Source organism: Mobula hypostoma, chromosome 16 (assembly GCF_963921235.1).
Source record: "Mobula hypostoma chromosome 16, sMobHyp1.1, whole genome shotgun sequence".
NCBI lineage: Eukaryota > Metazoa > Chordata > Chondrichthyes > Myliobatiformes > Myliobatidae > Mobula > Mobula hypostoma.
In genome coordinates, this window is record NC_086112.1 from 68,118,508 (window position 1) to 68,189,755 (window position 71,248).

General features: G+C 42.8%; 1 protein-coding gene across 1 annotated transcript; it reads right to left on the reverse strand.

The window, feature by feature from the left end:
* Positions 1–20,958: 20,958 nt before the first annotated feature.
* Positions 20,959–38,171, reverse strand: eri1 (exoribonuclease 1). The gene is made up of 7 exons (XM_063069077.1): positions 38,039–38,171; positions 34,926–35,104; positions 33,519–33,738; positions 26,752–26,835; positions 25,354–25,463; positions 25,022–25,136; positions 20,959–23,844 (listed from the first exon to the last, which is right to left on the reverse strand). The coding sequence occupies exons 1-7, from the start codon at positions 38,099–38,101 to the stop codon at positions 23,602–23,604; spliced, it is 1,014 nt and encodes a 337-aa protein (XP_062925147.1). The 5' UTR covers positions 38,102–38,171; the 3' UTR covers positions 20,959–23,601.
* Between the last annotated feature and the right edge of the window lie 33,077 nt (positions 38,172–71,248).

Below are 71,248 nucleotides of genomic sequence, written 5' to 3' on the forward strand. Positions count from 1 at the left end.
CTGCAGGACATCAGGCAGAAGTATCTCAGCAGTCAGAGTAAGTACATATTAAACGAGGCCATAAGACAAAGGAGCAGAATTAGGCCACTCGGCTATCGAGTCTGCTCTGCCATTCCATCATGGCTGATTTATTATCCCTCTCAACTCCACTCTCCTGCCTTCTTCTCGTAACCTTTGATGCCCTGACTAACCAAGAGCCTATCAACCTCCATTTTAAATAGACCCAATGACTTGGCCAAATGTGACAATGAAGTCCACCACTCTCTGACTAAAGAAATTCCTCCCCATCTCTGTTGGTATCCTTGTATTCCGTGGCTGTGCCCTCTGTCCTCGACTCCTCCACTATAGGAAACATCTTCCCCACATCCACTCTATCTAGGTCTTTCAATATTTGATAGGTTTCGATGACATTTTGCCCCCTCATTCTTTTAAGTTCCAGTGAGTACAGGCCAAGAGCCGGATCATTGTCGTGAACCTCCTCTGGATCCTTTCATTCAGCCTCTCCCTCCGCTGAAGCCACACAGGATGCATAAATATTAAGTAAAGAAATGATAATTGTTCATTGTTGCAGTGGTCACCGAGCTTGGCAATCAGCTGGCAGACGTTTGATCGCTAGTCAAGATGACATCCTCAGTGCACATTTGTTGGTGTTTCTCCCTGGCAGTACTTGCATTTATACAGGCCTCCATTCGCTTGCCTTGGTCCTGATTGTCTTCCTTTTCAATTGACCTTTGAATTCACCTGCCTATTCACCTCCTCCCTCACCTCCATTCAGGGCCCTAAACATTCCTTCCTCATGAGGCAACGCTTCTGTTGTGTGTCTGTTGGGGTCACCTACTGTACCCGGTGCTCCTGATGCAGCCTCATCTACGTCAGTGAGACCCAACATAGATTAGGTGACCACTTTATCAAGCACCTTCGTTCTGTCTACAAGTAGGATTTCCTGGAGACCAACCATTTTAATTCCAATCCCCATTTCCACTCTGACATGTTGGTCCACAGGCTTCTCTACTGCCATGATGAGTTATACTCAGGTTGGAGGAACAGCATCTCATATTCCATCTGGGTAGCCTCCAACCTGATGACATGAACATCACATCAATTTTTCTAACTTTTGGTAATTCTTCCCCCCCCCCCACCTTCTTCCATTCCCCACTCTAGCTTGCCTCTTACTCCTTGTCTTCTCTTCTCTCCTGCCTATCACATCTTCCTGGTCTGTTTCTCCTATGGTCCTCTCTTCTTCTAAAAGATTCCTTCTTCAGCCCTTTATCTTTTCCACTTATGTCCTCACAACTTCTGACTTTATCCCCCCTCTCCCACCTGCCCACCTTCCCTTTCACCTGGCTTCACCTATCACCTTCTAAGATGTACTCTTTCTTCTCCACCCACCTTTTTATTCTGGCTTCTTTGTTCATTCGTTATGACAATGGTGATCATGCTCTTTCCATGACTATTAATGTTCTTGGCAATTTTTTCTACAGAAGTGGTTTGCCATTGCCTTTTTCTGAGCAGTGTCTTTACGAGACCTGTCACCCTAACCATTATCAAATATTCTTCAGAGATTGTCTGCCTGGCATAAATTCTCGCATAACCAGGACTTGTGATATGGACCAGCTGCTCATATGACTGTCCACCACTTGCTTCTGTGCCTTCACGTGATCAGGAGACTGAGCAGCTGCCACACCTTGCCCAAGGGTGACCTGCAGGCTAGCGGAGGGAAGGAGCACCTCACACCTCCTTTAGTAGAGATGCATTTCCTCCCTGTCACCCTTCTTACCGCTTCCTTTCCAGTCATGATGAAGGGACTTGGTTTAAAACATCGACTGCTTATTCCTTTCCATGTATGCCACCGGACCGGCCGAGTTCCTCCAGCATTTTAAACAGAACATTTATCTCCTGGAGAGACGAGTACACGCAGCATGTGGGACTGCCATCATTTGTAGGTTCCGCTCAAGGCTTAGCATCATCTTCTCAAAGGAAATCTAAAATGGGCAGTAAACACCGGTCTTTTAATTAACGTCCTGGTCCCATTAATAAATAAATGGGGGTTGTTTGAGCAAAGCAACAGATGCAGAAATACAATGATTATTGGGGAACCAAAGACGAGGAAGCTGGTAATTAAATTACAGTGAGGGGTGCGTGCAAATGTAGACTGAGGTATGGTTAGAAGGAAGGGGATTGCTGTGAGTGCATTTAACTCACAGTCTGTTTTAACTGATACACTGGAAGACAGAGTGGAAGCCAAAGAGAAATAGTGGACTGGGATAGAGTCTGATCTAAACAAATACAACCAAGACAGAGAGGAAATGAAAGCTGACACAATTAGTTAACAGGATTCAATAGATTCAATAGGTACATTTAATGTCAGAGAAATGTATACAATATACATCCTGAAATTCTTTTTCTTTTTCTTTGCAAACATCCACAAAAGCAGAGGAGTGCCCCAAACGTTAGAACCCCAAAGCCCCCCACAGCTCCCCCCTCCCATGCAAAGCAGCAGAAGGGCAACAACACACCCCTCCCTGACCAGCAGAGTCTATGGATTAAGAGACAGATAAGAGGTGGAAGTTATAAGCTTAGGTTCAGTGCAGCAGCCATGATGCAGAGGAAGTACGGGTCACAAAGACAGGCATGATTGCTCTCTAACAAAACTAAAACTTCAAAGGCCTGCAAGAGCACTGAGCATGTAATCAGAGTAGATGGCTCAGTGCAACACGACTCTTCAGAGGCACTGACTCCACTGAGGGGAATTGCAACAAATTCCATCTCATCTTTTAAAGGCAGTGCAGGAGATTTCTCCTGAAGTCTGGAGGTCAGGATTTATGCATTCTACTAACGTCAAGTGATATTGCACGTAATGATGATTAGGTCATTTAATTTATTAGTTTACTGTTCTAGGCCTGCATTTCAACTGTGTCTACTCTTCAACAATACTTAAATTAGCTCAGAAGAATGTTTAAATGACGTGCTATATAAACAACAGTACTTTTCTTACAAATATGGGCAGGGATGAGGAGCAGCACTTGAAGTCTATAAATGTAGGCCTTGTATCAGACTCAGTAACTTACTGATATAAAGACGTTACAATTTGGATCCCCAGACGAATCTGAAGACAGCCCGGGTGATTTCCGAGCTGTAGGAGCGGGGGACGGGCCAGACCTGCTCCAAGTACAGCAGCCCTGAGAGCACCTCACACCTAATGACCAGGTTCTTGCCCGTTATCGACAGGGAGCGCCCTCCCCACAGTCCCAGTTTCTGTTTCACCTTGGCAGTCCGCTCCTGCCAGTTCTTGTTGCACGCCTCCGCCCCTCCGAACCAGATCCCCAACACCTTCACGTGGTCAGACCTGATGGTGAAGGGGATGCTGGATCGGTCGGGCCAGTTGCCGAAGAGCATGGCTTCGCTCTTTGTGCGGTTGACCCTGGCCCCCGACGCTAGCTCGAACTGTTCGCAGATGCCAATCAACCTGCGAACTGACCTCGGATCAGAGCAGAAGACGGCGACGTCGTCCATGTACAGGGAGGTTTTCACTTGGGTCCCTCCACTGCCTGGCAGCGTCACCCCTCTTATGCCCTCATCCCTCCTGATGGCTTCGGCAAAGGGTTCTATGCAGCAGACAAACAAGACAGGGGAGAGGGGACAGCCCTGCCTGACTCCAGACCTGATGGGGAAGCTGTCTGTTTCCCACCCGTTGACCTGGACTGCACTACGGATGTCTGTGTAGAGCAGTCTGATCCAATTCCGGATTCCCTCCCCAAATCCCATTTTGGAGAGCACATCCGCCATGTACGTGTGCGATATCCTGTCGAAGGCTTTCTCCTGGTCCAAGCTGACCAGGCAGGCGTCCACCCTCCTGTCCTGCACGTAGGCGATGGTGTCCCTCAGCAGCGCGAGGCTGTCTGAGATCTTCCTGCCTGGTACAGCACAGGTTTGGTCTGGGTGGATCACCTGTCCCAGAGCAGACTTGACCCTGTTGGCGATAGCCTTGGACAGGATCTTGTAGTCCACATCCCATAAAGCTGTGACTGGTGAAGCACCCGGCCAACAGTAGTTGTATGCACAGTCTCTCCCATCTCAGCCACTGAAGCTTGTAACTCCTCCAAAGTTGTCATAGGTCTCCTGGTAGCCTCCCTCACTGGTCCTTTTCTTGCGCAGTCAATCCGTTTATGAGGACGGCCTGCTCTAGACAGATTTACAGCTGTGCCATATTCTTTCCATTTCTTAATGATTAACTTAACTGTACTCCAAGGGATTCAGTGACTTGGAAATTTTCTTGTATCCATCTTCTGACTTGTGCTTTTCAATAACCTTCTTGTGGAGTTGCTTGGAGTGTTCCTTTATCTTCATGGTGTAGTTTTTGCCGGGATACTGACGCACCAGCAGTCGGACCTTCCAGATACAGGTGTATTTTTAATACAATCAATTGAAGCACATCGATTGCACACGGGTCTCCACAAAAATATTTCCATTTAACTAATTATGTGACATCTAAAACCAATTGGCCGCACCAGTGATGATTTGGTGTGTCATATTAAAGGGGGTGAATACTTACGCATTTAATTAGTTAGTCCTGACGAAGGGTCTCGGCCTGAAACGTCGACTGCACCTCTTCCTACAGATGCTGCCTGGCCTGCTGCGTTCACCAGCAACTTTGATGTGTGTTGCATTTAATTATTTTCTGTTTTATAGTTCTAATCACTTTGTAGAAATCTATTTTCACTTTGACACAAAAGAGTCTTTTTCTGTTGATCAGTGTCAAAAAAAAGCCAAATTAAATCCACTGTGACTCAGTGTTGTAAAACAATAAAACATGAAAACTTTCAACGGGGTGGGGTTGGAATACTTTTTATAGGCACTGTAAATTACTGTATTAATCACACTTTTTCTTGAAAACAACCACTGCAGTCTATAGCCTGTAACTTCCCCTTTGGAGGTGAGCTTTTGAACCCCCTGTATGACCTGGCATTTTTGCGATGTGATCTGAAGTCTCGAAGGTGCAGGATGGCTGCAGCATGGTGGGTACAGACCAAATCGAGGTGTTGAGGCCAGGGCCCGAGAGTGGGGAATGAGCCAACGTTTGGCCATTACTGGAATGGACTTGGAGGTGATTCATTGCAGCATAACTGAGGGGAGGTGAGTGGAGGCAAGACAGTGTTGAGGGGGCAGGGCCTGGGCCCAAGAACGAGGGAAGACCAACTATTTGGCTGATTTAAGTGCCAGGTCAGATTGGAAAGGTTGAGTGCAGTCCGAGTCAAGGTTGTAGAGCCCAGGCCTGAGAGCTTATTGAAGTGGCAGAACCTGGGCCTGAGAGCGTATCAAAGCAGCATGGCCTGAGCCTGAGCGCATATCGAAGTGACAGAGCCCAGGCCTGAGAGCATATCGAAGTGGCAGGGCCTGGGCTTGAGATCATATCAAAGCAGCATGGCCTGGGCCTGAGAGCATATCGAAGCAGCAGGGCCTGGGCCTGAGAGCATATCGAAGTGGCAGAGCCCAGGCCCAAGAGCATATTGAAGTGACAGAGCACAGGTCCGAGAGCATATCGAAGTGGCAGGGCCTGGGCTTGACATCATATCGAAGTGTCAGGTCCTGGGCCTGAGAGCATATCAAAGCAGCAGGGCCTGGGCCTGAGAGTGAGGAACAACCGAAGGTTGATTCAAGTGCCAGGCCAGATTGGAATGGTCATGTACTGAGGCGGTGGGGCCAGGGGGTGGGACTGAGAACTTATCAAAGCAGTAGGGTCTGGGTCTGGCAGTGAGGAACAACCCAAGATTTGGCCAATTTATGCCAGGCCAGATTGAAAATGTCAGGGTGTCAGGGCCAAGGGAGAGGTACGGGCTAGTGATCAGCTTGCTTCTCCGTGAAGTTTACTCATCTCTGCACTGAACTGAGGCTGTGGCCTGCAACTATCGGGCTCCTGGATCAGCTACAGTGATGATTGGCTTCATGGCTGTGGACTCCATTTTGTCAACTTCAATTTGAATGTTATTTTATTGTTTGCATGATCTGTTCTTTTTTTTGCACTTTGGGTGCCTGACGGTCTACTTTTTTAATGGTTGGGTCTTTTGGGTTTCTTTGTTTTGTAGCTGCCTGTAAGGAGACAAATCTGAGCTGTATAAAGTATACACACTTTGATAATAAATGTACTTTGAACTGAGTCATAATTTCAGCTTCTCCTTTAGTAAAGAGCTCCACCTCATGGTTGAACTGAGTGCTCACACAAAGATCAAAACACTAGACAGGCAACAGCCACCAGCTGAACCGCGGAACCTCTCTGGGTTTAGCTGGGATCCTCTCTCGCTCATCTAACCTGCACCCCAGCCACATCCTCAGGTCATTAACCATCCAAACAACAGAGAAGTGGTGAGTTACTTAAGCTGTTAATTGTTACTGCCAGATAAAGCTGAGTAAAAAACTACTTCATTGATTATTAAACTATGCATCATAAAATACATTTTATTGATGTCAAATCATAATCAGTCATCCAACTGGTTCCCCTCCCTGAGAGGGTAAATACAGGTTCTTGGGCCAAACTGTCAGGAATATACTGGCCCCATAGTGCATAGTCTAGGAGAAGTCTTTTGCCTCCATGGTGCTGAGAGAATCTTCCCCAGTCAATGAGTAAGTAGCACAATGATCCAATTTCTTTGCAGATATTTGTACAAGACTACAATACCTGGGTGGAAGTTAAAGTCAGTCGTGTCAGTTATAGCTGAGGAAGCCTTGATATGAGCTTATGGAATGGGAACAGGAGTAAATCACTTGGCCACACCAACCTGCTCAAACATTGAATAGGATAGGGGTCGAACCCTGCATTCCCACTCATAGACAGCAACCCCCCAGCACCTTGTTAATCAAGAATCCCAAAAGATGTTTTAATGAAGACATGATAGAGGGGTACAAGATAATGAGAGGCATTGATCGTGTGGATAGTCAGAGGCTTTTTCCCAGTGCTGAAATGGCTCGCACGAGAGGGCATAGTTTTAAGGTACTTGGAAGTAGATACAGAGGAGATGTCAGCGGTAAGTTTTTTACGCAGAGAGTGGTGAGTGCGTGGAATGGGCTGCCAGCGGCGGTGCTGGAGGCAGAAACAATAGGGTCTCTTAAGAGACACCTGGATGGCTACATGGAGCTTAGAAAAATAGAGGGCTATGGGTAAGCCTATGTAGTTCTAAGGTAGGGACATGTTCAGCACAGCTTTGAGGGCCAAAGGGCCTGAATTGTGCTGCATGTTTTCTATGTTTCTATGAAGGACAAAATAGCACTGCAGAGGAGGAGGCCAGCTGGCCCATTATTCACATGCTAGCTCCCATTCCCCTGTTGTTTCATTTGAGTCTTACAATTTAACAAATTTAAAACTAAATATTTCAAAGTTCAAAGCAAATATATTATCGAAGTACATATATGTCACCAAATACAACCCTGAGATATGTTTTCTTGCAGGCATACAGAGTAAATCCAAGAAACACAATAGAATTAATGAAAACCCACACTCAACAGGACAGGCAGACAACTAATGTGCAATAGACAACAAGTTGTTCAAATACAAAACTAAATAATAAAAAAACAAACAAATAAACAAATATTGAGAATATGAGATGAAGAGTCCTTGAAAGTGAATCCATGGGTTGCGGGACCAGTTCAGTGAAGTCCAGTTTGATCTTGGGCAGGGGTGTTCCCTCGGAAGCTGCTGGGTAAATTGTGCTCATTGGGCCTCTGCCCTTCTCTCTGTAACTGGATCCAGGCAATCCATGTTGGCAGAAACATCTCTAGCTCCATTACATTGAGCACTGGCGCTCCCCAGGGCTGTGTGCACTGCTGATGCACGAATGCACTGCTCGATCCAGTTCAAATGGAAGCTCACTGAAAACACAGCAGCCTTATCAACGACCACAACGAAACAACATCCTGAAAGGAAGTAGAGCGGCTGGCAGAATCGTGCGAGCACAACAGTTTGAGTCTCAATGTGGACAAGACCGAAGAGATGGCTGTGGACTTTAGGAAGGGGCAGGTTGACAACTGCTCACGGCACATACACAAGTTCTCCGTGGACAGAGTTAAGAGCACCAAGTTTCTGGGAGTGCTCTTACCAGACAATCTCACCTGGTGGTCCCTCAATACCATCTCTTTGGTCAAGAAAGCACAGCAGCATCTCCACTTCCTGAGGAGACTGAGGTGAGTGAGTACCACCCCCTCCCATTCTAACCAATTTTTACAGGAGCACAATCGAGAGTGCCCTGACCAGCTGCATCACCGTCTGGGACAGGAACTGCAAGGCATCTGACCGCAAGACCCAACTAAGGATTGTGAGGATCATCAGGGTCTCTCTTCCACCCATCTCAGATATTTATCAGGAGTGCTCTGTAAGCAGGGTTCAAAGCATTGTCAATGGTTCCTCCCCATCTGTCCAACAATCTCTTTGAACCCACCCCCCTCCACCCAGCCATCAGGTAGGAGTTAACATAGCATTAGGACAAGAACTGTTAGGATGGGAAACAGCTTCTTCTCCCAGCCATAAGACCACTGAACTCCCTGCCACCTAGTACTTTGTGTGTGAGCTATATGTACTGTGCTGTGCACCTTGGTCCAGAGGTACATGTGTACGGTTAAAAGACAATAAAGTGAACAGGAACTTGGTGTGGATGCCTGGCACACTCCAGGCTGCAGGAGCACACACAAACTCAGTGCAGACAATGCGTAGGCTGGGTGAGGAAGGACCCCAGTCTGGGTTTCTGCCACTACAGGACAGGGAGGAGTGAGTTTGGTGGTAAGCTCCTCAAATAACGAAAGGATGTCTCATTGTTAGGGGTCACATTAGGGGCAACGGTGCTATGGTCTAAAACCTAGGTTTACATTACTGGATGTAATGTCCATAAATGTAAACACTGCTCACTGGTTTCTTCTTTTGTATATTCTTTAATTGTTAATGAAGTTTATTATTTTCAACAAGTAAAATATAAACTATATATTTATTTGAACTTTGTGAAAAGAAATTTCGCAGCAAATGATAATGACCTGGAATACTCTGCCTGAAAGTGCAGCTGAGGTAGATTCAACAGAAGCTAACACCAAGTAATTGAAAACAGTGATCAATTAGTGTAAGAGCAGGTTCAAGCAGGGTGCTCCGTCGCCTCTTTCTGTGATATTCATTCCAAGGACCTATTATTATTGAACCACAATAGATTAATAAAGCTTGAAAAACAGCACACTTAAAGTTTTAATTGAGACATTTTCCACAGTCCTTTTCTGTTAAATTATACTATTGAAATGTGAAATAAACTACAATAAATAAGACATTTCATGTAATAGTAATCCAGACTTGTGTTTCTCTATTAGATACTTGGACACCCGTCTGGTTGCCAGAGGGAAATGGACACCAGCATTAGGCCATAAGCTGGTTAGTGATTTCCTGGAATCTATTATTCACCCTGACATTTCAAAATGTAGTTTTTAAAAGCATCTTTATTGAATCATGTGGTAACTAACACTATCATTTCCTTCCCCACTCAGGAAGGTGAATTACCGTGGGGATGCCAGTACATAAATTTGTGGTTAAGTCACTCGCAGGATAGATTGATTGTGTGACCAAGACCCTTCGGATCCCTCGGACAACTTTTCACTTCCCTATTGCCCTCCGTGACTTTGATGTCCTGGGCTAACCCATTAAAATCAGTAAAAACTGGGGAGAACTGGAAAGTATGGTTTATTCCAATTACTGTCTGAATTATAGTTGTACAATCACTTCACTTCTTTTCAATTTCTGAGTAGTTATTGTATGTCAATTGACTGGAATCTAAAAACAATCAGAATTGACAATCTTTATTCACTGCCACCCATGGCACAAGTAAAAGAGGATAAATATGTGTCCTGATGAAGGGTCTCGGCCTGAAACGTCGACTGCGCCTCTTCCTATAGATGCTGCTTGGCCTGCTGCGTTCACCAGCAACTTTGATGTGTGTTGCTTGAATTTCCAGCATCTGCAGAATTCCTGTTGTTTGCTTTTAAATATTTGTCTTGGTCACTACTTTGCTACGGTGTTAGAAACCTTAAAGTGTGGATGCACTTGACTTTCCCGCCTTCATTCTGGTTTCCCAGGCAACGCATTTGTGATGAAGAACTCATCGAGCAACGTTATTAGTGCCTGAACTCACTGTATACCACAGATATTCTGCGATCACTGCTCTCCTTATGAGTGTCTTTCCAAACTGGCCTTCACTTACTCCCTACACTGTCTACCTACAAGTGCTCAGAATGTATCCCTTTCTTTCACACGCCTACACCATTCACATCGTGAACTGCTAATTCCTGCTCAGCAATATTCAGAAGCAGACCGGTACAGTGCACCTCCTAAATAATTAACACTGTGTATGTATGTCTACTCCAAAAGCCAGCTAGTTATGTTAATTTTTTTCGACAACTACCTTAGAAACAATTAGGAAGGCAAGTGTTATGTTAACCATTATTACTCAAGAATATGAGCACAAGGACAAAGACATCTTCTACAGTCACACAAAGCCTTGGTGAGACCTCTTACATGGACTATTTTGGTCACTTATCCTAGTGTAGAGAGAATGCAGCAAAGACGTTTTCTGGGATGGTGGGTCTACCATAAATCTGGAGATGGAGAAGGCTAGACCTCTGTTCTCTAGAGTTCAGAGGAATGAGAGATGACCTCATTGGAACACTTTCTTCTAAGGCCTGACGGAATAGAGACAGGAGGGGAGATTCCCCTGGCTGAGGAATCTAGCATGAAAGATAACAGGCTCAAAATAAAAATTAGATTGTACAGAACTGCAATGAGGAGAAATCACTTCACTTGGAGGGTGATGCTACGAAATTCTCAAACAGGGAGGGCCGTGGAGGCTCATTCATCGATTGCATTCTGTACGTAAATGAATATATTTATGAATAGTGGATACATTTAGGAATATGGGAATATAGCAAGAAAATGGTGTTAAGGTAGATTAGCAAAAACCCTGTTTGATGATGGAGCATGCTTAAAATACCAAATCCTGCTGTTTTAGAAATGCAAGCTTTCTTACATCAACACCTTAGATGGGGCTCATTGGGCCCCAAAACACTGATGCAATCACAAAGGAGCCACATTAGTGGCTCTACTTTATTAAAAGTTTGAAGAGATTTAGTAACGCTAGTAAAGGCTCTTGCAAATTTCTACAGATGCACAATGGGAAGGATTCTGACTCTTTGCATCAGCAGCTGGTGTGGAGACTCTAAAATGCAGGGTTACAAGTAGCCTCAGCCAGCGTTACAAGGGGCCGCAGCGTCCAGTAGACTCAGTCAGGGTTACAAGGGGCCGCAGAGTCCAGTAGACTCAGCCAGGGTTACAAGGGGCCGCAGCGTCCAGTAGACTCAGCCAGGGTTACAAGGGGCCGCAGAGTCCAGTAGACTCAGCCAGGGTTACAAGGGGCCGCAGAGTCCAGTAGACTCAGCCGGCGTTACAAGGGGTCGCAGAGTCCAGTAGCCTCAGCCAGCGTTACAAGGGGCCGCAGAGTCCAGTAGACTCAGCCGGCGTTACAAGGGGCCGCAGAGTCCAGTAGACTCAGCCAGGGTTACAAGGGGCTGCAGCGTCCAGTAGACTCAGCCAGGGTTACAAGGGGCCGCAGAGTCCAGTAGACTCAGCCGGCGTTACAAGGGGCCGCAGAGTCCAGTAGACTCAGCCAGGGTTACAAGGGGCCGCAGAGTCCAGTAGACTCAGCCGGCGTTACAAGGGGCCGCAGAGTCCAGTAGACTCAGCCGGCGTTACAAGGGGCCGCAGAGTCCAGTAGACTCAGCCGGCGTTACAAGGGGCCGCAGAGTCCAGTAGACTCAGCCGGCGTTACAAGGGGCCGCAGAGTCCAGTAGACTCAGCCGGCGTTACAAGGGGCCGCAGAGTCCAGTAGACTCAGCCGGCGTTACAAGGGGCAGCAGAGTCCAGTAGACTCAGCCAGGGTTACAAGGGGCCGCAGAGTCCAGTAGACTCAGCCGGCGTTACAAGGGGCCGCAGAGTCCAGTAGACTCAGCCGGCGTTACAAGGGGCCGCAGAGTCCAGTAGACTCAGCCAGGGTTACAAGGGGCCGCAGAGTCCAGTAGACTCAGCCGGCGTTACAAGGGGCCGCAGAGTCCAGTAGACTCAGCCGGCGTTACAAGGGGCCGCAGAGTCCAGTAGACTCAGCCAGGGTTACAAGGGGCCGCAGAGTCCAGTAGACTCAGCCGGCGTTACAAGGGGCCGCAGAGTCCAGTAGACTCAGCCGGCTTCATCTCAGGCACAACCCTCGCCACCACTGAGGACATCTTTAAGAGACAATACCTCAAGAAGGGTGCATCCATCATAACAACCCTCACCATCTGGGACATACCCTTTTCTCACTACCATCATTAAGAAGGAGGTGCAGAAGACTGAAGACTCACACTCAGCATCTTAGGAAAAGTGAGTTCCCTTCCACTATCAGATTTCTGAACGATTCATTAGCATGATCTTGTTATTCCTCCTTTGCTGTATTATTTTTGTAACTTATTTTTGATTTGCACTGTACTGCTGCCATGAAAGAACAAATTTCATGACTTATATCAGTGATAATAAACCTGATTCTGATTCCTTTTTGATACAGAAAGTATCACCACAGAAACATTCAATACAATCCATGAGCATCTCAGAAGAAGCACATAAAGGAAAGAGAACCACAAGCAACAATGAACAAAGAATAGCTAAAGGTAGGAGATAACCATTTAATGCACCAAAAAGCTGCCGGCACTCTCCGGAATTCTGTGCACTATCATGTTAATTTTATTCAGGAAATGAATCATAAAACTCAACCATAGGACCAAAGAGAAAAATTGATGATGTTTATTTCCTGAGTTCTGTTTATTTCTTGTCCTTTAGAAACATGTCCCAAACCTTTGATCTGCATTTATATCACAAAATGTGTAAGTATAAAAAGACAGAATCCGTTTTTGCTGATTTCATTTGAGGGGGAAATGCTGGCCAGAGCAAAGATGGATTCACCTGCAGTTCTTTTAGGAAACAATAGGATCTTCAGAAGTTCCAGATTGAATCTACTGAGCCAGAGTATCATAAACTGCAGCGATGCAGCACAATATTAAACCTGGGAAACCATACGACCATTAGATTTCGGAGCAGAATTAGGCCATTTGGCCCAATGAGTTCTGGTCAATATGGATCAAGAATCTAACTTTCTAAAGTGAGTTGAAAACAGCAGATCTTAAAATCCAAAAGACACATAGTCTTCACTGTAATAATTGAATAACAGAGGTAATATGCGGTACATTGACTTGTGACGAAATATATTGTTTACTGATGTTTGTAAGTGTCACATACGTGGATGTGTAACGTGCAGGTAGGGCTCGTTAGCCTTGGATGGCAGCCCGCCTAGGAGAAGGAAGACTTTGATTTTAAACCTCTGCTGCCTTGCGGCCATACCCACTCATGGGAAAGGCATCGGGAATAAATCCCGAGGAAGAAATCCGGAGTCGGGCTCCCTAATGTTTGATGTGGTTTACAACTTCACTCTGGCGGCCTCTGGTGCCAAGTCGCTTGGACTACATCAGTGACGTGGAGAGGGGGATCCCACTGCGTGGGCAGCAGCCAGTTCTTCAAATCTTCCCACCCTGGCTTGCACCCTGGAGAGGACACAGTCTACCAGAGGCGCAAACCCATACCCCCCTGGGATTGACGGCTGCCTACTACTACTAATGTGCAGGTTGGAGTTGATAATGTTGCATTAAATGGGATCAAATGAAAACATGCAGAAACTGTCAGCTGCCTGCTTCTAACTCATGACCCTTAAATTCCTAACACTCAACCCTATTCAGAAAAAGATACATAAAACACCAAGTTTTGCAAAAAGCTAGATGCTCTAATATTAAGCAGTAAATGTTTTCCACTCTTCCAAGTCAGGAAGTTGGACATTTTCTCTGGAACATCAAACTTCCCCTTCGAAAAGAAGACGTTCTGTACAATACACTAGAGTTATGTGTAAAATTAATTGATCAATTAGAGTTGAGAATCTGTCCTTAAAGACATACTGGCAGCTCTGGAATTGCAGGCTGCTTACCACAGCGCAGACTCAGGTCTCATTACGGACTCTGTTCCCAGAACTTCTGGATTTGGAGGTGAGAGTCTTGAGAGTGAGACAACACTATTCTGACTTCTGAAGCAGGCAAGCAAAGAAGTTTATTGGGGCACTAACTGCAATTACATTTTTGATATGTCCCAGTGTCGAGGTGTGAAAAATGTAGTAAATCTCCATTGCTGAATAAAACATTGAAAACCAGCTCACCCAACAGGTCTTATTCTGTGAAGGTGAGGGACAAATTTAATGAGACCATTTCACTGCAACATCTTTCTTGACAGGAATATAAAACAAACAGATCTTGATCAGGAAAGAGCACCTTCAGAGGTCAATCACAAGAGGAATATACATTGCAAATGACAAAATTCTTTGGAGGAGTGACATGCAGAGAGATTTTAGGGTGTGTCCATAGTTCCTTGAAACTGGTGAATAGACTGGTAAAGAAGGCATATAGTTTGTTCATCTTCATCAGTGGGGGATTGTGTATGAAGATGAAATGTAGCTGTATAAAGCTTTGGTTAGGCCACATTTGGAGTATTGTGTACAGTTCTGGTCACTACAATATAGGAAGGATATGGAGGCTTAAGAGAGAGTGCAGGTGAGGATCACCACGATGCTGCCTGGTTTAGAGAGCATTACCTACACGGAGAGGCTGGACAAATGTGTTTCCACTGGAAGGTCAGAGGCTGAAGAGAGACCTGCTAGAGGTATAGATAGAGTCGATAGTCACAGCCTTTTCCCCCAGGGTGGAAATATCTAATATAGAGGGCATTGTTTTAAGGTCAAAGAAAGTTTAAAAGGAAACTCACAGAGAAAGGCTTTTTGTTTACCCACAGAGAGGGACAGATATCTTCAACACAGTCAGTGGAGGAAGTCGAGACATATTTAACAGTCATTTAGATGTACACATGAATGGGCTGGAAATAGTGGGATACAAACCACATGCAAGAAGGTTGATTTGGTTTAATTTGTCATCATGGTTGACACTAACAGATTGAGCTGAACTCTGGTGTGCTATATTCAAATGTAAACTGAAATTGCCAACTTACTAAACATGCTGTGGATCTCTTTGCTTTTGATTCATCACAGTGACAGTCTGTTTGTTAATCAGTTCGTCAATGTGCAACTACCAAAATGAAATTAACTTGAGATGGCAAGAATCAGATATTGGTGAGGATCTAATACTATCTTATCAGATCACGGGTTTCATAGTTTTCAGGATTTACCCAACTAAACAAACGTGCAAGAGATCCATGCAGCCTCACGCGCATGATATTTATAGAAATGTCAACTTCTATGCTTGCTAATAATCATATCCTATGTTGACTGACTGGGTGCAATAAAGTTTAATATTAACATTCTGTTTACATTGGTTGATTGATAGATGATCTTTTTCTCCCCATCTCACAGGTGAAAATTCAGATCACTTTGAGATCCGGGATAAAACTGGATCCATCACAGCAATGAACAAATGCAACACTCAAAGGAAGGTCTCAAATTCATCCCTCTGTGCAGTCCTGTAGAGTAACTGGAGCTCAGGATTGAAAACAAATGGGTTTCACTTCAAATTAGAGTTGAACAGGTTTAATTACAAAATAAAATCTGCTGGCACACTTTCATGATATCTGATATTGATGTGTGGTTACCTAAAGCCTTGGCTATCTTTTATATTAAATCCATTACAGCATTTAAGAATATAACAGTAATATTACTATGTAATAGAGCTCTACAATAATGATTGACATATTCAACAATGTACAAGTCCTACAACAGAACACACTGTGGGCCACATTTGGTTCCAGTTCTGTAATTCATTTTGCTCTTAGCCAGAAATAATGCTGATCTACATTCAATTTTAAGTTTCTTTACCAAGGACACAATTTAATATAATCAGCATTAATGTGTAGAAACTCCAAATGATGGCTGACAACTTTCCATAATGGATAGAACCAGTCAGACCCAGGATAACCATCATTTGAGAAATTACAAACCGGACCATTACCTGTGATTGTACAATTTTGGTTTGTATTGACAGTATTTGATGGTTGTGTAGAGTTTTATATTCAATAGATTTAAACTAAGTTTCATCCAGTTCTCTGTCTGCTTTCAATGTATAAAAGTTTCTTGGGTGATTTCTGTTTTTATTAGAATATCAGTTTTACCCTACTAAATTTAGACCATGGATTGAGATCTTCTGAAGATAACAAATCTCAGCCACATAGGAATTAATTAAAATCTGTGAGAAATTAAGAACTTCAGTGTCAATGTAGATGGACTGCTGATCCATTTGGTCAAGAACTAAAGAGCAAGTTGTGTTCCTTCCAATAGTTTGAAGAGATTCATTTATATCAACTGTTAGAAGAACATCCCATTTACAAATCTGCCGAGCTAAATATTTCTTAATATATTTAATTATTTCAGAAAGCGCTGTAATCATTTTTTAAACTGATGACTTTTTGGAACTGAACACATTCAGTGTCACAAACACAAAGGTAGCAAAGGTGAATCTGCAAGTGTACAATCACCCCTGGTTGTAAAGGATTATTATTAATCTCACAAGGATGAGTGTCTTTGATATTGGGATGATTTAAGAGTAAGTAATTGGTTCAAAGGCCAGCCGGTGGTGCGTGGCATCAGCGCTGGAGTTTGAGAAAGATGGTCCTGAGCTCAAATCTGGTTGGGTCCCAACCTGGGGAGCAGCAGTATCTGCTCAGAAGAAAAGCCTGGCAACCTACTTCTATATTTTGCCACAAAACCCCTATAGACAACTACACTATCCATAGGGTCAGCACGAGTCAATGACAACTCAACAGCACTCAGCAAAAATAACTGCTCCTCACTACTCTCCCTAGTGATACTCAGAAAAGGGCAACTCCTTGTGAGCCCCCCCCCCAGCACAATCCTCACACTATGTTGGTCATTGGCACAAGCAACTGCATTTCGCTGCATGCTCTGACGTATATGTGACAAAGTTCACCTTTCATCGCTTTCTCCTATATTAGAAGCATTTTAGGTAAAGATAATGGAGCCTGAGATGCCAAAACCATTGTAGGTTCATTATATCCAGCAGTTGCCGCCAGTCACCTTGCCCTTAACCGGAAATGCCAAGATAGCAAACAACTTGTAAATCAAACACACCCATTTTCCATTTGACACAATTAACAGACCTCCTTAGGTTGCATTATATTCTCCAAGCTTCAAGTAGTTAAGGATTGCATAGATAACTTTCAGACGTATTCAGGCTAAGCAAGTGACTTAAGAAACTACAATATTTTTAAGCCAGAAATTAATTTATTCAGCATTTTGTTTGTCTACACGTAGACACTTGATGTGGATAATCTAATTATTTTCCCCTCACAGAATTCCTACTACATGTAGTGCCCTGGCTCAGATTTCTACTGCTATGCTGTGAGGTATTTTTATTTTGGCAGTTTTCTGCTAAAACAGTGTGTCCTGCTGTTAAAGGTGTTTTGGCTTTGACTAAAGATAAGAAGCCATTTTGTCCAATTTAGGAATGTTGTGTCAGTCACCTGGGTTTGTCTTGGCAATGTGATGTAACTTGCTGCCCAGTGGGATGTGATGCAAGATTTGAGAGAACTGGGAGGGATCAGATTTCTGAAGGACAGTAGTCTAGTTTACGGTCTTTTGGCAGGAGCTTAGGGGATCCCACATGAAGGGGAAACCCTAATGTGGAAGTGCTTTGGGCAGATGAATGGTTCAAAGGAGGAAGTGCTAATACCCCTGAGTAAGCCAGCTTGTTCAAAATGATCTCTGAGGGAAGTTTGAACTGTGGCTGGTGTCCTTCACGCAGAACGTGGGTTCAGTGTGAGTCATCAAAGCAAAGCATCCTGACTATTTCAGAAACAAGCTCCAATGTTTATGTGCATATTTAGACCAGTTCACAAGTAATTGGCCCTTTTATTTTCTTTTTCTCTCTTCTGTTAATTTGTTAAAGTTGAAATGTTGGTAAATGTATTTCCTTTGTAAATTTTATGCAGTGTATGATCTGTTATTTCCTGGTGAACGATAACTTACCATGGGGAAGTACTTACACAGCATTCACGATTCTCATTACAGCTTTTCTGTTTGGCTGAACCCAAATCATACCAAGCCTTGATGTGTGTTCCTTAGGGGAGGTGGCCTTCTCCCCACTGAGTCATGGGACTGTTAGCAGAGTTAGCTAGCGGGCCAAGTTACATACAAAATGCTATTAATGAGGTTAGAACTTCACCTGCAGTAGAATCATTGTTACAAACATCTCTGCAATAGCCAGCCGAATGGAAATAGTGTACGTTCACATTTGGGTTATCTCTACACAATCCTTTCTTGCATAAGATAAAAGGTAGTGTTCCCTATTCATAGGTTTGATAACGGCTTCAGAATTCTAGTGCAAAAACATTGCAAAGATTAGGATGGGGGCATCCCATAAATAAGTTAAAAAAAAACACTTTAAAAAGCTCATTAGATAGTTAGATGGATAGGAAGGATTAAGAACTTGGGCCAAATGTAACAAATGGGACTAGCTTGTAGGAGTGTCTTGGCTGGCATGGATTAGTTAGGCCAAAGGGCATATTTCCATGTTAGAAACACAGAAAACCATCAGCAGAATTCAGGCCCTTCGGCCCACAATGCTGTGCCGAACATGTCCTTACCTTAGAAATTACCTAGGGTTACCCATAGCCCTCTATTTTTCTGAGCTCCATGTACCGATCCAGGAATCTCTTAAAAGACCCTATTGTATCTGCCTCCACCACCGACGCCGGCAGCCCATTCCACGCACTCACCACTCTCTGCGTAAAAAACTTACCCCTGACATCTCCTCTGTACCTACTTCCAAGCACCTTAAAACTGTGCTCTCTCGTGTTAGCCATTTCAGCCCTGGGAAAAAGCCTCTGACTATCCACATGATCAATGCCTCTCATCATTTTATATACATCTATCAGGTCACCTCTCACCCTCCGTCACTCCAAAGAAAAAAGGCCCAGTTCACTCAACCTATTCTCATAAGGTATGCTCCCTAATCCAGGCAACATCCTTGTAAATCTCCTCTGCACCCTTTCTACGGTTTCCACATCCTTCCTGTAGTGAGGCGATCTGAATTGAGCACAGTACTCCAAGTGGGATCTGACCAGTGTCCTGTATAGCTGCAACATTACCTCTCAACTCCAAAATTCAATCCCCTCATTGATGAAGGCCAATGCACCATATGCTTTCTAAACCACAGAGTCAAATTTCTCAGCAGCTATGGACTCAGGCCCCAAGATCCCTCTGATCCTCCGCACTGCCAAGACTCTTACCACACTGTCACACTTGATAGGTCCTATTCTCTCACGTCTTATCCTCTTGCTCTTCATATACTTGTAGAATGCCTTGGGGTTTTCCTTAACCCTGCCCACCAAGGCCTTCTCATGGCCCCTTTTGGCTTTCCTAATTTCTTTCTTAAGCTCCTTCCTGCTAGCCTTATAATATTCTAGATCTCTATCATTGGCTAATTTTTTGAACCTTTTGTAAGCTCGTTTTTTCTTGACTAGATTTACAACAGCCTTTGTACACCACGGTTTCTGTACCCTGCCATCCTTTCCGTCTCATTGGAACGTACCTATGCAGAACCCCACACAAACATCCCCTGAACATTTGCCACATTTCTTCCGTACATTTCCTTGAGAACATTTGTTCCCAGTTTATGCTTCCAAGTTCCAAGTTTCTATTAGTGGGGAACCATTGCTCGGAAACAGCAAGAGAGGAGTTACCCAAAGCAGGGTAACTTATTACTCCCTTCACCCAGTAGCGAGAGAAAAAAATAAAACTGATAACTCTTGACATCATCTCCGTTAGAAGAAACACTCCCCGTGTCCAGCATCAAAACAGTGGATACTTAACGTCGACTGCACCTCTTCCTAGAGATGCTGCCTGGCCTGCTGCGTTCACCAGCAACTTTTATGTGTGTTGCTTGAATTTCCAGCATCTGCAGAATTCCTGTTTGATACCTGTTTGCTTTTGTTTGGGTGGAAATAGCTTCAGTAACTCATGTCCCATCCTTAATAACTTTGTTGTATTATCCTGGTCTTTTCAAAAAAAAATTGTTTCAGATTAAACACAACTCATTTTAGAACACGGAACAGTACAGCACAAGCCCGTTGGCCCACAATGTTATACCAACCTTTTAGCCTGTCCCAAGATCAACCCTAACCCTTCCCTCCCATATAGTCCTCCATCTTTTTTCATCCATATGCCGATCTTACAGTCTCTTAAATGTCCCCATTGTATCTACCACCATCCCTGGCAGTGCATACCGCTCTTTATTTTAAAAAAAAACCTGACACAGACATGTACCCCTATTATTTCCTCCAACCTTTAAAATGTACCCTTTTGAATATTAATACATTTAAGTCCAATAACACATTTCTATTGAACCTAATGTGACACAGCAACATTATTTTCCAAAGACCCTTTTTAGTGCAGTCACATCTAGTTTGCACACTCTGTCACCAGCAGCTGTGATGCTTTACAGAAGCCAAGAAGACCACTACTATGGTATTAATACCAATAATTGGTAATATTTTGCTGAAAGATCTACAGCCAAATAACTAACATTTCAATAACTTTTCAAAGATGTCATTTGAGTTTCTGTTAGACCAGTTGAAAATTTCCTTAATTTCTCATTTCTATCTCATGATACTGGAGTACTGATGTTTTAAGTTGGAGAACACAAACCCATTTTTGAAAAATGCTGATACATTAACTATTACTGTTGCAGTTTCAATGCTTATGAAAATGTCTTTAATAAATATGATCAAGAATGAAGGAGACATTTAAAACAATGGCAAGCACATGGAACTCATCACCAGCAAATTGCATTAGTACAACACCTTTATTAAAATGTCTCAAGGTGCTTAATAGGAATATTATTAAACAACATTTGACATCTATGACATGAAAAGATTAAGATAAAAACATCATTAACAGCACCTTAGAGAGACTTAATGAATTCCAGATCTGATGTGTCATGTTGTTGAAAACAAAGGAGCCAATGATAAAGAAATTAGATAGATACAGGCAGGCTGAAGAGGTCAGAATTGAAGCTGGGGCAGTATCTCAAAAGGCTGTAGGACTGGTGATAGGGAAGGGAGGATGTTTAAATAGGTTATTTTTTGATTTGTGATTATTCTTACCCAGATGTTGATATGGATCGACAAACACAAAATCAACAAGAAATTGGAAACAATGAAAACAAGGAAATAGTAATAATCAGATCAAAAATATGCAATTTGGAGCCAATTCCATAAATATATTCAAATCGAGAGATAACAAAGACAATGGCTTGGAGTTTCCACTTGCAAATAAGCTGAGACAAAGATGGAATTGAGCAAATCCAGCATCCTAGTGATGCACAGATGAAGCTGACTGCTCATTTCATTGCAAACAACAGGAATTCTGCAGATGCTGGAAATTCAAGCAACATACATCAAAGTTGCTGGTGAATGCAGCAGGCCAAGCAGCATCTATAGGAAGAGGCGCAGTCGACGTTTCAGGCCGAGACCCTTCGTCAGGACATTTCATTTCATGCTCATTTCATTATACAATATAGTACCAAGGAAGTACTGTTGTTCTATTTGATTTAAACATTCAGAGGGACTGTCAGAGCTGGACAATAGGGAACTGAGTTTGTCATAGATAAGGAACAGTGTGCGGTAGAGACTGTAGACAATAGCTTTAGTCCCCTCAAAATTGGGAGATACGTTCTGCTCATCCAGAGCCATATCTGACATATAGTGTTACTATTTGAACCCAGTGGCAAAATTGAGAGGAAGAGGGACAATCAGAGAAACTGATACTGTATAGTACTATCAGCAAATTGATAAAAACACAAGTCTAAGAACAGATGTTTCTGTGCTTTATAACTCAGTATTTTGGGGACTATCACAGTATTACCCTGCATTTGATTTGAACATCTAATTCTAAACCCTAACAGACTTTCAGTACATAAGACATGTACCAAAACTAAAAGGTTGTTAGACCTTAGTGAGAAAATCAGACAAGGCCAGCTGCCAGGAGGAATAATTGCAAAACCAGCCAATGTAAGACCATAAGGAGGATGCTGGCCATCTCGAATAGACGTCAGTCCACCATTTTTTATTGGAACTGGCATCACAACATCATAAATGCCATACAGTCATACGTGGTACAAAGTTACGAGGCACCGCGATGGATTTTTTAAAAACAGCACAACGCAATTAACTAATCACAACAGAGCAGATAGTGATAAATGAGAACATCAACACAATGCTCCTTTATAACTATTGAACGTGTAAGACATTTCCATAAACCAGTTATCAAAGTGAGTAAAAATGTTGTTGTAAAAATTAGCCTTGAATAGACAAAACCAAAGTAACAAATGCAACAAGTTCTGATCTTTCCAAACTTCCAAGAAAGGAGTAAACTTTGAAGTGTAAGTGCTACACTTCCAATAGGGAGCTGTGCTTAGAAGGTATATGGATTGGAGAACGTGGTCTTTCAAAATGAATAATAGCTGAATTAGCCTCCATAGGAATTCAGGTGCAATTGAAGTGATGTGCTTCTATAACATGATACTAACACTCAAACCATTGCTCTGAATAGAGCAAGTTCAAAAGGCACACCAAACTGTTCTTCTGCACATAGCAACTTGGAATTGGGAATTCATTCACTTTATTAAAAGTTAGTTAAGAGATATAGCAGCTGGACAAAATATTAAAATGTTAGGGGAAATAAATAGTGTACAAGTAATAAAAACATCTAATATCTATCTTTAAATCTAAATCTCCAACATTTGCAGTATTAAATGTGGCAGTCTCGTGTAAATATTTAAACAAAATTTGAAAATTAAATCATAGAATTTAAATTAATACCAGAAGCATTCTCTTTTGTGGAAAAGAAAATGGAACAAACGTGTGGAAATAAGGTAAGGTCCTTTATGGAGGACAGCAGGGAAAGTGAACATGCATTACATAGGACTCTAGTTGGTCAAGTTACCTTGGGCTTTGGCATAGACTATTTTACTGAGTTGGTACAGCAGATACAGCAAAAACAAGGCTAGAATTAAACTGGGTTGATTTGCCAAAAGCATGGTGAATAATACTGTGCTTCATAAAAGTAAAGTGAAGCTGCAGCTGGCTTCTTTTAGATTATGGAAATGGTGTGGCACATAGAGACTCAAGAAAAAAATGCTTATTAAGGAACAATTTGATAAAGGTGCCAGTTTCACAAGATATAAAAGGGCAAAGCTGAACTAATATAAAACAATGCCTTTATTGGTAAGTCTGTACAAATTCAAATTAATTAAGTGAAATTTGGCCATTCTCACTTCCTTGACTTATAGCATTTCACACTATATACAGGCTGGAAGATAACAGACAACGTTGTAACCCAGAATAAAAAACAACAAAGCACAAAACCATGCTGGTGCTCCTGAGCAAATCAATGTCTTTTGCAGTCTGAATGCTGTGCTCCTTTGGACCAAATGCACACACGAGTACTAAATCTTCTGCCATGGTGAATAAGGAGGAGGAGCACTCTCCAATGGAGTGTTGTTGGGCACATTCACCAGTTGTCCTGCATGCAGGCGTTCATTGACACGTAATTGACATCCATCCTGAAGCATTCGGATAGCAATCCGAGCAATATTTCGGGAATCGTCCAATCCAGAGTGAGGCCTTCCTTCATACATCATTCCAAGGTTTTCCAGCATGGAAGCAAGTTTAGTCTGAGCCCGAGGAACCTGGTTATTAGAGAATGTGTCAAAACCAATTCAAATTAAACCACATCACTCAAATTTTCAAGGGTACAGGGACAAGAGGAAAGAAGGGAGTAGTTACACAGTCAACCATAAAAGTTTTCTTTAAAAGTCTATCTAAATTCTTGAGAAATAGCGCCTGAAGGAATGAGCTCTATCCCATCACTCAGATCATCTAGGCACACAAAAATTTTGGAATATTTGATGCACAAGCAGTAATTTTGTAGGGTTTGCCTACAAAATTATAAGTCCATTTGCTAAAGGTTTGTAAATTAACAATTATTCCAAAATATGTCAATATAAATGCACATACAATTTAACAAATTTCACCCATTTTTGACACCGCTGGTCTTTGTTAAAATGCATCTGGTTAGAACTAGGGAATCACACTATAATAAAGAACTTGCAGAATTAGTGGGCTGGTGAAGCACAGAGGCTACAATAACAACTCAAAGATCAATTCAAATCCCAAGAGATAAAGAATTTAAATTCAACTCTGTCCAGTCAAAAATGTACAAGTGTCCATCCAACTGTAAAAATCCAACTATATTATTAACAGCATTGTGAGAAGGAAATCTGAAAACCATACACTGGACTCACGATTCCAATCCCAATCCCATATTAATGGGATTGATATAGGGTTGGAATCGTGAAGTCCAAGAATAATGCTCTTTGACCTGCTCTAGCATTATAAATACTAGTCTTGCAACAATGTTACTGCCAAGAAGCTGATTTTTCAGTGAAAGACCAGCAGCAAAGCTAGAGACAGATTTGCTATTTTCCCTCTTAATTGTTATAAACAGAGAAGTATAGCTCAGAAACAGGTCCTTCAGCCCATCTAGTTGGAATAACACATTCTCACTTTAGGACTTATGGGCCTGGAAATGCATTCTTATTACATTGAATGGCCCAAAATCTTCAGTACTACTAGAAACGTACTATTTCAGGGTAGTTAAATGCCTGGTTTCATTTAGGATTGTTCCATCAATAGAATTATAATATCCTTTTCCACATTTAAAATAGACAAATCAATAGAAAAGAATTAGGACTGAAATATCTGAACCCTAGAAATTTAAATTATCGATCGCGTTCAATGTACAATGCAATGAAAACCTGGGCTTTTAATTTCTGCTACAGTGTTCACAAACAACACATCACAAACCTTGTAAAAGTTCCCATAACTTTTTCGAATGTTAATCCATTTCTTTGCAAATCGTGGATATTCAATACTGCTAAGGTGACACTGAACATTCAGGAACTTGCTCATATCCCACGATCTGAGATAAAGGAAAAATAAGTTTTCTGGATTAAATTATCCATCATTATAGAGAAAATGGTAGAACTTACCAATGTTTCTGCAGCTGAATTATTTGGTAAGTTAAAGTGCAATTTTAATGCCATAAAAAATAAAGTAGTTGGAAGTAACTTTACACTCGCTATTCACCAATTTCATTTTTCCATAATAAACACGAGCTTTGTAAAAAAATGACCTACCCATCAGTTAATACTGCGTATCTACACTTGGTTCCTAGTTCTCTCTCTCTCATCCAATCAACCACTCGTTGAAGAACATCTGGGAAACTCCCTGCCTTGTCCACCATATCCTAAAATAAACACAACATAAAAAAGGTTGAAACGATGACCTGCATCTAAAATAATTTAATACTCAGAATATTTGCCTATTCCTCTACATATATTTATTTAACATTAACAAATTTCCATGATTCTGCTCAAGGTTACAGGACAGTTTTCAAGGGATAGTAGCTGAGAATTACACGCTATTTCGAAGGTTTACAATGTATTAATCTTCAACGTATTGCTCCATCTAGGAAGTCAGGCACAGTGTTCAAGTGAAACGAGTGGTCAGGGCAGAGCAGGTATAATGAAGGAAATATAGGAGGGCATTGAATCAAATCAATACAAATTATTTTTTGTGGTTAGATTAATACAGAGCATCTTGAAAAGCAGAAAGAATGTTTGGAGTCCTCTATTGAAGAAAAAACAAGATGGGAAGAATATTGATTTAGAGATACATTGAGGAAAAGGTAAGATGGGAAGAATACTGATTTAGAGATACATTGAGGAAAAGGTAAGATGGGAAGAATACTGATTTAGAGATACATTGAGGAAAAGGTAAGATGAGAAGAATATTGATTTAGAGATACATTGTGGTACCAGGTCCTTCCAACTCAACAAGCCCATGCCACCCAATTAACCTACTAACCAGCATGTCTTTGGAATGCGAGAGGAAACCATAGCCCCTAGAAGAAACCCACACAGTCACAGGAGGAACGCACAAATTCCTTTCAGGCGGCAGTGGAATTGAATCCGAATTGCTGGCCCTGTAATAGTGTTATGCTAAACACTAGATTGCCATGCAATCCATATGAACCATTTACAGAGACAATTTCTATTATTACTGTGGCTCCAGGAAGCACACCTTGAAATAAAGCTTATATTTACTTTGAAACTTTCCATTTTATAAACAAATCAACACTCAACGTTATTTTCAAATACTCAGTAATGCAGCAAACCTTTGATGAAGGTATTTCTCAATATTAGTCTCAGACCCAAACTCTTGGTTAGTTTGTGCTCTAGTACAAACGTAAACGTATGTTTTGATTTTCCAAATTAAAGGGATCATTTATAGATGACATTAGAAAGTGTATAATTTAAAAGCTGCTGTTCCTCTCTGTTTAATTACTGCATTCTTTCAACTTCAATAGGCTACACTCACCTGATCATTCTCACTATGCCACAATTTGTCAGTTTACAGTATATCTAACACAGAAAAAAGTTGGAGCAAAAATCAGATACGAAGTTTCTATTTTTTAATATAAATTTTCAAGTCATACTGGAACAAATTGTAACCCATTCATTTGATAAAATTACCTGTGTAATGCCTGTGAGTTTGGTACAGAACTCTGTAAGAGTGGGCTTCAGTTCTGGTTTGATGTATTCCTGGAATGTATCCTCCTAGAAAACAACAATTAATTTTTTGTTACGACTTTCTCACAGCTGTGGGCTGGAAAATATTTCCTTCAATAGTCTGGTTATTAAAGAATGATTTACTTTATATGCCTCCTTATAAATGCTCAGGATTTGTCTACGTGCATTTTGTAATAATAATGGCAAATATAGGTGCTTATCTCTGCTTGACAAAGGCCCAAAAAGCTATGCCTACAATCTTCACTAGTGGCGCCAACCCTGCAGGCATTTGGCTCCACTTCCAACACATTAAAAAGTGATTTCATCTACATTATTAAGACTTCACAGAAAAAGCTGCAGTTTATTTAAGCTCAGCTAGTATTAGACAGACAAGATATAGAAAAATATTGTTTTACACAGGAAACTTCCAGTCAAAATAAAGCTTATACCAACATCTTGAATTTTTAAAAACAAGTTTCACTTTGCCTGGTAACTTCCAATTCAAAATAAAGATTGTCTGGAGGATATATGTAGGTTTATTCTAGCGCTGTTGCATCAGTTGTAAATCTGACTGTCACATCTATATGAGTTTGCTGTGTTCCCTTCAATACTAATAACCGCACTTAGATTTGATTACCGAACCTGAAGATTCTCATGATCCCAAAAATCACACAACTCTACAATAGGTGGTAACATGCAACTGTCACAAGTCAGATCTAGTGCTTTTAAATGAGCTTTCCTCCAGTATTACCCATCTCCTGACTGGCATCTTCACAAAGGCCCATCAAAGCATTGCTACAGTCATACAAGAGGCAACCCCAAATACCTCATTCAACTTTCTAAAACAGTCTCCCCATACAGTTCACCTGGGGTTAGGAGCATACAGTTCTACCCCTCTCTTGAAATCATGCCTCTCAGAAAGTCCATGTGCTTATTATCTTCAGCTACTAAAGAAAAATATCTACAAGCACTGGTGTCCTCTTTCCATCTTTGCCTATGGGCATGCCCTCCCAAGGTGTCTGCTTTTGATTCAGTGCCCTACCATTTACATACAGTATGTATTCTCTTGCCTTCTTTGTCTTTCCCGAATGTTTTGCTTCAAGTTTCCCAAAATTAATTCCACCTGGTACTTTTAAAAAAGTCTATGTAAAAATCTATTGACATCATCCAGGGTCAACAGCTTCCTTATCATTATTTGCAAACTTCTTCACCTTTACCTACCTTGACATGCAAAATGAGAACTACTGGACCAATCTCCCAAATCCCTGGTTACACTTACGTTTCCTGTCACTGAGCTAACTTTGGACATAACTTTATGGGACAGAGCAGTGACGATGCACTTCTAGCCAGGTTGCTCTGGTACAGTTACTATACTGTCACCTCTCTACCTCCGTCACAAAAATCAGCTTCCTCCCCATGGATTCGATCCACACTTCCCCCTGCCCCAGGAAAGCAAAGTCCCCCGCCCTAGACATTCTCTTTCCTCCCAGCTTCACTGGGTAAAGATACAAAAGCTTGAAAACACACACCAACAGACTCAATGACAGCTTCTATCCCATTGTTATAACACTTTTGAACGGACCTGGTGTGATAAACTCTTGGCCCCACAACCCGCTGCATCACTGTATCATCCCACTGCACTCTGCATTCTATTATTTGTACCAGCCCAATGTACTCACAGTTGCAAGAAACAGTTTGTGAACCCTTTGCAATTACCTGTTTTCTGCATTAATTACTCAGAAAATGTGTCTGATCTTCATCTGAGTCACAATAATAGACAAACACAATCTACCTAAAATAGTAACACACAAACAATTGTACTTCTCATCAATACTGAGTACATCATTTAAAAAATCACAGTCTGCATTCAACAAAGTACGTGAACCTCTGGGGTAATGCCTTCTACAAAAGCTATTTGGAGTCAGGTGCTCCAGTCAATGAGATGAAATTGAAGGGCGGGGTTGTAGAGGTGCCCTGCCCTATAAAAAAGACACACAAAATCAGATTATGGACTGAGTTTGCTCTTCTCAAGAAAGATCCGTTTATGTGCACCATGTCTTGATCAAAACATCTCTTGGAGAACATTAGACAAAGAATTGTAGAGATGCATGAAGCTGGAAAAGGCTACAAAAGCATTTCTAAAGACCTGAGTGTTCATCAGTCCACAGTAAGAGAAACTGTCTACAAATGAAAGAAATTCAGTACTGTTACTACTCTCCCTAGGAGTGGGCGTCCTGCAAAGATCACACCTCGAGCACAACGTGCAACATTGGAGGAGGTAATAAGAACTCAATGGAAACAGTAAAAGACCCGCAGAAATCTCTAGAACTTGCTAAAGTCTCTGTTCATGTGTCCACTATAAGAAAAACACTGAACAAGAATGGTGTTCATGGAAGGACACTGCTGTCTGAAGAAAGACATTGCTGCACGTCTCAAGTTTGCAAACGACTACCTGGATGTTCCACAATGCTTCTGGGACAGTATTCTGTGGACAGATAAGACAAAAATTGAACTTCTTGGCAGAAAAGCACACCGCTATACTTGGAGGAAAAAGGGGCACTGCTTACCAACACCAAAACCTCATCCCAACTATGAAGCATGGTGGAAGGAGCATCATGGTTTGGAGCTGCTTCAGAGCCTGAGCAGCTTGCAATCACTGAGCAAACAATGAATTCAAAACTGTATCAAGACATTATACAGCAGAATGTCAGGGTAGCGGTCCGTCACCTGAAGTTGGATGATGCAACAAGACAATGATTCGAAACACAAGAGTAAATCCACAACAGAATAGTAAATTGGATTAGACATTGGCTCGATGGAAGAAGCCAGAGAGTGGTGGTAGAGAATTGCTTCTCTGAGTGGAGGCCTGTGACTAGTGATGTGCCACAGGGATCAGTGCTGGGTCCATTGTTATTTGTCATCTATATCAATGATCTGGATGATAATGTGGTAAATTGGGTCAGCAAGTTTGCTGATGATACAAAGATTGGGGGTGTAGTAGACAGTGAGGAAGGTTTTCAGAGCCCGCAGAGGGACTTGGACCATCTGGAAAAATGGGCTGAAAAATGGCAGATGGGGTTTAATACTGACAAGTGTGAGGTATTGCACGTTGGAAGGACAAACCAAGGTAGAACCTACAGGGTTAATGGTAAGGCACTGAGGAGTGCAGTGGAACAGAGGGATCTGGGAATACAGATACAAAATTCCCTAAAAGTGGCGTCACAGGTAGATAGGGTCGTAAAGAGAGCTTTTGGTACTTTGGCCTTTATTAATCGAAGTATTGAGTATAAGAGCTGGAATGTTATGATGAGGTTGTATAAGGCATTGGTGAGGCCGAATCTGGAGTACTGTGTTCAGTTTTGGTCACCAAATTACAGGAAGGATATAAATAAGGTTGAAAGAGTGCAGAGAAGGTTTACAAGGATGTTGCCGGGACTTGAGAAACTCAGTTACAGAGAAAGTTTCAATAAGTTAGGACTTTATTCCCTGGAGTGTAGAAGAATGAGGGGAGATTTGATAGAGGTATATAAAATTATGATGGGTATAGATAGAGTGAATGCAAGCAGGCTTTTTCCACTGAGGCAAGGGGAGAAAAAAACCAGAGGACATGGGTTAAGGATGAGGGGGGAAAAGTTTAAAGGGAACATTAGGGGGGGCTTCTTCTTCTTCATGGTGGAATTATGGAATGAGCTGCCAGACAAGGTGGTAAATGCGGGTTCTTTTTTAACATTTAAGAATAAATTGGACAGATACATGGATGGGAGGTGTATGGAGGGATATGGTCCGTGTGCAGGTCAGTGGGACTAGGCAGAAAATGGTTCGGCACAGCCAAGAAGGGCCAAAGGGCCTGTTTCTGTGCTGTAGTTTCTGTGGTTTCTATTTGCTGTATATCATGTTGTGACAACAAACCAATTACCAATATAGAAAATTGCAAATACACACTCTGCTCACAAGGGTAGTGACCTCTCATCAGAATGGTTCTGATTAATCAGTTTCATTCTCCATAGATGCTGCTTGACTGCAAAACTTTTCTAGCATGTTTTTAAAATGTCATCTCTAACTTCATTTATCCCAAAGACATCAATACAAGCACAGATACAACTCCATTTGGTTTAGAGTTCAGCCATCATCTACTCAAGTTGCATATTAATCCCAATTTATCCTCCCATTTTCTCATCAACTGCCCATAGATTCTACCACTCACCTACACACAAGGGGCAACTTACCGTGGCCAATTAGCAAACCAACCTGCCTGCCTTTGAGATGCAGGAGGAAACTGGAAAGTCAACATCACAGGGAGAGGGTGAACATTCCGTAGGACTGAACTCACAATCTATGCTGTAAGGCAGTAACTCTATTAGCTATTTCCTATGTAAATCGGTCATTTTGCTCTGACCACTATAAGCACCAAGACCATTTACCCATTACCCTTCCACTGTTGTGTCCGAAGACATGACCATCACACATCCCTACAACCCTCAGATTTCTGTGCTTGTCTAATTCTGACACTCTCCCACACGGAACATTCTCAGATTCAATCACTTACCTTTGGCAGGCAAACCTTAAGCTTCGGAATTCACCTCCACTTTTCTTTCCTTCTGAAAAAGTTGTCATTAAAGCTACATCTTTGACTAAACTTCTGATTATCATAGAAACATAGAAAATAGGTGCAGGAGTAGGCCATTCGGTCCTTCGAGCCTGCACCGCCATTTATTATGATCATGGCTGATCATCCAACTCAGAACCCCGCCCCAGCCTTCCCTCCATACCCCCTGACCCCTGTAGCCACAAGGGCCATATCTAACTCCCTCTTAAACATAGCCAATGAACTGGCCTCAACAGTTTCCTGTGGCAGATTCACCACTCTCTGTGTGAAGAAGTCTTTCCTAATCTCGGTCCTAAAAGGTTTCCCCTCTATCCTCAAACTGTGACCCCTCGTTCTGGACTTCCCTAACATCGGGAACAATCTTCCTGCATCTAGCCTGTCCAATCCCTTTAGGATCTTATACGTTTCAATCAGATCCCCCCTCAATCTTCTAAATTCTAACGAGTACAAGCCCAGTTCATCCACTCTTTCTTCATATGAAAGTCCTGCCATCCCAGGAATCAATCTGGTGAACCTTCTTTGTACTCCCTCTATGGCAAAGATGTCTTTCCTCAGATTAGGGGACCAAAACTGCACACAATACTCCATGTGTGGTCTCACCAAGGCCTTGTACAACTGCAGTAGTACCTCCCTGCTCCTGTACTCGAATCCTCTCGCTATAAATGCCAGCATACCATTCGCCTTTTTCACCGCCTGCTGTACCTGCATGCCCACTTTCAATGACTGGTGTATAATGACGCCCAGGTCTCGTTGCACCTCCCCTTTTCCTAATCGGCCACCATTCAGATAATAATCTGTTTTCCTATTTTTGCCACCAAAGTGGATAACTTCACATTTATCCACATTAAATTGCATCTGCCATGAGTTTGCCCACTCACCCAACCTATCCAAGTCACCCTGCATCCTCTTAGCATCCTCCTCACTGCTAACACTGCCACCCAGCTTCGTGTCATCCGCAAACTTGGAGATGCTGCATTTAGTTCCCTCATCCAAGTCATTAATATATATTGTAAACAACTGGGGTCCCAGCACTGAGCCTTGCGGTACCCCACTAGTCACCGCCTGCCATTCTGAAAAGGTCCCGTTTATTCCCACTCTTTGCTTCCTGTCTGTTAACCAATTCTCCACCCACACCAATACCTTACCCCAATACCGTGTGCTTTAAGTTTGCACACTAATCTCCTGTGTGGGACCTTGTCAAAAGCCTTCTGAAAATCCAAATATACCACATCCACTGGTTCTCCCCTATCCACTCTACTAGTTACATCCTCAAAAAATTCTATGAGATTCGTCAGACATGATTTTCCTTTCACAAATCCATGCTGACTTTGTCCGATCATTTCACCGCTTTCCAAATGTGCTGTTATCACATCCTTGATAACTGACTCCAGCAGTTTCCCCACCACCGACGTTGGGCTAACCGGTCTATAATTCCCCAGTTTCTCTCTCCCTCCTTTTTTAAAAAGTGGGGTTACATTAGCCACCCTCCAATCCTCAGGAACTAGTCCAGAATCTAACGAGTTTTGAAAAATTATCACTAATGCATCCGCTATTTCTTGGGCTACTTCCTTAAGCACTCTAGGATGCAGACTATCTGGCCCTGGGGATTTATCTGCCTTCAATCCCTTCAATTTACCTAACACCACTTCCCTACTAACATGTATTTCACTCAGTTCCTCCATCTCACTGGACCCTCTGTCCTGTACTATTTCTGGAAGATTATTTATGTCCTCCTCAGTGAAGACAAAACCAAAGTAATTATTCAATTGGTCTGCCATGTTCTTGCTCTCCATAATCAATTCACCTGTTTCTGTCTGCAGGGGACCTACATTTGTCTTTACCAGTCTTTTCCTTTTTACATATCTATAAAAGCTTTTACAGTCCGTTTTTATGTTCCCCGCCAGTTTTCTCTCATAATCTTTTTTCCCCTTCCTAATTAAGCCCTTTGTCCTCCTCTGCTGAACTCTGAATTTCTCCCAGTCCTCAGGTGAGCCACTTTCTCTGGCTAATTTGTATGCTACTTCTGATTTTAATACATCCTCTGAATAAGAGTTGAATGCTTTGATATATGACAATGAATGACAATTTAAATTTCATTCAAAATATTTGAAACACAACTACTCACAATTTCTAGTGTTCGAGTATTCACAAGAGCAATAGGAAACTCAATAATTTCATGCAAGTAGTCTGGTGGATTGTTCTCTTCACACGTTGCTTCAAAATCAATAACACATAAGTAATCATAGTACATATCTGAACACTCGGGCTTGATTAGCAAAGTCTGGGTCAGTTTCTGCTTCTTGTAGTAGTTCTTTAATCGTTTTCTCAACACATCCTTCACTCCCCTAAAGCAGGTCAGGAAAATAGAAAGGCTAAGGGTCAGTTATGGTCAAATGTGAGCAAGAAGCTTTCAAAGAAAGTGCGGTTTCAAACACATATGGTACAGGCAGCAAGGTTTACACAGGAAAATTGTAAAATTAAATATGATGGGAAACTAGAAAAAAGCAAAGTTAAAGTGTATTTTCCATTCACGCACATCTGGTATTAAGTGAAATATTTATCTTTGCATGATTTTACCCGGAACAGTGTATGTGTGTTAGATAGGGTGTGCCCTTCCAGCCCTTGCAAACATGCCAACCAGCAATCCCCCAATTTAACCCTAGCTTACAATGACCAAATAACCTACCAATCAGCACGACCTTGGACTGTAGGAGGAACACTACATGGTCATGGGGAGAATGTACGAACGCCTTACAGATCACCTATACTATAAACCGTTGTGCTAACCATGACACAAACCAAACCACCTAGGTTACACAATAACAATGTGGTATTGATACTAACTGAAATTTTGTTATAGAAGGAATATTAAAATTAATTGAGTTTGAACAATTTACCCATCCCCAGCTGAACTTCTATCACAAACAAGAGCAAAAGTATTGGTAACTTGAGATGATAAAGCTTCAATTTTCTAGAAGTCTGTTAGCTAAAAATTTTCACAAACAAGAGAAAATCTGCAGATGCTGGAAATCAAAGTAATACACAACAAAATGCTGGGGGACCTCAGCAGGCCAGATTGCATCTATGGAAAACAGTGAACAGTTGTTGTCTCGGGCCAAAGCGTCAACTGTTCACTGCTTTCCATAGGTGCTGTAGGCCTGCTGTGTTCCTCCAGCATTTTGTGTGTATAGCTAAAAATTTCAGTTGGTCTTAGATCTACTATATTGGATTGAGTATTTTTCCCAGCAGCTGGTAAATTGTTAATAAATGAACAAGACATAGATTTGGACTGTGTGTAACCTTTCACTTACTTTGGGTTCCAGGCCTCCACCATCAATGCCATTTCCTTTGCACCATCTCATTATTTCCCCTCCCATTCCTGTCACCCACACCCCACCCCACTAGATTAATGTGCAGCCATAGCTGTCTTAACATTGAAAAACTTTCCAATAACAATTCACAGAAACAGGAATACTAATCCTAACAGGATCACGTTCTCTCCATGGCCTCAGGCTGGCAGAATATTACCCACCTGGTTTCTAAATGGAGATCGGCTAGCTTCGCTCGGAGCTCATCACGAGTCATTCTGTTGATGTGCCCATTTGTGACAGCAATTTCTTTGTAGACGGGGTCACTGAAGTCTTTTATACAAGCAGCAGGGGTAGCTTTCATTAGATGCTCTTGTCCATCAAGTCTGCAACGCTGCTTCAGCTGAAAGCAAATGGGCATCAGAACACTTCAATGACCAACTTGTAACTCATAATAAACACCAACTTCACACATCAGGCCAGAGTTACTTACACAAATCCCAGTAACCTCCTTGAATAAATCTAGAGTTACTAGGAAAGTTGATGAAGGCAGGACAGTGGATGTTGTCCACGTGGACTTTAGCAAGGCCTTTGACAAGGTCCTGCATGGGAGGTTAGTCAAGAAGGTTCAGCATTCAAGATGAGGTAGTAAATTGGATTTGACATTGGCTCCAGAGGAGAATTCAGAGTGCCAGTAGATGGCGGCCCACTCAGATAGAGGCCTATGATTAGTGGACTGGCGCAGCTGTCGGTGTTGGGCGCATTGATGCTTGTCATCTATATCAATGACCTGGATGATAATGTGGTTAACTGGATCAGCAGTTCTGTGGATGACACCAAGCTTAGGGTGCTGTGGAAAGTGAGGAAGGCTATCAAAGCTTGTGCAGGATCTGGACCAGCTGGAAAAATGGCAGATGGAATTTAATGCAGGAAAGTGCGAGGAGTTGCACTTTGGGAGAGCAAACCAGGGTATGACCTACACAATGACTGTTAGGACACTGAAGAGTACAGTAAAAAAAAAAGGACCTGGCAATACTGATCCACAATTCCCTGAAAGTAACATCTGACTTAGACAGGGATGTAAAAGCTTTTTGGCACAATGACCTTCATAAATCAAAGTACTGAGTACTGGAGTTGAGACGTTATTAAGTTGCACAAGATGTTGGTGAGGCCTAATTTGGATATTCTGTGTAGTTCTGGCCCCTACCTACAGGAAAACTATCAACAAGGTTGAAACATTACAGAGAAAATTGACAAGAAAGTTGCCAGGACTTGAGGACCTGAGTTATTGGGAAACATTGAACAGGGTAGGACTTCATTCCCTGGAACACAAGAATAAGGAGAGATTTGCTACAAAGTTATGAGGGGTATTAGATAGGGTCAATGCAAGCCAGCACTCACTGAAGTTGGGTGAGACTAGAACTAGGGGTCATAGGTTGAGGGTGAAAGGTAAAATATTGAAGGGGAACTTCTTCACTCAGAGGGTGGTGAGAGTGTATAACAAACTGCAGAAGTGGTGGATGCAGGTTCACTTTTACATTTACTAGAAATCTGGATAATTAAATGCATGGGACGGCTACGGTCCGGGTGTGGGTCGATGGGACGAGGCAGAATAACAGTTTGGCACAGACTGGATAGGCCAAAGGGCTTGTTTCTCCATGACTTTAAGTACAGTGCTGGGGTAAATTGTATGCAAATCATGATTCAATGTGATTTTTCCTTCCTTGGAAAAAATGTTCCCTCTTTCCCCCCCCCCACTTCTATTCCCCACTCTGGCCCCTTAACTACCTATTGCCTCCCACAGTGCCTCTCCTTCCCTTTCTCCCATGGTCCACTCTCCTCTCCTATCAAAATTCCTTCTCCAGTCCTATACCTTTCCTACCCACCTGGCTTCACCCATCACCTTCTAGCTATCACAAACAAAAGAAAATCAACAGATGCTGGAAATCCAAACAACACACACAAAATGCTGGAGGAACACAGCAGGTCAGGCAGTATCTATAGAAAAGGGTAAACAGTTGATGTTTTGGGCCGAGACCCTTCATCAGAACCAGAGAATGAAGATGAGAAGTCAGAGTAAGAAGGTGGAGAGAGGGGAGGAAGTAGATCAAGGTGGTAGTTGATAGGTGAAACCAGGAGGGGGGAGTGAAGTAAAGAGCTGGGAAGTAAATTGGTGAAAGAGATAAAGGACTGGAGAAAGGGGGATGTGATAGGAGAGGTTAGAAGACCATGGAAAAAAGAGGAGGAGGAGCACCAGAGGGAAATTATGGGCAGGTAAAGAGATAGGGTGAGAGGGAGAACTGGGTACGGTGAAGGGAGGGGGGAGGTGGTAATAATTGAACATCAATTTCTCAAACTTCCAGTAATTGCCCCAACCCCATTTCCCTCTGTCACATTATCTACTTACCTGTCCATCACCTCCTTCTGGTGCTCCTCTCCCTTCCCTTTCTTCCATGGCCTTCTGTCCTCTCCAGATCTATCAGATTCCCCCTTCTCCAGTCCTTTTACTTTTTTATCAATCGACTTTCCAGTTCTTTACTTCACCCCTCCCCCTCTCCCAGTTTCACCTACCACCTTGTACTTCTTCCTGCCCTCCCCCCACCTTCTTACACTGACTTCTCATCTCTTTTCTCCAGTCCTGAAGTGTCTCGGCCTGAAACATTGACTTGTTTACTCTTTTCCATAGATGCTGCCTGGCCTGCTGATTTTCTCCAGCATTTTGGTGGTCTTACCTTCTAGCTATCCTCCCTTCCCTCCCCCATCTTTTTATTCTGGCATCTTCCCCTTCCTTTTCAGTCTCGATGAAGGGCTTCGGCCCGAAATATCAACTGTTTGTTCATTTCCATGAATGTTGGCTGACCTGCTGAGTTCCTCTAGCATTCTGTGTTGTCATTATACAATTTAAAAGTTGCCGACAAATATGAATGAAAGGAGTAAAAACATTTATTTATCAGAAAAATAATGATGAGAGGGTGGCAGGCGCCAAGGAAGTTAACGATAACATAATTACAGACTTTCACTATGCTAAAAGAGGCTTAAAATTAAACCACAGTTCCTTTACTCAGACTCCTCACGCAAAATATTATTTTTAGTTTGTTCTGCCCGGTTGATGAGAGCACAGCTTGTCCAAATACGGACTGCAGCATCTCACTAAAAGGTTCATGCCAAACACAACCCTTCTGCTGGCAGGGATGAGAGATGGAGCTGCCCGGGAGAAGGTATAGAAAACGACACCCATAGGTGTGTGGGGGTAACGGGGCACTGGTCCTGTGTTCCTCCTATCCGTCCTCCGGCTCTGCATCGTGGCTTCCCCCACACAATACCAAGAGAGACCGACCTGAGCAGGACCTGAACAGCTTTCCGCAGCCTGCGGGACATTCTCCTTCTGCTCCTCCTCCATCTTTGGACCAGCCGCCGCGCAAACAACCCTCCTCACTTCCGCTTCCACACGCAGGGCTTCCGGAAAGGGACGCGCTGACGTCATCCCGGCCGGCTGCCGGTCCCCCGCGCATGCGCATTGAAGGGGGAGCGGCGCAATGTTGCTCATTCTGGATATCGGTCTGTTCCAAGTAGTCGAACCTCTTCAAGGAAGTTACACAGAGTCTTCATGAAATGTCCGGGCAGCTCAGGAAACATCATCCGAGGACTGGATGCCGAATCTTGAGATTTCCAGAGAGTCAGAGAGCGAATTATCGAAGACACAAAATAATCTGCAGATGCTGGGGGCAAAGCAACACTCACAACACGCTGGAGTTCCTGCGAACTATCGAAGTGTTGCTGACGTTTGGAATATCTGGCATCTGGATACCTCACTCTTCACACCAAACCTTACCTACATAAGGCTTTCGAAGCACTTTGACACTCGTCTAAAGACTGCGCGAGTTCTTCCCCACCCCATGCTTGTCACAAACAAGCGAGAATCTGCAGATGCTGGAAATCAACTCGGGTTCATGATACCCGATCCCTTCTAAGTCACAAATCTGAGCTCCCTAAAAATGATCCTTATATCAACACTTTTTGAAAATTATACACATATTCATACTGTTCCCTGCCAGATTTTCAATTTTCAATTCACCTCTACTTCCTAACTGGAAGACCACGATCTGTGTGGATTGGTGATAACATCTCCGCACTGACGATCAACACTGGTGCACCTCAGGGGTGTGTGCTTAGCCCACTGCTCTACTCTCTCTGTAACCATGACTTTGTGGCTAGGCACAGCTCAAATACCATCTATAAATTTGCAGATGACCCAACCACTGTTGGTAGAATCTCAGATGGAGACGAGAGGGCGTACAGGAGTGAGATATACCAACTAGTGGAATGGTGCCACAGCAACAACCTTGCACTCAACGTCAGTAAGACTTCTGGAAGGGTAAGACGAAGGAACACATACCAATCCATAAAGAGGGGTCAGAAAGTGAAGAGAGTGGGCAGTTTCAAGATCTTGGGTGTCAAAGATCTCTGAGGACCTAACCTGGTTCCAACATATTAATGCAGTTCTAAAGAAGGCAAGACAGCGTCTATACTTCATTAGGAGTTTGAAGAGATTTGATATAACAACAAAAACACTCAAAAGCTTCTATAGATATACCGTGGAGAGCATTCTGACAGGCTGCATCACTGTCTGGTGTGGGGGTGTGGGGGTGGGGTGCTACTGCATAGGACAGAAAGAAGCTGCAGAGGGTTGTAAATCTAATCAGCTCCATCTTGATTACTAGCCTACAAAGTACCCAGGACATCTTCAAGGAGCGGTGTCTCAGAAAGGCAGCGTCCATTATTAAGGACCTCCAGCACCCAGGGCATGCCCTTTTCTCGCTGTTACCATCAGGTAGGAAGTACAGAAGCCTGAAGGCACACACTCAGCGATTCAGGAACACCTTCTTCCTCTCTGCTACCTGATTCCTAAATCGACATTGAACCCATGAACACTACTTCACTTTTTTAAAAAAAGATGTATGTTACTTTTGTTTTTGCACAATTTTTTAATCTATTCAATATACATATACTGTAATTGATTTACTTATTATTATTTTATTGTTTCTCTTCTGTTTCTATATCATGTATTGCATTGAACTGCTGCTGCTAAGTTAACGAATTTCACGATACATGCCGGTGATAATAAACCTGATTCTGACCGCCAAAGATCTTAATCTCAGGTGTTTTAGGTGACAATTTATAAGATTGCTACATCCACTGCTTCAATCTTAATTCCCCATCCCACCCCCACCTCTTACATTCCCCCCAAAATAGATGTTAAGAACCCACTTTCTCTTCTTAAACTATTTGATAATACAAATCATCCAACATATTTCTAAGTGCCTCTTAGTTGAACATTTTCATGCTGTTTTGAATATTTTTTCTCTCTCAGTAGAGATATGAGAGCCTGAAAACGATGGAATCTGAGGCCAAAGACAATCTCTATTCTTAATTCTCTATTGGACTTCTGGGATAACTCAGGGAAGGAAAGGAAAATAGAACAGCCATGGGGTTATTAACACAACAAGGGCGTTGTGCTTTTTATCAGATATGGCTAATATCTGCAGTTGTCTTGGCTCCATAGTCTTAATCTTGCTAAGGCTTCAAATTTTAAAAATGCTTAGTTATGGTACAGTTTACTCCTTTTTGTGGGAGGAAATTCCAGGTCTCTGCCATCTATTAAAACATGCTTTTTAAGTTATCAACTAAATGAAAATAAAAATAAAGCCACAGATGCCAGAAATCTGAATTAAAAGTAGAAAATACTGGATAAACTCGGCAAGTCGGGAGGAACTGCGTAAAGAAAAATAGTGAACATTTCTGGGCTCTGGCTTCTGTATTATGCCTGTAACTAAAGGTAGCAGTTCCCTCACTTTCATGTAAGTGAATTCATGCCCTGGTAGTTTCCACACTTCAGAACTGGCGTGGATACAAGTCAATCTTGAATTCAGGGCATCGTCTAAGATCAGGAAAACTGGTGCAAGTCGATTGCCATCGCACGATGGCTTCAGCTTAACTTCACCTGTGGTGCCCCGCTTTAACGATTTATTATGTTGCAAAAATAAGCATTATTGTTTGTGAACTCTACCACTTTTTGGAAATTTAAGTCATTTCCCTTTTTATTATCATGGGATTTTTTTTTCAAGGGAGATTTATCTGGCTCCTGTTACGTACCCCGTAACTGGGTTTCCAAACCAGCAGAAATGGATCACTCAGTTGGAGTCTGGATTACTAGAACTAAGGAAGTTTTATTAAAGAAACAAGCAACACAGTACTCTAATCAAAAGGATAATGAATGCAACAGTTCAGCAATGATAAACATACATAGAAACATAGAAACATAGAAAATAGGTGCAGGAGTAGGCCATTCGGCCCTCCGAGCCTGCACCGCCATTTATTATGATCGTGGCTGATCATCCAACTCAGAACCCCGCCCCAGCCTTCCCTCCATACCCCCTGACCCCCCGTAGCCACAAGGGCCATATCTAACTCCCTCTTAAATATAGCCAATGAACTGGCCTCAACTGTTTCCTGTGGCAGAGAATTCCACAGATTCACCACTCTCTGTGTGAAGAAGTTTTTCCTAATCTCGGTCCTAAAAGGCTTCCCCTCTATCCTCAAACTGTGACCCCTCGTTCTGGACTTCCCCAACATCGGGAACAATCTTGCTGCATCTAGCCTGTCCAATCCCTTTAGGATCTTATACGTTTCAATCAGATCCCCCCTCAATCTTCTAAATTCCAACGAGTACAAGCCCAGTTCATCCAGTCTTTCTCCATATGAAAGACCTGCCATCCCAGGAATCAATCTGGTGAACCTTCTTTGTACTCCCTCTATGGCAAAGATGTCTTTCCTCAGATTAGGGAACCAAAACTACACAATACTCCAGGTGTGGTCTCACCAAGGCCTTGTACAACTGCAGTAGTACCTCCCTGCTCCTGTACTCGAATCCTCTTGCTATGAATGCCAGCATACCATTCGCCTTTTTCACCGCCTGCTATACCCGCATGCCCACTTTCAATGACTGGTGTATAATGACACCCAGGTCTCGTTGCACCTCCCCTTTTCCTAATCAGCCACCATTCAGATAATAATCTGTTTTCCTGTTTTTGCCACCAAAGTGGATAACCTCACATTTATCCACATTAAATTGCATCTGCCATGAATCTTCCCACTCACCTAACCTATCCAAGTCACCCTGCATCCTCTTAGCATCCTCCTCACAGCTAACACTGCCGCCCAGCTTCGTGTCATCCGCAAACTTGGAGATGCTTCATTTAATTCCCTCATCTAAGTCATTAATATATATTGTAAACAACTGGGGTCCCAGCACTGAGCCTTGCAGTACCCTACTAGTCACTGCCTGCCATTCTAAAAAGGTCCCGTTTATTCCCACTCTTTGCTTCCTGTCTGCTAACCAATTCTCCACCCACACCAATACCTTACCCATGTTGACGAAAGTGCTGTACAAACCATAACAGGCAGCTAAAATCACAAATACAAGAAACACAGATATAAACAACAAGGCACACCGCTTATAGGCACAAAATAAACAACACATGAGCCTAGGCACAAGCCAAAAATCAGCCACATCAGGAAGATTCAAACGCTAGTGAATAAAGGTAAGATTTCAGCCTGGACTTAAAAGAGTCAATGGAGGGGGCAGATCTGATAGGGAGGGGTCTGGGGTAGGTTAACGGAAAATGAATCAAAGAGCAGCTGATGGGCATGTGTGAGAGCGAACGAGTTCCAGGCTCAGAGTGCAATGGGAGTAATGAGATGGGAGTTGACATGGACTCAATAGGCTGAATAGTCTTCCTGTTCTGGAACAGCTGGACGCATCAGATTTGACATTGATTGATAGTGATGACGTCATGAATGGTCACAAAACATACTTTACACCTGGTCCCTGAACTGCTCCATCCCGGCCAAAAAGACGCAACAGCGCCTTTATTTCCTGCGGAGCATCAAGAAAGCTCACCTCTTTCCCAGAATACTGACGGACTTTTACCGCTGTACCATTGAGAGCATACTCACCAACTGCATCTCAGTGTGGTATGGCAATTGTCCCGTATTGGACCGCAAAGCATTCCAGGGTGTGGTGAAAACTGCCCAGTGGATTGTTGGCACCTAATTGCCCACCATTGAGAACATCTACCATAAATGCTGCCTGGGCAGGACGAAAAGCATTATCAGGGATGCATCTCACCCTAACCATGGACTCTTTACTCTCCTCCCATCCGGTAGGCGCTACAGGAGCCTCCGCTCTCACACCAGCAGGCAAAGGAAGCGCTTCTTCCCCAAGGCTGTGACCCTGCTGAACCTCACATCACAGTGCTAAGCAGTATTGCACCCATATTGTACTGTCTCAGTACTTGTATATTTGTGTGCTGTAGCACTTTTTTTATTCGCAGTTATTTTGTAAATAACACTATTCTTTGCATTTCTAGTCAGATGCTAACTGCATTTCATTGGCTTTGTATCTGTACTCGGCACAATGACAATAAAGTTGAATCTAATCTAATCTAATCTATCTAATATTTAGTTACTACTGCTCATTCTATGTCTCATTTGTTTCTGTATTTCAATATTAGTTTCAGCCATTTTGCAACCCGGAGAACACACACTCATTGGTTCTCAGGCTGTTCGAGATTGAAGATTGTTTAAGGTAATTTCCAGTACACCAGTGTAAGGGAGAATGAAGTAACTGTTACTCCCGATCTGATTCAGCACAAAAAAGATGACTAAGGTAAAAATCACAAGAAACATAAATACAGAAGATAGCAGCAGAATCAGTATCAGGTTTATTATCACTTGCGCAAGCTGTGAAATGTGTTGTGTGACAGCAGGACGTTGCAATACATAATAATGAAATCTATAGATTCCAATAAGAAATCAGTATATAAACCTGATGCATGAAGGATTGTTTTGAGGCATCACCTTTCGAAGGTGTCCTTGGTGCTGGGGAGGCTGGTGCCCATCATGGAGCTGGCTGAGTTGACAACTTTCTGCAGCTGTTTTTGACCTTGTGCTGTGGCCCCTCCACACCAGACAGTGATGCAACCAGTTAGAACGTACTCCACTGTACATCCGTGCAACACACACAGAATGCCAGAGAAACTCAGCAGGTCAGGCAGCATCTATGGAAAAGAGTAAACGGGTGACATTTCGAGCTGAGACCCTTCATCATAGAACATCTGTAGAAGTTTGCTAGTCTTACCTAATTTCCTCAAACTCCTCATGAAATATAGTTGCTGTCTTTGTAATTGCATCGTTAGGTTGGCACAGGATAAATCTTCAGAGCTGTTGACAACCAGGATCTTGATACTGATCACTCTTTCTGCTGCTGATCCCTCGATAAGGACTGGTGTGTGTTCCCTCGATTTTCTGTTCATGAATTCTTTGGTCATACTGACATTGAGTGCAAAAATGTCATTGCAACATCACTCAACCAGTTGATCTATCTCACTATCTGAAATTTTGCTAAAGATAGCTATGATATAAACAAATTTATAGATGGCTTTTGAGCTATAAATGCCAGCATACCATTTGCCTTTTTCACCGCCTGCTGTACTTGCATGCCCACTTTCAATGACTGGTGTATAATGACACCCAGGTCTCGTTGCACCTCCCCTTTTCCTAATCGGCCACCATTCAGAGCTCTATCGTTGTCTAGGGGTAAATGACCAGTTTCAAAGTGACGCAAAGTTCAGTTCAATTTAGTTCAGTTCAGTTCGCAGTAATCGCTACCGTGAGAGATGGACAGTGGGGGAAGGAGAGAGAGAGAGCAAAACGAATGAATATTCAAGGCTTCCACACAGACCTCCGCAGTCAGCTTTCGGGCGAGTTCTTTGTGATGTCATCTGAGGTCACCGACCGTGACCCCTCCGTTTCCAGACACGATCGTTTCTCTGCGGTGAACCCGGCACCCAGGCAAGGGCGGACATACACCAGGTTCCCGCCGATCGTGCCTTTCCACCCTGAGCGTCTATGGCTTGATCCCGCGATCAGCCATCCAAAAACTTCCCACCGACTTGTGAGAGACGCACCGCTTCCAGAGTCTCATTACCTCGGGGTGTCGTGTGTGTCGCCTTAGCGAACCTGTCCCTTTTTATCCCCCTGCTGGGGTATCGCCTGTCCATCACTTCAAACAGTTCAGGGTTCAAAGGGGGAGCCGCTCTTGACAGCTCCCTCCTTCTGTTACTCTCTCTCCCGTCCCTTCATTACACATCTCCAAGTGCTGCTCCATTGTTTTCCTTATCTCTCTTTCTCCTGAAGACAGGTGGCAGACCAACTGCTGATCCCACTGGTGCCAGCACAGGACAGCTACATCTTAATCTATGTGTATTCTTGTCACACTCCAATCAATTATCTCTTTACTTTGCTGTCCGTTCACTTGAGAAATACAATTCGACCTTGTATTAGATCCAACACTGTGATGAATCTGCAGCACGTTCCTTCTAAAACCAATATATTTTTACTAAGGTGGAGTACCCAGATTTGTGCATATCTAATCAATACTTAATTATAAATTCCAATGGCTTTCCTATAACAAGTGTTAATCAGACAGATAGATAATTTTCCAGCTTCTCTGTTTCATCTTCCATGAATAATGGGTAACATCTGCTTGCTGAAATATGATGAAGGAGACAGAGAAGCTAAAGAAATGTGAGTACAGAACTGAGCCCGAGGCACATTCCACAGCCTTGAATTAAGACAATGTAACTGAAAGTTAATTGTCAAGTATTGACTATATCTGTTCAGAGATTTTCAGACACTGATTTTAGTTTAAGTTGTTAAAAACTTAAATGATAATAATTGTAATGTTATTATGTCCAAAATGGGAAATAACTTATATCATCTTATGGTGCTAATTTACCTCAAGATATCCTGAACTACTTTTAAGTCACTGAAGGCATTCTTAAGTATAATGACTATTGTAATTTGGGAAAAGTGTCAGACAATTTGCATTCAGAAACCTTCCACACACAGTAATAAGAAAATGACCTAGTTGCTTCTTCTTAAGTATAGGTTGAGGGATAACTAATAGCCAGGGAACTGGAACGAACACCTCCACTCTTTCACAAAGTGTCAGTGTTCACTCGAGGCAGAAGTTTAGCATCCCAACTGAAAGGCATCATCTCCTTCAATGCTACACTAAATAACCAGTCTAAATAATGTCTCTTATAGCTGGGTATATTATTTTGTGTTGTCTTAAAGAACTTCTAAAGAAAGGCTTGAAAAATCAGTTATTTTGTAGTAAAACTTTAACTGAGGTATATAACACATGGAAATTTAACGTTATGGAAAATTGAGGAAGCTTAATATTTACACACCGATGTCCCGTGATTCGTAAATCAGTCAGCTTGCAGCAGAAGGTCAGAATGATGCCATGAAGAACGCAGGGGAATGTTAGAAATGTATGCACGGTATACAACAGGTTATTCGGACATGTGGCTATTAAAGTACAGACTGACTTTTCAGTGGGAACTAGCAGGTATTTGAAAAGCAGAACTGCCTATTGATTCCTGATGTTTTATCGTCTTCCTGTTTTGTAATTTCTGCATTTGGGTCAGTATCAGTATGAGGTGCATGATTCCATTCTACAGTTAGTACAAAAATAAAGCCCATGAAATCAATATGAATAAATTCTCATATACAGTACTTCAAGTGCCATGAGTGTGTTTGCTTATTTTAACAGACCAGGTAAAAGGATTTCAATTTGAATGGATTATTAAACCTCACTAATGTAACATTATGTACGTGCATCCGTCTGTGCAATTAATGTAAACGTAACTTGCCTGTTATGTTTATCAAGTGATGTATTACTCCTTTGCTCTCAATCAGACAGATTCAAAGTCAAAGTAAATGTATTATCAAAGTATGTATATGTCATGATCTACAACCCTGAGGTTCATCTTCCTGTGGGCACACTCAATAAATCCATAATAGAATAATAACCATAACAATCAATCAAAGACCTCACCAATTGGGCATTCAGCCGGTGTGCAAAAGACAGAAAACTGTAAGTATAAATGAAAGAAATAATAATAATTAATAAATAAGCAACAAATATCGAGAATATGAGATGAAGAATCCTTGAAAGTGAGTCCGTAGATTGTGGGAACGTTTCTGTGAAGGAGCAAGTGACGTTGAATGAAGTTGCAAACAAGAAAATCTGCAGATGCTGGAAATCCAAGCAACACACAGAAAATGCTGGAGGAACGCAGCAGGCCAGGCAGCATCTACAGAAAGGAGTACAGTCGACATTTCGGGCCGAGACCCTTCATCAGAACCGGAAAAAAAAGATGAGTCAGAGTAAGAAGATGGGGGTGGGGGGGGGGAGGGCTCCCAATCTCCCTTTCAGGGGCCCCAGATAGTTCTTCTGGGTGAGGTGACATTTCACCTGTGAATCTGTTGGGGGGGTCATCTACTGTGTCCAGTGCTCACAGTGTGGCCTCCTGTATTTTGGTGAAACCCGACGTAGATTGGGAGACCGCTTCACCAAGCACTAGAAAAAGTGGGATCTCCCAGTGGCCACCCATTTTATTTCCATTTCCCGTTCCTGTTCCAACATGTCCATCCATGCCTTCCTCTACTGTTACGATGAGGCCACACATTCAGATTGGAGGAACAACACTTTATATTTCGTCAGGACAGCCTCCAACCTGATGGCGTGAATATCGATTTCTTGAACTTCCGATAGTGCACCCCCCCCCCACCATTCCCCACCCCCTTTTCCTTCTCTCACCTTATCTCCTTACCTGCCCATCTCCTCCCTCTGGTGCTCCTCCCCCTTTTCTTTCTTCCATGGCCTTCTGTCCTCTCCTATCGGACTCCCCCTTCTCCAGCCCTGTATCTCTTTCACCAGCCAACTTCCCAGCTCTTCACTTCACCCCTCCCCGCACCTCGGTTTCACCTCTCACCTTGTGTGAGTCCTGAGGCTCCTGTGTCTTCTTCCTGATGGCAGCAGTGAGAAGAGAGCATGATCTGTGTGGTGGGGATCCCTGATGATGGATGCAGCTTTCCTGCGACACTGCTCCGTGTAGATGTGCTCAGTATTTTCTGTTCATTATTAAACATAGCTGTCAAGATGGCTTTCACTATCTATTTGCTTTCTTTAAAAATAATACAAAATCTATCTTCTGCTATCCAATTTTCATCCAGATTATCCCAGAACATTCCAGTTCATTTGCATTCCTTCCTCAGAGCTTCACTCAAAATTCACTGATCTCCTTTTGTCTTCTTACTGAGGCTGTCATGTCATTCACATTAACTCAAGTCAAACACAGCCAGTTTACTGTCCTGTTACTGCAGACAAGTCTAGTGAATCTATTTCCATATTTTATGATTCACATTGCTGCATTGTGATCACGTCAGTAACAAAAAAATTAAATAATTTTTGTTTGAATAGTATTTCCTTCATGGACAGAATAAATGCAAACTACAAAATATTAGAACAGATGACAGTACATCACAGGAACAGGCCCTTCAGCTCACAATGTTGTGCCAAACCAGCTAAAAAATAAATCAAAAGCCCCGAAAAACTAATCCCTCCTACCTACACCATGTCCATAAACACAAAATAATCTGCAGATGCTGGGGTCAAAGCAACATTCACAACACGCTGGAGGAGTAAACACAAAATAAAAACAAAATAAAAATAAAATAAAAAAATAATTCCCTCCCCCTCCCTTCCCCTATCCCTATGTCACTCTGCCCCCTCCCCCAGCTGCCTATCACCTCTCTCATGGTTCCACCTCCTTCTACTACCCATTGTGTTTTCCCCCTATTCTTTCTTCACCTTTCCTGCTTATCACCTCCCTGCTTCCCCTCCTCCACCCCTTTATCTTTCCCCTTACTGGTTTTTCACCTGGAACCTACCAGCCTTCTCCTTCCCACCCTCCCCCGACCTTCTTTATAGGGCCTCTGCCCCTTCCCCGTACAGTCCTGACGAAGAGTTCCGGCCCGAAACGTCGACCGATCTTTTCCACGGATGCTGCCTGACCTGCTGAGTTCCTCCAGCGTGTTGTGAGTGTTATGCCATGTCCATATCCCTCCATCTTCCTCATATCCTGTCTAGATGTCTCTTAAAATCTTCTAATGTATTTGCCTCTACCACCATATCAGGCAGTGCATTCCAGACATGTACCACTCTCTGAGTAAAATGCATACCCCTCCCATCCCGCTTGAACCTACCCCCTCTCACCTACCATGCATGCCCTCTAGTACCAGACATTTCTCCCCAAGGAAAAAGAAACTTCCTACCTATTCTATCTATGCCTCTCATAATCTTAGAAACCTCTAGCAGATATTGAAAGACTTTAGCCTAGAAACTCTAAATAGCACAGTTACTAAAAATTTTATCATTTGTACACGAGTATGTTTTCACAAATAAAATGGTGTGAGGCATTTATAGAAACATAGAAAACCTACAGCACAATACAGGCCCTTCGGCCCACAAAGTTGTGCCAAACACGTCCCTACCTTAGAAATTACTAGGCTTACCCACAGCCCTCTGTTTTTCTAAGCTTCATGTACCTATCCAAAAGTCTGTTATAAGACCCTATCATATCCGCCTCCACCACTGTTGCTGCCAGCCCATTCCACACACTCACCACTCTCTGAGTAAAAAACTTACCCCTGACATCTCCTCTGTACCTACTCCCCAGCACCTTAAACCTGTGTCCTCTTGTGGCAACCATTTCAGCCCTGGGAAAAAGCCTCTGACTATCCACACGATCAATGCCTCTCATCATCTTATACACCTCCGTGGCCTCACTTTACACCGCACACTGTCGGAGCAGTGCTGCCGGGATAATCAAGGACACAGCCCACCCAGCCAACACACTTTTCATCCCTCTTCCCTCCAGGAGAAGGCTCAGGAGCTTGAAGACTCGCACGGCCAGATTTGGGAACAGCTTCTTTCCAACTGTGATAAGACTGCTGAACGGATCCTGACTAGGATCTGGGCCGTACCCTCCAAATACCCGGACCTGCCTCTTGGTTTTTTTGCACTACCTTACTTTCCATTTTTCTATTTTCTATTTATGATTTATAATTTAACATTTTAATTATTTACTAATTTTAACTGTTTTTAATATTTTAAATATTTTATATTTGTAATCCAGGGAGTGGGAAGCGCAGAATCAAATATCACTGTGATGATTGTACGTTCTAGTACCAATTGTTTGGCAACAATAAAGTATAAAGTACAAAATTCCATCAGGTCATCTCTCATCCTCCATCACTCCAAGGAGAAAAGGCCAAGTTCACTCAACCTATTCTCATAAGGCATGCTCCCCAATCCAGGCAACATCCTTGTAAATCTCCTCTGCACCCTTTCTATGGTTTCCACATCCTTCCTGTAGTGAGGTGACCAGAACTGAGCACAGTACTCCAAGTGGGGTCTGACCAGGGTCCTTTATAGCTGCAACATTACTTTTGGCTCCTAAATTCAATTCCACGATTAATGAAGGCCAACACACCATATGCCTTCTTAACCACAGAGTCAACCTGCGCAGCTGCTTTGAGCATCCTATGGACTCAGACCCCAAGATCCCTCTGATCCTCCACACTGCCCAGAGTCTTACCATTAATGCTATATTCTGCCATCATATTTATTTGAACTACCAAAATGAACCACCTCACACTTATCTGGGTTGAACTCCATCTGCCACTTCTCAGCCCAGTTTTGCATCCTATCAATGTCCCGCTGTAACCTCTGACAGCCCTCCACACTATCCACAATACCCCCAACCTTTGTGTCATCAGCAAATTTACTAACCCATCCCTCCACTTCCTCATCCAGGTCATTTATAAAAATCATGGTCACCAGCCTCCATGCAGAATATGATCTGTCTACAACCACTCTTTGCCTTCTCTGGGCAAGCCAGTTCTGGCTCCACAAAGCAATGTCCCCTTGGATCCCATGCCTTCTTAACTTCTCAATAAGCCTTGCATGGGGTACCTTATCATATGCCTTGCTAAAATCCATATACACTACATCTACTGCTCTACCTTCATCAATATGCTTAGTCACATCCTCAAAAAATTCAATTAGGCTCGTAAGGCACGACCTGCCTTTAACAAAGCCATGCTGACTTTTCCAAATTATATTATGCCTTTCTAAATGTTCATAAATCCTACCTCTCAGGATTTTCTCCATCAAATTACCAACCACTGAATTAAGACTCGCTGGACTATAATTTCCTGGGCTATCCCTACTCCCTTTCTTGAATATGGGAACAACATCCGCAACCCTCCAATCCTCCGGAACCTCTCCTGTCCCCATTGATGATGCAAAGATCATCGCTAGAGGCTCAGCAATCTCCTCCCTCGCCTCCCACAGTAGCCTGGGGTACATCTCATCTGGTCCCAGTGACTTATCCAACTTGATGCTTTCCAGCACATCCTCTTTCTTAGTATCTACATTCTCAAGCTTTTCAGTCCACTACAAGTCATCCCTATAATCGCCAAGATCCTTTTCCGCAGAGAATACTGAAGCAAATTGTTAATTAAGTACCTTCACTATTTCCTCCAGTTCCATACACACTTTTCCATTGTCACACTTGATTGGTCTTATTCTCTTATGCCTTATCCTCTTGCTCTTCACATACTTGTAGGATGCCTTGGGGTTTTCCTTAATCCTGCCCGCCAAGGCCTTCTCATGGCCTCTTCTGGCTCTCCTAATTTCATTCTTAAGCTTCTTCCTGCTAGCCCTATAATCTTCTGGATTCATATCATTACCTAGTTTTTTGAACCTTTCATAAGCTCTTCTTTTCTTCTTGACTAGATTTACAACAGCCGTTGTGTACCACAGAACTTGTACCCTATCATCCTGTCCATATCTCATTGGAACGTACCTACTCGGAACCCCACGCAAATATCCCCTGAACATTTGCCACATTTCTTCTGTACGTTTCCCTGAGAACATCTGTTTCCAATTCATGCTTCCAAGTTCCTGCCTGATACCTCATAGTTCCCCTTACTCCAATTAATCGTTTCCCTAACTTGTCTGTTCCCATCCATCTCCAATGTTATGGTAAAGGAGATAGAACTGTGATCACTATCTCCGAAATGCTCTCCCACTGAGAGACCTGATACCTGACCAGATTCATTTCCCAATACCAGACCAAGTACAGCCTCTCCTCTTGTAGGCTTATCTACATATTGTGTCAAGAAACCTTCCTGAACTCACCTAACAAACTCCACCCCACCTAAACCCCTCGCTCTAGGGAGATTCCAATCGATATTTGGGAAATTAAGATCTCCCACCACAACAACCCTGTTATTGTTACTCCTTTCCAGAATCTGTCTCCCTATCTGCTCCTCGATATCTCTGTTACTATTGGGTGGTCTATGAAAAACACCCAGTAGAGTTATTGACCCCTTTCTGTTCCTAACTTCCACCCCCAGAGACTCTGTGGATAATCCCTCCATGTCTTTCTCCTTTTCTGCAGCTGTGACACTATCTCTGATCAACAGCACCACACGCCACCTCTTTTGTCTCCCTCCCTATCCTTTCTGAAACATCTAAAGCCCGGAACTAGAAGTAACCATTCCTGCCCCTGAGCCATCCAAGTATCTGTAATGGCCACAACATCATAGCTCCAAATACTGACTCACGCTCTAAGCTCATCCGCTTTATTCACGATACCACCCCAGAGAAATAGACAAAAAATACGCCAAACCACCACACCCCCCCCCCCAGGAAATGGACAAGAACTATACCATACCACCCTCAGGGAAATGGACAAAAACTACACTGTACCACCCCCAGGGAAATTGACAAGAGATACAACGTATTCCGCCCCCCTCCCCCCCGGGGAAACGGACAGGAACTACACTGTATCCCCTAAGGAAATGGACAGGTAGGGAGATTCAACCGGACCCCTCTGCAAATGTTGCAAACACTAACAGAAAGTGGAAAAGGAACTTGGAAAGAGTCATTGAATACAACTCTGCTTACAACTGTACAAGGTCGCAAGTAACCTGATTCTCTCCATTCTAAAAGTTGGGAAGGATGTGCCGATCTATGAAGTAAAACCTCAACAAGGAAAGGGAAGATCCAGAGTATCACATCACAATCTTCTCATGTCATGTGAACATCTGCCTTTGGATGCTGAGCCACAAATAGATAATGCAACAAAGCAAGGACGTCTGCCAAAACAGAGCACCAGCATTCACCCAGCGGAAAAGAGGGAAGAGAGTGAACCAGCCAGTGACAGTGAGGATGAATATTACTACCAAATCGAATGTCTCCAACCTCACAGTAGCAAGGACTGCAAACCAAAAGAGATGGTTGTTGACTTCAGAAGGACACGGAGCGACCACTCTCTGCTGAACATTGACGACTCCTCCATTGAGATCGCTAAGAGCACCAAATTTCTTGGTGTTCACCTGGCGGAGAATCTCACCTGGTCCCTCAACACCAACTCCATAGCCAAGAAAGCCCAGCAGCGTCTCTACTTTCTGCGAAGGCTGAGAAAAGTTCATCTCCCACCCCCCATCCTCACCACATTCTACAGAGATTGTATTGAGATCATCCTGAGCAGCTGCATCACTACCTGGTTCAGAAATTGCACCATCTCAGATCTCAAGATCCTGCAGCGGATAGTGAGGTCAGCTGAGAAGATCATTGGGGTCTCTCTTCCCACCATTACAGACATTTACACCACACGCTGCATCTGTAAAGCAAACAGCATTGTGAAGGATCCCACACACCCCTCATACAAACTCTTCTCCCTCCTGTCATCTGGCAAAAGGTACCAAAGCATTTGGGCTCTCATGACCAGACTGTGCAACAGTTTCTTCCCCCAAGCCATCAGACTCCTCAATACCCAGAGTCTAGACTGACAACTACATCATTTATTATTATATTGCAATTTGTTCTCTACTGTGCCTATTGTCTTGTTTATTATTTATTGTACTGCCCTGCACTGTTTTGTGCACTTTATGTAAGTCCTGTGTAGGTCTGTAGTCTAGTGTAGTTTTTGCGTTGTCTTACATAGTCTAGTGTAGCCTTGTGGTGTCTCACTTAGTCTTGTGTTTGTGTTGTTTCATGTAGCACCATGGTCCTGGAGGAAGGTTGTTTCTTTTTTACTGTGTACTGGACCAACAGTTTATGGTCAAAACGACAATAAAAAGCGACTTGACTTGACTTGAAATTTAGCCAATACAACCTGCTAAGCAGCAAATGAGGGCTGAGGATTCACAATAATTCCAGTGACAAGTGCTTGAGAAGGAACAGTTGTTGAGTTTACCTGCAAGTGAAACAGTAACTGTCCCTGTATCCTCCAAGTAACCTGGATGACTTACCGACTGTGAATCATAACGACTCCCTGAATCTTCATCTGTACCAAGTAACCTAGATGACTTACCGACTGTGAATCGTAACCAGTCCCTGTATCTCCATTCGAACCAAGTGACCCATGTGATTTTATGCCTGTGAACTGATTCCCGTTCCTGTATTTACTCCTGCGAATGATAAGCCAGACAACCAGATGGGGCAAAGACAAGGGAGCTCAAAGGTTCCTCAGAGAGAATGACAACCACCAAAACACTTTACCTATGATAGGGTTGGGATCCCCACATGTCACAACATACAGACTGTAGATTGGACCACATCAGCATCAGGCCTTGTCTTATAATTAGAGAGGCTTTTGAACACTCTGTCCTCCGTCCGGCGCCACCTCAAGCCAGATGTTAATTTGTCCTCCTTTTTTGGGTCTGACTAAAAAACTTTTATAAATTACCTCAAATATACTTAAAACAGTGGGAACTGAAAGCTGTAACAACCGCACGTCCGAGAGGGTCAGTCTGCCCAAGGCCACCGCCGCGGTGGAGAGTGGTTGACTTCTTTGTTCTTGTTTCAAGCCCCTAAAGAAATGCCGAAAAGAAAGATTATATTTAACCATGAATGGGCCAAAGAATTTGGATTTATTGCTAAAAGCATAAAAGGTAACTTTCATGTTTTTTGTACACTATGCCGTTGTGATGTGGAGGTTGGCAGTAAGGGAGACAGTGCAGTTGAATGACACGCTACCTCAGATAAACACGAAGTTAACACTCGTACTGCTGGTACGGCAACATTGCTATCATTTTTCTCCCCAGCTCGATCAACTCAAGATGACAAAGTCTTGGCTGCAGAACTGTGTAAGGTGTATCATGCTGTGAAGCATCATCAGTCATACAGAAGTGTTGATTGTGGAGTAAAAGTTGACAAAGAAATATACAGCGACTCATCGATAGTGAAAAGTGTAACATGTGGGGAAACTAAAGCAAAAGCTCTGTGTGAAAATATTCTAGCACCATATTCTGTACATAAGCATGTGGAGTATATCAAAGAACATGGCTTGCCTTTTTCAGTAGCAACTGATGCTTCAAACAAAGGTGCAACAAAGTGTTTCCCAATACATCTGAGATACTTTCATTTTGAGAAGCGAGGGCAAAATGTGTTACTTGTCTTTTACAGCGATAACAATGAATCATCAGAGGACATAACAAATCAGCTACTGGTTAAACTAGAAACGTCAGGTCTGGATCTGAATAAAGTGTCTGCATACACAGCTGACAATGCAAGTGTAAACTATGGAAAACACAACAGTGCTTATCAAAAACTGAAAATGGCTCCAGAGAACATTATTGCTGCAAATTGTCTGGCCCATATTTTGTACAATACGACACGATTTGCTGCAGAAAAACTGGAAATTGATGTTGAAAATATTGTACTCAAAGTGTACAACCATTTCAGCATCTCAGCTAAGAGAACAGCACAGTTAAAGGAATTCTGTGAATTCGTGGATGTTGATAATTGTAATCTGTTACGGCATGTTGTGACTAGACGGCTCTCTCTTTTGCCATCTATTGACAGAACACTTAAGTGCTGGGAAGTCCTAAAAAGTTATTTTCAGAGTCTAGGTGAGGAGGAGTGCCCCAAGGTACTGTGGAAGTGCTTTGGAGATGAAGGAAATGCCTGTGGATCGTCAGAGATCTATTTCTTCTTCCTCAGTCACACTCTTAAATTGTTCTCAGACACTATTGAAGCACTAGAAGCCAAGTCATTCAGCATAATTTCAGTATTTAAGCTAATGGCTGAACTGAAAAGCAAACTTGAGAGAAGAGTAAAGGACTATTTTTTCGGCTTTGCAGTGAACACCAAGCTTCGCCAGTTTACCCCTGATGTGTCTAAGAATTGTGAAGCAGACTTTTAAAAACGCAAACACGAGGAAATCTGCAGATGCTGGAAATTCAAGCAACACACATCAAAGTTGCTGGTGAACGCAGCAGGCCAGGCAGCAACTCTAGGAAGAAGTACAGTCGACGTTTCGGGCCGAGACTAACTCTTCCTTCAGTTAGTCCTGACGAAGGGTCTCGGCCTGAAACGTCGACTGTACCTCTTCCTACAGATGCTGCCTGGCCTGCTGCGTTCACCAGCAACTTTGATGAGTGTTGCCTGATTTCCAGCATCTGCAGAATTCCTGTTGTTTGTATATACATGCTAACCTGTGACCACATATGCAATGTCCTCCTTTTTGGAAATTTGGAAATAGCCACCCTACTTATAATTGTGTAACAATAATGACTTCATGGCTGCCTGGGCCTCAGTTCCTACATCAACTACTATTTGCCTGCTCGAAACCAAATGAATGTTTCATACAAGGAAAGTAGTGATTGCAAGTCTAACACTTGGAGATGTTGGAACAACATCTACTTTTGAGAGGGACTGTGTGACAAGGTTGAAATCTGTTCGATTTAGTTACAAGTAATTATTCAATTTTTTTAAAGGAATAAAATTATTTATTTAATGTGAATATCATTTCATGTTGAGAAAGAAAAGGGATATTACTTGAAAAACGTGAATGTATTTAGTTGAAAATGCTGAGAATCTAAGTGCAAGGCATTCTTTCATAGTATTGAGCACTGAATCTGCAATTGAATTTGAAATTGATATTTAAATTTGAATTTGAATTCATTTAAATCTTATATCCGTCCCACTATGTGAGGGAGTAAAATTCTTTACATTACGACTCATTCGCAATGTACAGACGTGTGAATTTGAAATTCTTATGGCTTGTAGAAAGAAGCTGTCTCGTAGCCTGTTGGTGCTGGCTTTAATGCTGCGGTAGCGTTTGCCAGATGGAAGCAGCTGAGACAGTTTATGGTTGGGGTGACTGGTGTCCCCGATGATTGACTTGTGTGCTCGCGTTCAATCTTCAGCATGCGATTGATGGCTCATGCCTGCGGGATGCCGGGGAAGGGGGCCGTTACACGTTGTACTCATTCACCAAAAAGTGACCGATGCACGAACGTGACAGCGTTCGTGTTTCATTTGTCTTCCCTTTTCAGCTAGGGAAAGAAATACAGAAAATAATCAGAATTTTAAGCGGAATTGGCACATTCATATTCTCAGAAAAACCTTGTTAGACATTTTTCCCGGAAGTTTTGTATAAGTCTTTGAATTATATGTTTGTTTGAAACTGAGAAAAAAGGCTGTTTTCACCCACGTATCTCGTATGATTGAAGCGTTAACGTTGCATGGAGACAGCGCCGTAAGCCCGCAGTGTAACTGTTTGGATGCATAGTATTGCTGAGAACAGAAGATGATAGTTTATTGGCACGATCTTATATTTTGTGTTATATTTTTGATCAGCTTTGAGCTCTTATCAGAGAGAGGATGTGCTGTCATTGGAGAGGGTCCAGCGGTTCGCAAGAATGATCCCAGGAATGAAAGGGTTAACGTCTCAGGAGCGTTTGTTGGCTCTGGGCCTGCACTCACTGGAGCTTAGAAGAATGACAGGCGATCTCGTTGTAACCTATCGAACACTGAAAGGCTTAGATAGAGTAAACATGGGGAGGGGGGGTGTCTCGGACCAGAGGCACAGCCTCAGAATACAAGGACGTCCCTTTAGAACAGAAATGAGGAAGAACAAAAATTAATTAGCATGAGAGATTCTGCAGATGCTGGAAATCCAAAGTAACAGACACAAAATTCCGGAGGAACTCAGCAGGCCAGGCAGCATCTATAGAAAAGGGTAAACAGCTGACATTTCAGGCTGAGAGTCTTCTTCAGGACTGGAAAGGAAGGAGGAAGACGCAGCATTAGAAGGTGGGGGAGGGGAAGGAGGATAGCTAGAATGTGAGAGGTGAAGCTAGGCACATGGGAAAGGTCAAGGGTTGGAGAAGAAGGAATCTGACAGGAGAAGACAGGGGACTTTAGGAGAAAGGGAAGGAGGAGAGGAACCGAGGGAGGTGAGGAGAGGTAAGAGGCCAGAGTGGGGAGTAGAAGAGAGGAGGGGGAGGGGATTTTTTATACCAGAAGGAGAAATAAGAGCTTTGACCAGCGGCCGCTCCAGACGGCAGAAGTTTTGAGGGGAGGGGACTTCAGTCAGGTCCACTGGCCAAGTGTAAAAGGCAGCAGCAGGTCACTGCAGTGAGAAAGAGCGTTAACCAGTGACCAGTCAATGTTTGGGATTGATTAGTAAGAGCAAACTAAAGGAAGGCATGGGCAAACACAGCTGTACAGAAGGGACAGTTTGCACCTGAACTGGAGGGGGACTAGTATCCTAATGGGAAGGTTTGTTAATGCTGCACAGTGGGTGGCAGGGAGATGGAAATGAGAGTGCCAGAATAGCTAGCGGAGAGGTTGTGAAGGCCGATGTTAGTAAGACTTCAGACAAAGTTAGGAATCAAAAGGTTGAGCGTGTTACGACTAGTGTCCTGAGCTGCCTATATTGCAATGCAAGAAGTATCGTAGGAAAGGCAGATGAATCTGTGAAAGTCTTTGCCACAGGCAGCAGTGGAGGCCAAATCTTAATGTATATTTAAGGCAGAGGTTGATAGATTCTTGATTGGTCAGGGCATGAAGTGATAGGGGAAGATGGCTGGAGATTGGTGCTGAGAGGAAAAAATGGATCATCCATGATGAAATGCTGGAGCAGACTTGATGAGCCTGCTGGCCTAATTCTGCTCCTATATCTTAGGTTGGAATCTACCCAGACAAAATATAAGGTGTTGCTCCTCCATCCTAAGAGTGGCCGCATCATGGCCCATGAGGATTCCATGATCCGTTTAATTTTGTTTGCCCGACATGCTCTTTGTATGTGTTCTACTTGGATGCATTCTCTGCACGTTTCACCTTTAAACCTGCATTGGTCTGGTGTATGTCAGCTCCTGCCTCAACAGTCACTTAATTTGCTTGGCCAGACCAGTTTCTGTTTAGATGTTGTAATTTTGTTCATACTTACTGTCATTTCTGACTGCAGCTCAATTGCCTCCCTGAGTGTGGTTTCCATTGAAACAACGATTTCAACTGTCTTTTAAATGTGAGTTGTGCTGCCATTAGGAGTGGTTTTTGAATGCTTTCTTATAAGAATCCACAAACTAAACAATCTCTCAATGCATCATTATGCCCATCACTGAGCTGACAATGATCGACAATCTTCAATTCAGCCATGAAAACTGAAATCGACTCCCCTTCCATTTGAGTCTGCTTATGAAACCTAATGCATTCTGCAATTGGCAACAGTTTAAGTTCTAAATGTTCCTGCATTACTTTCACATTATAAGCAAAGCTCTTTACAGCTGGTTTGGTTGGAGCAGTCAAATTTCTAAGCAAACTGTTTGCTCTTCCACCAACAGCACTCTGCAAAACTGCCACTTGTTTCTCATTGGTTAGTTCATTTGCTGCAAAATGCTGCTCAATTCGCTCAGTATACATTAACCAGTATCTTTTGTGCAATAGAATGCATCTATCTTTCCAAAGTACCTAGCCATTTCTGTTTTTTTGTTTTTTTGTTTATGATTTATCACCAGTACTCAGATTATGAACTTCTGAATTTCATCCCTTTACTGTCTTCTTTTTAACTTGACTATCTCTGTCCCTTCCTGCTGCACTTCTTCTTTAAAATTTGAATGTCTCACTGCACTTCAAGGTAGGGAGTTGTCTTGGGCTTGTCTTCAAATGAAGAAGAACAAAGAGCTGGAAATAACATGTGTACTCTAGGTTCATTTGTACTTTAATTGATGTGGTGGTATAATGACGTATGCCATTCACATACTTTTACATATAACCCATAATTAATTATATGAACAACAAAGAATGCTTAATCAAACAATATATTTACAATATTACTGAATTATTAAATACATGACAGCCACCTTTTGAGGCACAGCACTGCAGTTCAAGGGCTTCACTCTCCATCACAAAAGTAGAACAGCAGAATCTTTCAAAGATGGAGGAAGCGGAGTGTGTTTCATGATATGGTGGTTCTGCCTCAGTCCTTCTTAGCCAACCTACTACATGTAGTGATCATGTGTCATCTGTTTTAACTACTGAAAGAGTAGTTCAGTATCATCCTGGTAGCAGTGCAGTGTACATTCCACCCCTGGCCAACATCAGTCAATTCTGACTAATTGTCACATGCTGGGACCCATACCTTTTGACCCAATTAAGCAGCTGCCCCAATTAGCTGAAGTTTCATGGAAGTAGTTAAAAAGGTATAAAAAATACAGACTGAGTAACAAATTATGTATTTAAATGAAATATAGAACAAATTAGAATACTTATCAACAGAGGAATTCATCTACATTGCGTTCTTTTGACTATAAACAAACAAAATCAGTGCTAATATCTAGTGCAGATGATGGACTGCCTTCATACAACATTGTTGACAAATCCATCCTCCAAATCTTCAATTTCACTGTGACATTCAAGATGATTGACAATACCTTCAAATTCTTTATAGTTTCTAATTTGTTGAAGTAGTGAAATCATTTCACTTTCACTCCTGGCCATTTCTAGCATCTCCAAGCCTGAATGCTTGAAACCACAGTGAGCAAAGCAGTTCTGAATTGTCTTACTACTTATCTCTTGCCAATTATCAGTGACAAAAATCGCAGTTTTTAGAACATAAACACGCAATTTACGCTATTTAAAAATTGTTTGCTCGAAGCACGGTGTTGTGTCTAATGGCCATACGAGCGTATGTAATTAACATTAGTTAGAAACTAGCAACAGTCTCCTGCCCCAATTAAGTGTCATGGTGCCTCAAATAAAGGAAGGGGACCCCAGCTATCTTCTTGATTAGATTTTGTTCTTTTAAGTGTTGTCCTAAGTAAGTAGCTGCCTCGATTAATTGATGACCCAATTAACCAGAATCCACCACATGTACAGTATGTTTCCTTTTGCAATTTATAGGGATTTTTTTTTATTATGTATTGAATCATTCTGCTGCTACAAAAGAATAAATTTCACAACACATGCCAATGAAATTAAACCTGATTCTGATCCTGAAGGGTCCCACCCACCCTACTCATGGACTGGTTGTCCCACTCCCATCAGGGAGGAGGCTATGTAGCATCCATGCCATGATCACCAGACTCAAAAACAGTTACTTTCTCCAAGCAGTAAGGCTGATCAACACCTCCACTTACTAACCCACACCACAACACCCCCCCCCACCGAACAACACTACATTATCATTTCCTTTCAGAGTCACCTTATGTACAGACTCTCCTGTGCCTAACGTCACTTTATGGACATATAATCAATCCGTGCAATTAAACTCTCTGACTATCCTGACTGCTGGCAAATATCCAATCTCTGAAAAATAAAACTGGAGACCTCAGAGCAAGATTGCTGTCCCAGAGGGACATCAGGGATTGCTGTGTACTCTGCTCCACAGAAACGTGTCTCATCTCTGCCATTTTGGTTGCAGCTCTGCAGCCTGAGGGCTTCACCATCCACCAAAGAGACCGGACAACTGAGATTTTTTTAAAGGTAGAGGAGGTGGAGTATGCTTTATGATTAGCCCATTGTGGTGCAGAGACGCAGCAGTTCTGTCACAAACCCGCTCACCTGACCTGGAGCATCAAGTGATCAAGTGGCATTCATTTTATCTGCTGAGGGAGTCTTCCATCATCATCCTAGTAGTGGTGTACATTCCACCCCTGGCCAACGTCAGGCAGGCTCTGGAGGAGCTGAGCACCATGATCAGCAGTCATGAAACAGCACATCCTGATGCCTTCCCTATCTTTGCATGGTATTTCAACCAGGCCAGTTTGAAGAAGTCTCTGAACAGCTACCACCAACATATCACCTGTAGAACCAGAGGAACCAACACACTCGACCACCGTTATACCACAATCAAGAACAATTACCGTGACATCTATGCCCACACTTTGGAAAGTCTAATCACCTGGCTGTACTTCCACTCGCAGCCAATGGGCAGAGACTGAAGGCCACAGCACCAGTGGTGGATCAGGAAGGTATGGTTAAGGGAGGTGGAGGAACTGGAGGATATCCAGGGTCTCACCTTCGAATTAGAATCAATACACTACAGTTGTCACAGACTGCGTCAAGATCTGTGTGGATGAGTGTGTGCCTTTGAGAACATATTGGACATCCCCAAACCAAAAGCCATGGATGAACTAGGAGATTCATACTCTGCTGAGGGCCAGGTCTGTGGCATTCAAGAACAGTGATCCAGAATTATACAAGAAGTTCAGGAACGGCCTGCAGAAGGCTATTTTAAGGGCGAAGAAAAAAATCTGTTTGAAGCTAAAGACGGAATTGGATGCATGTCAGATGGCAGAGAGTGCAGGGTGCAGGGCATCACCTGCTACAAAGCAAAACCTAACATCAGGAATGGCCATGACCCTTCACTTCCAGTTGAGTTCAATTCATTTTATACACGCTTTGTAAAGGAGAATAAAACTACACCTGTGCAAATCCCTGCAGCATCTGGTGACCCTGTGATCTCTAGGTCAGAACATCTTTCAAGAGGGTGAACCCTTGCAAGGTGCCAGGCCCTGATAATGAACCTGGTAGGGCACTGAAAACCTGTGCCAGAAGTCTGGTGGGAGTGTTTAAGGACATCTTCAATCTCTCACTGCTGCAGTTGGTGGCTCCCACCTGCTTCAAAAGGACGATAACCATACCAGTGTGCAAGAAGATCTGGGTGCGGTGCCTCAAAGACTATTGCCCAGTGACACTCACATGTACTGTGATGAAGTGCTTAGAGAGTTAATGGCCAGAGTCAACTCCTGTCTAAGCACAGAACTGGACCCACTGCAACTTGCCTATCGCCACAATAAGTTTACAGCAGACGCAATCTCACTGAGAGTTTACTTGGCCTTGTATCACCTGGATAACAGCAATACCTGTGTCAGGCTGCTGTTTATTGATTACCCCTCAGTTTTAATCTACAAGCTCCAGAACCTGGGCCTTTGTACCTCCCTCTGCAACTGGATCCTTGACTTCCTCACCGGGAGACCACAGTCAGTGCAGACTGGAATTAACATCTCCTCCTCGCTGACAATTATCTCTGGTGCACCTCGAGGGTACATGCTCAGTCTGCTGGTCTACTCTCTCTACACCCACGACCATGCGGCTGTGCACAGCTCAAAAGCCATCTATAAATTTGTTTATATCATAGCTATCTTTAGCAAAATTTCAGATAGTGAGATAGATCAACTGGTTGAGTGATATTGCAATGGCATCTTTGCACTCAATGTCAGTATGACCAAAGAATTCATGAACAGAAAATCGAGGGAACACACACCAGTCCTTATCGAGGGATCAACAGCAGAAAGAGTGATCAGTATCAAGATCCTGGTTGTCAACATCTCTGAAGATTTATCCTGTGCCAACCTAACGATGCAATTACAAAGACAGCAACTATATTTCATGAGGAGTTTGAGGAAATTAGGTAAGACTAGCAAACTTCTACAGATGTTCTATGATGAAGGGTCTCAGCTCGAAATGTCACCTGTTTACTCTTTTCCATAGATGCTGCCTGACCTGCTGAGTTTCTCTGGCATTCTGTGTGTGTTGCACGGATGTACAGTGGAGTACGTTCTAACTGGTTGCATCACTGTCTGGTGTGGAGGGGCCACAGCACAAGGTCAAAAACAGCTGCAGAAAGTTGTCAACTCAGCCAGCTCCATGATGGGCACCAGCCTCCCCAGCACCAAGGACACCTTCAAAGCAATCCTTCATGCATCAGGTTTATATACTGATTTCTTATTGGAATCTATAGATTTCATTATTATGTATTGCAACGTCCTGCTGTCACACAACACATTTCACAGCTTACGCAAGTGATAATAAACCTGATACTGATTCTGCTGCTATCTTCTGTATTTACGTTTCTTGTGATTTTTACCTTAGTCATCTTTTTTGTGCTGAATCAGATCGGGAGTAACAGTTACTTCATTCTCCCTTACACTGGTGTACTGGAAATTACCTTAAACAATCTTCAATCTCGAACAGCCTGAGAACCAATGAGTGTGTGTTCTCCGGGTTGCAAAATGGCTGAAACTAATATTGAAATACAGAAACAAATGAGACATAGAATGAGCAGTAGTAACTAAATATTAGATAGATTAGATTAGATTAGATTCAACTTTATTGTCATTGTGCCGAGTACAGATACAAAGCCAATGAAATGCAGTTAGCATCTGACTAGAAATGCAAAGAATAGTGTTATTTACAAAATAACTGCGAATAAAAAAAGTGCTACAGCACACAAATATACAAGTACTGAGACAGTACAATATGGGTGCAATACTGCTTAGCACTGTGATGTGAGGTTCAGCAGGGTCACAGCCTTGGGGAAGAAGCGCTTCCTTTGCCTGCTGGTGTGAGAGCGGAGGCTCCTGTAGCGCCTACCGGATGGGAGGAGAGTAAAGAGTCCATGGTTAGGGTGAGATGCATCCCTGATAATGCTTTTCGCCCTGCCCAGGCAGCATTTATGGTAGATGTTCTCAATGGTGGGCAATTAGGTGCCAACAATCCACTGGGCAGTTTTCACCACACCCTGGAATGCTTTGCGGTCCAATACGGGACAATTGCCATACCACACTGAGATGCAGTTGGTGAGTATGCTCTCAATGGTACAGCGGTAAAAGTCCGTCAGTATCCTGGGAAAGAGGTGAGCTTTCTTGATGCTCCGCAGGAAATAAAGGCGCTGTTGCGTCTTTTTGGCCGGGATGGAGCAGTTCAGGGACCAGGTGTAAAGTATGTTTTGTGACCATTCATGACGTCATCACTATCAATCAATGTCAAATCTGATGCGTCCAGCTGTTCCAGAACAGGAAGACTATTCAGCCTATTGAGTCCATGTCAACTCCCATCTCATTACTCCCATTGCACTCTGAGCCTGGAACTCGTTCGCTCTCACACATGCCCATCAGCTGCTCTTTGATTCATTTTCCGTTAACCTACCCCAGACCCCTCCCTATCAGATCTGCCCCCTCCATTGACTCTTTTAAGTCCAGGCTGAAATCTTACCTTTATTCACTAGCGTTTGAATCTTCCTGATGTGGCTGATTTTTGGCTTGTGCCTAGGCTCATGTGTTGTTTATTTTGTGCCTATAAGCGGTGTGCCTTGTTGTTTATATCTGTGTTTCTTGTATTTGTGATTTTAGCTGCCTGTTATGGTTTGTACAGCACTTTCGTCAACATGGGTAAGGTATTGGTGTGGGTGGAGAATTGGTTGGCAGACAGGAAGCAAAGAGTGGGAATAAACGGGACCTTTTTAGAATGGCAGGCAGTGACTAGTGGGGTACTGCAAGGCTCAGTGCTGGGACCCCAGTTGTTTACAATATATATTAATGACTTAGATGAGGGAATTAAATGAAGCATCTCCAAGTTTGCGGATGACACGAAGCTGGGCGGCAGTGTTAGCTGTGAGGAGGATGCTAAGAGGATGCAGGGTGACTTGGATAGGTTAGGTGAGTGGGAAAATTCATGGCAGATGCAATTTAATGTGGATAAATGTGAGGTTATCCACTTTGGTGGCAAAAACAGGAAAACAGATTATTATCTGAATGGTGGCTGATTAGGAAAAGGGGAGGTGCAACGAGACCTGGGTGTCATTATACACCAGTCATTGAAAGTGGGCATGCAGGTACAGCAGGTGGTGAAAAAGGCGAATGGTATGCTGGCATTCATAGCAAGAGGATTCGAGTACAGGAGCAGGGAGGTACTACTGCAGTTGTATAAGGCCTTGGTGAGACCACACCTGGAGTATTGTGTGCAGTTTTGGTCCCCTAATCTGAGGAAAGACATTCTTGCCATAGAGGGAGTACAAAGAAGGTTCACCAGATTGATCCCTGGGATGGCAGGACTTTCATATGATGAAAGACTGGATCGACTGGGCTTATACTCTCTGGAAGTTAGAAGATTGAGGGGTGATCTTATTGAAATGTATAAAATCCTAAAGGGATTGGACAGGCTAGATGCAGGAAGATTGTTCCCAATGTTGGGGAAGTCCAGAATGAGGGGTCACAGTTTGAGGATAAAGGGGAAGCCTTTTAGGACCAAGATTAGGAAAAACTTCTTCACACAGAGAGTGGTGAATCTGTGGAATTCTCTGCCACAGGAAACAGTTGAGGCCAGTTCATTGGCTATATTTAAGAGGGAGTTAGATATGGCCCTTGTGGCTATAGGGATCGGGGGTATGGAGGGAAAGTTGGTACAGGGTTCTGAGTTGGATGATCAGCCATGATCATACTGAATGGCGGTGCAGGCTCGAAGGGCCGAGTGGCCTACTCCTGCACCTATTTTCTATGTTTCTATGTTTCTATGGGTTGTTTTTAAATGTGCTTTATAAATAAATTTGCCTTGACTTGACTTGACTACATTAACAGTTGCTAATTAACCTGTTGGCATATTGCTGGGATGAGAGAGAAAATATAGGCTGTACAGGACTCTGGTCAGACCCGACTTGGAGTACTGTGCTCAGTTCTGGTCGCCTCACTACAGGAAGGATGTGGAAACCATAGAAATGGTGTAGAGGATATTTACAAGGATGTTGCCTGGATTGAGGAGCATGCCTTATGATTAGATTAGATTATGAAGACACGCAGTGCTCTTTTATTGTCATTTAGTAATGCATGCATTAAGAAATGATACAACATTTCTTCCGGTGTGATATCACAAAACACAGGACAGACGAAGACTGAAAAAACTGACAAAACCACATCATTATGACATATAGTTACAACAGTGCAACAATACCATAACTTGATGAAGAAGTCCACGAGCACGGTAAAAGTTCAAAGTCTCTCAAATGTCCCACATCTCACACAGACGGGAGAAGGAAGAAAAACTTTCCCTGCCATGCCCAACCACAATCCGTCTCTGAGTCATCTGAAAACTTTGAGCCTCCGAATCAGTACTGAGTGCCATCTCTGTCCGAAAGATTCGACCTCCATCTCGGTCGCCAACAGCAGGCAAAGCTGGGGATTTTGAGGCCTACCCTCCAGAAGATTCCCCACCGCGCAGTAACGACAGCAGCGAACGAGCATTTCAGAAATTTCTCCAGATGTTCCTCTGTGCTTTCACGTCCCTCTCCATCAAATGAGAATTGTCCACGGCCCCTATTTAACGGATACGATATCATTTTTCACTGGAGGGCTGCTCTCTCTCCTCCCGCAGAGAATAGGTTGAGTGAACTCAGCCTTTTCTCCTTGGAGTGACGGAGGATGAGAGGTGACCTGATAGAGATGTACAAGATGATGAGAGGTATTGATCATGTGAATAGTCAGAGGCTTTTTCCCAGGGCTGAAATGGCTAGCATGAGAAGGCATAGTTTTAAGGTGCTTGGAAGTAGGTACAGATGAGATGTCAGTGGTAAGTTTTTTTTACACAGAGAGTGGAGAGTGCATGGAATGGGCTGCTGGCGGCAGCAGTGGAGGTGGAAACAATAGGGTCTTTTAAGAGACTCCTGGATGGATACATGGAGCTTAGAAAAATAGAGGGCTATGGGTAATTTTAAGGTAAATGGCTATTTACTATATTTACTATTTACTACTATGGCTAGGTAGTTTTAAGGTACGGACATGTTCAGCACACCATTGTGGGTCGAAGGGCCTGTATTGTGCTGTAGGTTTTCTATGTTTCTACAAAACTGGTGTACACAGAGGAAACCCACATGGTCACTGGGAAATAGTCGGCTCCTCAGCGACAGCACCCAAGTTCAGTATTGAATCCACAGCTGGGAGGCTGCAGCATTAACTGTATTTTACTTCCTTGTTAATTGAGGCTCTTAGTTAATCACTCAGTCATCCATGAACACTTTCAAATATCAGTATTTGTTCTGCAGATTGTAAATGACAGAGTGGCCAGGATTTTGGAGTAAGAAAGCTGTAATCTCAGGTGCCAAGCTGTGGGGGAGAGAGAGCATTGACACCACTTCTAATTTGCAGGTATAACTAAATATCAGATAAGCACTTGTTGACAAAGATTGTTTAACAAAACGTGAAGGCATTTGTGGAATACAAATGTAGATCGAGAATTATTTGGCATTGCTGTGTGGCACCACAGTAACAGAAAACAAAACACACTGATAGTTATTGTCTGATAGCCAGTAATTTTCACTCCTCCAGGTGAGAATATGTTATTTTATCTGCTAATACTCAGAATATTAAATGCATCTTGTCAAATGCTGCTCAACATCATTTTAAAAGAACTGAATTATATTGATTCTCTCTGAAGACAGATGGAGACACTTTTATAAGTATTGGGTCAAGCTGTGAAAAGAAACAGTGGCAATGCAAAGTTTAGACCAGGAGAGCAAGAGAGAGATTTACAGAAGAGGGCACATTAATTTTCAATTCACCAAGAAAGTGGAGAGGTTTGCAAACATTCCTCTATGCACTGGAGTATGGACTACATTAGAAGGACTGATCGGGACAGAAACCTTCTGGCCTTTGAATGAAAAGCAGAAATAATTAAATCAGAAAAAAATCTACCGTGGGATCTGGGCATTTGAATCACTCCAGCAAAGTGCTGCTACAGAAGGATCTCCTTCACTAACAAGAGAAAATCTGCAGATGCTGGAAATCCAAGCAACACACACTAAATGCTGGAGGAACTCAGCAGGTCAGGCAGCATCTATGGAAAAGAGTACAGCTGAGGTTTTGGGCCGAGACCCTTCAGAAGGACTGGAGAAAAAAATGAGTAGATTTAAGAGGTGGGGGGGCAGGGAGAAACACAAGATGATAGGTGATGGCGGGAAGGGTGAAGTAAAGAGCTGGGAAGTGAATGGTGAAAGAGATACAGGGCTGGAGAGGGGGAGTCTGATAGGAGAGGACAGAAGGCCACGGAAGAAAGAAAATGGGGAAGGAGCACCAGGGAGAGGTGATGGGCAGGCAAGGAGATAAGGTGAGAGAGGGAAAAGGGGATGGGGAATGGTGAAGGCGGGGAGGGGGATTACCAGAAGTTCGAGAACTTGATGTTCATGCCATCAGGTTGGAGGCTACGCAGATGGAATACATGGTGTTATTCCTCCACCCTGAGTGTAGTCTCATTGTGACAGTAGAGGAAGCTATGGATTGACATATTTACATATCGGAATGGGAATGTGAAGTGGAATTAAAATGGATGGCCACTGGGAGATCCTGTTTCCTCTGGCGGACAGAGCCTATTGGCCACCTATTTTACCCGCACTGAATTCCTCTAGCATTTTGAGTGTTTTGCTTAGTCTCCTTCACTGTTGTAAACTACCATAATTCCATGTTCTAAATCCCTCCCAGGTCACATGGTCAGATGGGAAAGATAAATAGAAAGACAGTTAAAGGAATGCTAAATGAAGCTGACAAAGCATTACTCTCCGCAGATCAGATGAATTTATTCCGATTCACAATATGTCTGATAGATTGAGAGGAAAACTGCAGATGTTTAACTATTGTTTGAAATTTCAAATGATCCAGCAAATAAATACTGGGCTGATTTCAAACAGTTAACCATGGGGAAACAATTCACTTTAAGAATTAGATAAAACTCTGAGAATGGGTTTGACAATTATTTGGATAAGGAGACACCGAACAAACCAACAACAGAGGTGAAATGAGGTTTCCTGAAGCCAAGAACTAGGATGACTAAGCATCCCTCTCCATTTGCTTCTCGTGGGGACTACAGATGTTTCTGTGATTGGATTAAGTATTTACCCAAGAACAATTAAGCAGGAATAGGCCACAAGTCTGCCCCACCATTCAATATTCAATGTTATGTGCTGGGGCAGCAGGCTGAGGGTAGCAGACACCAACGGAATGAACAAACTCATTCGTAAGGCCAGTGATGTTGTGGGGATGGAACTGGACTCTCTGACGGTGGTGTCTGAAAAGAGGATGCTGTCCAAGTTGCATGCCATCTTGGACAATGTCTCTCATCCACTACATAATGTACTGGGTGGGCACAGGAGTACATTCAGCCAGAGACTCATTCCAACGAGATGCAACACAGAGTGTCATAGGATGTAATTCCTGCCTGTGGCCATCAAACTTTACAACTCCTCCCTTGGAGGGTCAGACACCCTGAGCCAATAGGCTGGTCCTGGACTTATTTCATAATCTACTGGCATAATTTATATATTACTATTTAATTATTTATGGTGCAACTGTAATGAAAACCAATTTCCCCCGGGATCAATAAAATGTGACTATGACTATGACTAATATAATTGATCTACCCCAGGCCTCATTTCATGAGGTAGTTCACCATAGCCTCAATTCTATAATCTTTCAAAAAAATAATTTATCTTTTTTTAAAATATCTCCAGTGATTAAGTCTATACAGCCCTTTGTGGCAAAGAAATTGTTCTTCAGTGTTTTTCTCACAATGCTCAAGTTTTCCACCGGGGAATCAGTCTCACTGAAGGAATATGAATGTTCCACTGCAGGATCAGGCATTTCTGTTCTTCATCTGCTAAATAGGTCAACGCCAATTCCCGTATGTATGTCACTCAGGTCAGGGTTTGATTTTATACAGTACACCATAGGACCCAGAGCGTGGACTGAGCATCAATAGTCACTTTGTCTTCCAGTAGCTGGGCCAATCACTTCCATGTAACCATGTACTTTAAACAGATAAAATCAGGTTAATCATTTACCATTAAATGACTGTATTTAACCCTTTCTGACACTCACCAATCTCCATTTAAACTGGCCTTCAGGAGTCTGGTAGGTGTAGAGCACTGATCGGACATCCAGCCTGACTTTCAGGTCACCAAGGTTTTGCATTTACAGTAGCAAATATCTCAACCCTTTTCCTTTAAAGCAAACCTTTGATTTCTTCCCATCCTAAAAATCTGTAACTTCAGCTTACCACTGAAAAACAGTGCACTGCCTTCATCTAATTCCTACAGAACCCAGGGCCAGAAGTGATTATCCCACAGGGTTTGACGGAATCGATGTGCAGAGGCTTTGTTTGGCCTAGATGTTCAAAATCAGGAATCACACGATTAAAATAAGGGAGTTGCCAATCACAACACAGAAGAAATGTACTTATCCAAGGAGCGGCAAATCTTTCAAACTCTTTACCCAAGAGGACTGTGGAAACTCAGTTGCTAATAGATTTTTCGATATTAACAGAATCAAGGCAAACAATCACAATGGCGGAGCAGTGCCCCGGACTGAATGACCTACTTCTATTTATGTTCATTGTGTCTTATTGTAATTGATTCTAATACATTAATTCCCAACAGTTTATCAAATTTCTCTCAGTTCCCAAGGCTCCCATTCCAAGTTTGGTATTGCTGTTCCTAACTGATTTATTTCA

Coding starts and splice junctions, on each gene's coding strand:
- eri1 (XM_063069077.1), bottom strand. CDS start 38,101: ATGGAGGAGGAGCAGAAGGAGAATGTCCCGCAGGCTGCGGAAAGCTGT. Junction 26,836..33,518: donor ATACTCGAACACTAGAAATT/GTGAGTAGTTGT, acceptor GTTGTTTTCTAG/GAGGATACATTCCAGGAATA. Junction 25,137..25,353: donor TACGCAGTATTAACTGATGG/GTAGGTCATTTT, acceptor CCTTTATCTCAG/ATCGTGGGATATGAGCAAGT.